Source organism: Netta rufina (genome assembly GCF_964035555.1).
Source record: "Netta rufina genome assembly, chromosome: 2".
In the NCBI taxonomy this organism is placed as follows: domain Eukaryota; kingdom Metazoa; phylum Chordata; class Aves; order Anseriformes; family Anatidae; genus Netta; species Netta rufina.
The window spans coordinates 49,078,507-49,139,454 of NC_140124.1; the positions used below are offsets into that span (position 1 = coordinate 49,078,507).

The 60,948-nt window shown below is 41.4% G+C and overlaps 1 protein-coding gene across 2 annotated transcripts; it reads left to right on the forward strand.

The window, feature by feature from the left end:
• Positions 1 to 20,246: 20,246 nt before the first annotated feature.
• Positions 20,247 to 60,675, forward strand: KIAA0319 (the record flags this gene model as incomplete). Of its 2 annotated transcripts, none has more annotated exons than XM_084283160.1 (20): positions 20,247 to 20,295; positions 27,204 to 27,979; positions 33,298 to 33,481; positions 35,690 to 35,794; positions 36,442 to 36,539; positions 36,911 to 36,998; positions 37,535 to 37,627; positions 38,440 to 38,572; positions 42,040 to 42,268; positions 43,756 to 43,879; positions 46,472 to 46,604; positions 47,468 to 47,616; positions 48,872 to 49,023; positions 50,181 to 50,319; positions 51,564 to 51,723; positions 53,040 to 53,182; positions 54,464 to 54,586; positions 57,211 to 57,301; positions 59,568 to 59,659; positions 60,497 to 60,675. In XM_084283160.1, 20 exons carry the CDS (start codon positions 20,247 to 20,249, stop codon positions 60,673 to 60,675), a joined length of 3,240 nt encoding a protein of 1,079 aa, XP_084139286.1. The 2 variants fall into 2 exon arrangements, with proteins under 2 accessions (XP_084139286.1, XP_084139287.1); XM_084283161.1 differs by having other exon boundaries at positions 35,696 to 35,794.
• Between the last annotated feature and the right edge of the window lie 273 nt (positions 60,676 to 60,948).

Below are 60,948 nucleotides of genomic sequence, written 5' to 3' on the forward strand. Positions count from 1 at the left end.
CCAAATATGAGGTTTTGTTTTCACTTTACTTAGTACTTTGGGTACTTTTATCTGGTCTTTTTTAGGACGTCACTGTTTTGTTTCCCATATCACTTCCCTAGTACAGCCGAAGCCAGTTGCAGTTTTCTAAAGCAACTGCAGAGGACAGTCAAGACCTGAGGGATCAGAAGATTTTCAGGTTTCTTCAGACTCTTCCTTCAGGGCTGCTTCCTCAAAACTACAACGGGTACCATTTATTTATTTATTTTTATTATGAACGTACTTCACATAGTTTGACCACTCTTGGTACTTCTTTATTATTATTATTTTTTTTTTATTTTATTTTTTTCCGTTACATGAGAAAATATATTTCAAAGCCAGATCAAGGCCATATCAGAATTCAGTAACTCTGAATTCTTCACTAAGGAATTTTACAGTAATGTTATGGCAATAATAATAATCATCATTATCATTATTATTATTATTAATAAATAGGTTGTTTTGCTGTTGTTTGTTTGTTATTATTTGAATAGGTAGCCTTGAAGCTCTAGTTATAAGTGTCACTGGTTTTAATCACAGATGTATTCTTCTATTTCTATACCTGCTGCTAAGTGTGATGACCAAATATTGATACTACAAAGCAGTAAAGATAATTCAGCTCACCATAGTACTCAAAGTGAATCTCTGGCTATCAAAAAACAGTATTAAAAAAAAATGCTAAAAACATGCTAATCTACATAGAAAGTTAGAGGAACTGAGCACACTTCTTGTGCAGGGAACCATCAGTATAAGCCATTGTGCAGGTAATGGACAAAAGCTCTACCATTTCTACCATTAGTTGACACACCTACAACCGAGTTTGGTTTCTTGATCCAAGTGTGATCAAATGGAAGAAGGTTACAGAGAAGAGACATTCATCTTTATCATACGTTTTGTACATAGCTTTTTGCTTCATGTTTTATTGTGATAAGACATCACTCATTCCAAATGATTAATTTCAAGATGATATTTCAACATATTAAATACCAAAGGCCTCCTATCTCATGTAGGTAGGTTACCCATATTACCAATATTACCCATATAAACCAATTACCCATAAACAGTTTTGGTTTCCATGGTTACACAGGTGTGCCTAGCAATTTTCTTTCATGCCATTGGCTGACAGAGATACAGATTATTATAGAATATATCAGTTACAAATAAAGATTGCAGGGGCATGGTCCTTCTGCATTCAGTATTTTGGAGGTGTAAATCTTGCTTGGTACAGCATGTGAATATGGAAGGTATTCTTAGCAGAGTTCTTTGAGTTAGCCAAGTTAATACATATGTTATAAAAGAAGATGCTTGCCAAAGCATCAAACATAAAGTGTACATGAGACTGGCATAGCTTCCATTCCCAAAATAAAGCACTTGAATACCTTCTGGTAAATATGGGAACATCCTGATCCTAACTACGCTATTCTCAAATAGAAACCCAAACCATTGGAAATTGAATAAGAACAGAACATTTTCTACATTTAATGCCAATATTACTTTACCAATGGATTTACATGCACTGTAAAATAGCTACTTGTTAGAAAGAATTACAAATATTTGCAAATGTCTGCTGTGTAATGTAGCCATTACCGATTTTAAACATATTTTTATGTGGATATTTTTATGTCCAAATATCTGAACTTAATCTAAGTGTCTGTGCAGAGTCCACAACTTAAATAATTGTACTGTTTTCAGAAAACTGAATACTTAATGATCTACACCAGATTGCATTTAAGAAACAAATGCTAAATGCTTATAAGTTTGCAGTTCATATATATGAAAAAACAAAATCCTTTTTTCATTAGAACGCAGTTCTCTATGATCTAAGCTTTTCTGTTCTTTCAAAATGAAAGAATAAAAGAATATTTATATTTTTTTATTTAAATAAATATTTAGAATATTTACTTGCAGAAAGTAAATCACGTCTGACTGTAAAAAATCAAAAATGCTGCAGTCTGCTATAACACATTATATGGCCCTAGTAGCTAAAATATCTACTCTTAAAATGACAAAGCAAAATGTAATTTTAAAAACAACTACTGAATGGACAGGAATATAATATTATTGTTGTCTGAAATTACAGATTACTTTTTTCAGGCATAATGTGACTCTGGATAATCAAAAGTACCTTTTCTCACATGAAAGGGAAGATTTTCTTTTTTTATACATGTTCGTTTTCTTCATGAAGTTCTAGAAATCTAGAGTATCTGAAGTAAAATCTTGAGATGTTTCTGTTCTGTTTGAGATTTTTTGGAACTGTTCCTGTCAGTGGACATCTCTATTTGATTTTATAAAATGCTACATTTAAATCTGATCAGAGACTTGTTTGATCCAGACAGGAAATCCAGACAGGAAAGTTTCAGTTATTTCTTCATATTATGAACAGCATGCAATTAATAATAACTTTCTTTAATGCACAAAATGTATGGAATAATTAGAAAAGATAGAAATGTTTTCAATTTCCGAAACACATACTGTTCTCTTAAATTCAGATAACAAATTTAATAGACAATCTGCTTAGGAAAATAATGAAAGAATAATTTCCAGAGTACCAAAGTTTGCCTTTTAAAACATTATATTACAATTTTAAATGTTTGACCATTCTTGTGCCATGACATTACAGAATCTGTGAAGGAAGCCTGATCAGCTGCAGAACAAAAAAATAAATAAATAAAATAAAATCAGGCATTTCTTTTCCTTCTGTCAAATTACCTTGTTTCTTTTTTAAAACTGATTTAAAATTAAAATTAAAATTAAAAATAAAAATAAAAATAAAAACTTTAATTAATTTCCTTTAATTTTTTTTTCTTATCTCAACCCACCAGTTGTTTCTTTCCTTTTCTTCTTCCCCTCCTCTTCTGAGGAGGAAGAGTGAGAGAGTAGTTGTGGTGTTCAGCTAACTAGCAAGGTAAAACCACCACAGTGACTTCAGCAACTCCTCATACATCTTGCCCTCTAGACCTTTCACCATCTTTGTAGCCCTCCTACGGACACCAATAGTTTTATGTCCTTCTTATAGTGGGGTGCCCAAATAGTTTCACCAGCCTTGGCCTCTCTGTGCCAGGACCTTGCTGGACAATGTGCAATGCCATTCAGGGCACAGCCACTTGGGTTTGTAGTACTCATTTGATAGGTTGCTGGTCCTTATGGCTGTGGGACTCTGTACCTTTGCTGCAGTAGGTTGTAACATGTAAGTAAAAATGTGAGATCACTAAGAATATGTGTATTTAAGAGAGGGTTATTCAACATGAAGTAACTCTTCCTATTAGATCAGGAAGATCTCATTGCCTGGACTCCACAAGCTGCTCAAGTGCAAAAAAAAGTGACATTTACCCAAAACTCTTCATTATTTTTGTCTTTTTGATGGGCAACCATAGCATGACAGTGTCTTAAAATATTGCCGTAATATTTTTAAAGAACTACTCTCAACATGCCCATAAAGCTTCTTGGAAGTGCCACTGGGCTTAGAAACATCAGCATTGAGTCTCATGAAAGCTAAGCCAGAAAACTCAGCACTTGATTTATTAGTTCATGTTCCCAAATAACTAAAAGCTCATAAATCAGAAAAATGTGTATTGCTTTTTACAGAAAAGCTCTCAAACATACCAGCAGGACAGAAAGTGTTTGGGAATGCTTTTGTTATTTTCATTTTGAAAATTTGTTTATTTGTTTGTTTGCCTAGACTCTCAAGAGAAATGATGATGATGGAGAAAAGTGGGGTTTAATTTCTCCTGTGGTTTCCCACTTTACCATACTCTCTCTTTTTTAAATTTTCTGGTATTTTATGCAGTATATCTATCACACAGAGTGTTATCAAGAAATACTCCACTGACCTATATGTGTTTTTACAAGGAGTGAATCTGATGTTAAATTTAATGACTTCCCCAACTTTAAGTGAGTAGGAACATTTCAGCATTAAATGAATTGGACCGAATTCTGTGGAAGAAATACATCAAGTCTAATCCTAACCCCTGAGTAAACTGGGACCGTGATTTACATAACAACAGCAGTGTGATATTTGGGGGTCTAATGTCAAATCAGAAGTGCCACACGAGGCAAAACAAAGATGGTCCAGTTAAAACTCACTGAGTCAGTTCATATTTATTGGCCTTTTTTTATGAGCTACTTCTGTCAGAGAGGTTATCTGTTTGTGTCACTAACTTTGCTGGAACAGGTCTTCTCTGTTCTTCTGCAATAAGTAACAATGCAGTAACAATGAAGGATAAGGTGAGCACAAATACTGGGGGCAGCATGATTGGACAGATGCAGTATGTCACCATATGGCCACATCAGATCCACATCAGCCTAGCATGACAGAGTAATCTAGCAACGAACAGTCAATATTAACATTTGTTGCATTATGGCTTAACCTTGCACATCTGCCTCTGTGTGGCAAGAACTGAGGAATGAAGGGTGAGTCTGGACGTTGCCCTTCACACCTCTCTCATTCCCTGCTGCTTGTACCTTTGAAAGCACGGCAAGTGGGGAACTGAGCAACAGATGTTAATGGAAGGCGAATCTGTGGCTCTCTACCCACTTAGGCCTAAGTCTTGGCATACTGAAACAGACTTCTGAGTGCTTAGTGAATTCTGCAGTTGTAGGTGATAAGGAGCTGCTGAGCAAGTTGTCTAAATATCTCAGTTTTGGCTTAACATTTTTCAAAGGTAAAGAAGTGATTCTGTTGCTGTCTTGAGCCTTAACCTAAAATAATCAGGATCTGTAACCAGTTTGTCTTCATCACAAGAATAAGGCCTAAGGTAGGCCTAAGGTAGATGTGTTCTTCCAACAGGAAGATTCAACAGGAGGTATAGCTGACTTTACTACACCAGCAAATAAACCCCAAGATATTAAATAATTAATTGATATCCATAGGAATAATTTGCAGAAATATCAGGTTCTGGTTGGACTACAACTTCTAATATCTTTTTTTTTTTTCCTGATTCAGTGACATGGTATTACGGCATCTATACATCCCAAAGGATTTATGCAGACACATGAATGTAAGAAAATGAAATAATTCCCTCCTACTGATAATCAATGACAACAAAGAACCCTGAGGCAATCCTGTACTATCAGATTCAATCCTGTACTACTTAGATTCAGATATCAAGAGAAGCTATTTTTATGAGGATTCACCTAAAACTTCTACATCAAAAGAGGTTGAAATTACTTAAGAGACATACATAGAACAAAATAAATAAATGTTAAATACCTACAGAAGTAAATAATAGATTAATTTAAAGAATGAAAAAAAAAAAGTCAGAGGCAAAAACATGATAATTGCAGAAAACTATGTTATCACGTTTAAAAGTATAAAAAAGATTTAAAGAATATCTATGCTCTGAAGTATAAGGAATAATCTGAAACCATAACTAATTAAAATTTGTTTGACAAAGAAGAAGTGCATGGAAGATTGATTAATGCTATAAATATCACACATGATATAAAGCATTAATTTCTATAAAATTTACACATAAATTCAAAAAACAAACCAAACATATCCACAATTACTAAATCAAAACACATTATGCTTATCTTTATTACAGCAACACCTCTAGAACATATTGTTATGTTTGCTACACAAAATAAAAGAATTATAGAATCGTTCAGGTTGGAAAAGATCTCTGAGATTATCTAGTCCAACCTTTAACCTAGTACTAAAGTCCACCAATAAACCACGCTACTAAGTTCTAAATCTACACATTTCTTGAAGATCTCCAGGGATAGTGACTCAACCACTTCCTTGGGCAGCTTGTTTCAATGCTGCACAACCCTTTCAGTACAGAAATTTCTCCTAATATCGAAACTATCCAACCTCACATGGTGCGATTTGAGGCCATTTCCCCTTGTCTAGTCACTTGGTGTGTGGGAGAAGAGCCCTGTCCCCACCTCGCTACAACCTCCTTTAGGGTAATTGTAAAGTACAATAAGGTCTCCCCTGAGCCTTCTCTTCTCCATACTAAACAACCCCAGCTCTGCAAAGGTAGCTGAGCCCTCTTTTCCACGCAGCAGTGTACTGGTGCTTGAAAGACAAACTCAGTATCCCTATTGGTCTTCCAAAGGGCCTTGAAGGTGATTTTCAGATCTTACCTCCTTCATGTTGTCATGCTGCTTTGCCAGCTCCGTGGCTGATGACTGCTGTAGGCCCAAACACGATGTTTTGGGTACAATCACTCTTGGTAGGGATTTTCTACTTTGTGCAGTGACCAGCTGCATCAGCGCTGCTGCAGTTCAGAAAGGAGACAGAGGCCAGCACCCTTCTAGCATGCGCTGCTTCTAGGTGACCTATTCTGGAGTAAACACCTGGATCTACATAGATCTTCCTTCTACTCCTGACTCCTCCTTTCCCATTTTCTTAAAAAATTTGGGCTGGAGACTCCATGCTGCTCAGCTGGCAAAGCCCCATATCGTAATGGCAAGTAGGAAGCTTCTGATATCTGAAGTCTTCTGAATGGCATCTGAAACCTCTGTAAAAGTAACAGTGGCTTATTCATCACAGCTTTAAAATAAGATATTCAGTATTTCTGTCACTTTGATTTTGTGCTATCCTAGTTCTTGCCTCATTCAAAATTTTTGCTGAGGGGCTAAGAGATATTGGCAATCAGAACATGCAGAAATGGTCCATTCATTTCTTTTCTTGCACTCCAGAATTCAATAGCACTCCAGAATAATTGGCCTATTTCCATTTGGAAAGAGGCGTTTTTCTACTCAACACAAAAGTTCATGTTCCGTTGAAAAGAAATGGTTTACATTTTTCCATCTCGACAATGTTTCAAGCAAGCAGCTTCATTTTTTTCAGGTGAAATACAGCATAAAGAGCTGTGAATTTCAAACTTTTATAGTTAAGGTTTCATGCTGATTTGCACCAGCCTGTCAAGGTCCCCAATTCTCTGTTCCACCCATTAGTGATGCTTGTATATCGCTGCGTTCTGCTTAGTCTTTAATGAACTGTCAATGTTTGACTCAGGAAAATGGTATTTTGCAAGTGCTACAGAATGATGAACAAAACTGTTCAAAAACATAAAAGTGTCATCTCTTCAGCATGCAGCTGCTTTTACCTTGTCATTTCACTTTCCTTCTTATTTCCACTTAAACATTTTTTTTTAACAAGCTTTATGACATTTGTTGAAGCCACACAAATCTTGGTACAAGGAGCCCTTAACTCATCTACTTGCTCTGTAAAGCAAGGAATTAAATCTCTGAACTGTAATACTGGATTGTTTGTGAATATATGCAATGGAGCCTAAAAGAATTGTCTGTTTATATATATATATATATATATATTTTTTTTAATTTTCTTTGCTGCATTGTTATGCCGATTTTGTGTCATTTTGATGCCTCAGTTCTGTGATTTCCACGTGTTGGCTGTCCAAGCCAAATGGATGCTGAAATCTTATTTGAAGTAAAAAGGATAATGTGGATTCTTAACAATTATTCTCAAAACAACACAAAAACGTCTGTGAGAAGACAACTATACTTTTTCTGATGCTGACTTGATTTTGAAGGGGAAGTGAGTGTGCAGAGAGAGGAAGTATGGCCTTTGTGAGGCAGGCCCATTTCTCATGCCCTGCTGCCTTCCTGGCTGTACAGAAGGTTGATTTACTGACCCAGTAGGGGAAAAGGGGTGTCTGTGCTTTTCATGGTTGTGAGATCCTGATTTTACTAATGCCTTGCATAGTTGTGGGATCCCAGTTGTGCTGACTGTAAAAGCACTAGATATAGCTGCACACTCATTTTTATTTCTTCTGCAGGAAAAAACATTCAGTCGTATACTCAGTGCTAGCACTTTTTGAGTGATCTGTCCAAGTATGCAAAAGGCTCCTAAGCGCAACACTGGCATAGGAAGACAAGCCCTCTGCTTGTCCTGCCAGGAGATATGTCCCATGATATTAGTGAAAGCAGGGGAAAAAGGATGAGAGCAGTGACTGTCACTCTTGTTACTTTCTCTGCGTCAGAGTAGCTGGTTCAGTGCCCTTGAATTTTCCACAAAGAATTCCTTCTCCACTGAACAGACAGGATGCAGGTAGTCCCATGCAAATACAAAGGCATCACAGCCAACAGATCCCATTCAAGAAACACAGCAGCAGTACCAGGTGCTTACTCAGAGTCTGCAAACACCAGAAATGCTATGAAGTGGAGGAAAAAACTAAGAGAGCAAATTCAGCACAGATGGCTTAGGCAAAGATTATATTTTCTTGCTAAGCCGATTCTTGCCTTTCATATCACTGATTAACTAATTGGCTTAACCCCAATGAAATTGTAGGCTCAGTGTCGTGTAATTGTATCTGAAGATAATTAAAACTTCAAAATGTAGTCTTCTAGGTAGATGTTGATTTTGTTGTTGTTGATTTTTTCCAGCTGCCTTTCCAAAGTCAGTGCATTTATTTGGTCAGAAAAAAAAAAAAAAATCATTTTGCATCCAAAAGCACAAGGTCCTGCATCTCAGCCAGGTCAATCCTATGTATAAATACTGGCTGGGCAGAGAGTGGATGGAGAACAGCCCTGAGGAGAAGGACCTCAGGGTGTTGGTTGATGAGAAGCTCAACATAAGCTGGCAATTTGTGCTTGCAGCCCAGAAAGCCAACCAGATCCTGGGCTGCATCGAAAGTATGGCCAGCAGGTTGAGAGAGGTGATTTTCCCCCTCTGCTCTGGTCTTTTGAGACCCCACCTGGAATACTGTGTTCAGCTCTGGAGCCCTCAGCACAAGAAGGACATGGACCTATTAGAGATAGTCCAGAGGAGGGCCACGAAGATGATCAAGGGGCTAGAGCATCTCTCCTTCCACAGGAGCTCTGTCTTCCACAGAGCTGCTTGCTTGTTCTCCCCAGGTGGGATGGGAGAGAAAATTGGAAAGGTAAAAGAGGGGGAACTCATGGGTTGAAATAAAGGCAATTAACTAGGCAAAGCAAAAGCTATTTGTGAAAGCAAAGTAAAAGGAGGAATTCACTCAGTACTTCCTATCAGCAGGCTGATCACAGACTCATAGAATCACAGAATAGCTTGGGTTGGAAGGGACCTTAAAGATCACCTAGTTCCAACACTGCTGCCATGGGCAGGAATGCCAGCCACTAGATCAGGTTGTCCAGGGCCTCATCCAACCTGGTCTTGAACACCTCCAGAGATGGTGTTCAACCAATTCCAGGAAAGCAGGACTCATCATGCATAATTGTTCCCTGGTAAGACGATTGCCATCACTCTGAACATCTCCGCCTTTCTCCTTCTTTACCTCAGCTTTTATTGCTGAGCATGGTATCATAGGGTATGGAATGCCTTTGGTCATTTGGGGTCAGCTGTCCTGACTGTGTCCCCTCCAAACTTGAACACACCAGCCTCCCCACTGGCAGTGCAGCAGGAGAATCTGAAGTCTCCTTGGCTCTGTGCAAGCACTGATCTACAACAACTAAAAATATTGGTGTGTGATCAACATTATTTTCATCAAAAATCCAAAGCGCAGCATCGTCCAAGCCTCTATGAAGAAAATTATTGTAGCCAAAACCATGATGAGGCCCTTCACCATTGTAGCCCTCCTTTGGACACTCTCTAATAGTTTTATTTCCTTCTTATATTGTAGCTCCCCAAACCATACACAGTACTCAGGATGAGGTTGTACCTGCAAACAGTAGATCAGGGCAATCACTTCCCTCAACTGGCTAGCAATGCTGTGCCCAATGCACCCCAGGACACAGTTGGCCTTTTTGGCTGCCAGGGCACACTGCTGACTCATATTCACCTTCCCTTTCCATGGGGCTGCTCTCTACTCTCTTGTCCCCTGGTCTGTACATATCAAGGGTTGCCCCATACCAGATGTAGAATCTGGCCCTTGCTCTTGTTAAATTTCACACAGCTGGTGATAGCCTAGCCCTCTAGTCTGTCAAGATCTCTCTGCAAGGCCTTTCTACCCCCCAAGCAGTAGCAGCTCCTCCTAATTTAATATCATCTGCAAACTTGGCATTTGAGTCCTGGGTCCAGGTCATTTATGAAAACATTAGAGAACTGGCCCTAAAATGGATCACTGGGGAACTGCACTAGTGGCTGGCTGCCAGCCTTTGAGCCTGACCCATCAGTTGGTTGTTCCCCCACCATTTCATGAGTTTGTCATACTGTAAGTGACAGTATTGAAAACTTTGCTGAAATCCAGAAAGATTACATCAACTGTCTTCCCTTGGTCAGCTAGGTTGGCAACCTTGTCACAAAAGGAAACGAAGTGTGTTAAACAGGCCTTTCCTCTCATGAACCCATGTTGAATGTGACCAACGACTGTGTTGTCTTTCCAGTGTTTTTCAGTAAACCCCAGGACAATCTTCTCCATAATTTTTCCAAGCACTGAAGCGAGACCGAAGGGCCTGTAATCACCAGGCTCTTCTTTCTTTCCTTTCTTGAAAACTCGGACAACATTTGCCAGCTTCCAGTCAACTGATCAACTAAGACCTCCTGGTGCTTTATCTCCTGCAGCAGCACCGAGATTAAAACCCCTCTCAGGGCCACCTCGCTGCGAGGCGCCGCAGCCGGCCCCCAGGGCGCCATTTCGCGCTCCCCGCCCTGCCGGCTGGCGGCGCCATTTGCTGCCCCCGCGCCCCCTCCCCAAAATGGAGGCGCGTTGCCCTTCCCTCTCGGCGGGGGAGCCTCCCTGTGGGCACGGCGCGGGACCAGCCCCGCATCCCCCGCCGCCCGCAGGTGAGGTTCCTCCCAGCTCGGCAGTCGGGATAGCGCGGGGAGGGCTCTGCGCGGCCACCCTGCGCGGCGAGCCGGGCTGTGCGAGGCGGGGGCGGGCAGCGCAGCACCGCACCGCACCGCCAGCCCGCACCGCCCCGGCCCGTCGGCGCCGCCTCCAGCCGCGGGGCCGCGCACCCGCGGCAGGGACGGGGCCGCGGTCGGGGCTGCGGCCTCCGAGCGGCGAGAGGCGGCCGGCGTGAAGGGCCCCCGGCGGGTCGGGAGCGGGCGCTGCGGTGGGCGAGCGCCCTGCCGGAGCCGCAGCGGGGCAGCGCGAGAGGTAACGCGGCCGTGCCTCGCCCTGCCGCCGCCAGCAGCCGAGGCAAAAAGCGTGTGTGTACGTGTGTGTGTGCCCTGTGTGTGTGTGTGTGTGTGTGTGCAACCTGTTAGGCCGGCAGTGCGAGAAGAAACAGCCCCGGGCTGCATGAGAGGGATGCGTATGTGCATATTTCATTTCCAGACATGCTATGTGTGTTTATATACATGTGTGTGTAGCTCTGTCTGAGCTCAGAAATCATACCTTTACGTTGTTCTCTGCGTGTTTATTTGGATATTTTGTATATCTGAAGGATGTAAGGATGTTATTCGAGCCACGTTGTTACCCCATTTTCTGTCAGTGTGGGTGTTGCAGCCTAAACGCGTATTTACGTGTGGCTGGTGAATGTGATGCTAGTGTTTAGTATGTGAAATGCACTGTCAGTGCGTTGGGAGCGGTAGAGCAGAGCTTAAACAGAAGAAAATGCTGTCACAATTGTTACAGTAATTTTGGGAGCTATCTATGTTGTGATTTGTTTACAAATGCAGAAAATAACCCAGTCATTCCCCTGGCCCCCTTCAGGAGTGTGTCATTTAAGCAGATAACCAATGAACTAGTCAGATAGGTGAGGGATAAAAATGAAACACATGTTGATTTCCACTGTGGTCCTCCCTAATCTGTTTGTGCTGTAGGAGTACTCCCGTGTGCCTCATACTGACTATGTGACAAGATATTGGCATTGATAAAGGATACTGGCTTTTAAACTCTTCAGGTCAGGTTCTGTATGCCTTTGTCCGTACAGTGTTTTATAGCAGGAGCCTGATCCTCAGCCACACAATTGTAATACGTGCTTGCTTTGTTTAATTACCCACTCGTGTTCTGCAGGGTTTACTATTGCAGCTATTATTTCACAATTAGGCATTGTCGTAAGCCAAATCTACATCCTTAAAAAGCTGGTAGAGTACAAAGTTAATAGGTGATCCTGTCCCTATTCGTTTTGGTAACTGAAGTGGGGTGGGGGTTGAGCTGTTCAGCATGTTGCACATCAAACTGTGTGTCTGAGTGGTGCAGGTATGTGTGTGCAAGATGCATAGGCAGGTGTTTTTCCCTAAAGCACTGTGCAATGGAAGAGGCAACGTGGCCTGAATTTTACACTGTTGAGGCTCACAGGAGTTATTGTCATGGCCTGTGGAAGAGACTGCTCTGGGGATGCCTGCCCAGGCTAATCTTTCTCCACCTACAGGGAGTATTGTGATGGAGGGATGAAAGTGCACTTCATAAACACTAATTCCAGTGGTGTAGAGCTGGGGGAGTTCCCGTATGCAGGTTTCTGAACCTGCTAGTGCAATGGCCATGAGGAGTGGTTCAGATAGAATTGGCTCCTGTTCCTTTGCACATGCACACACAGTGTGTGTTTCAGATGGAGAACCTTTCCAGCTGAATAATTGCATGGGCTTCTTCACATATTTGTAATATGGACTTCTATTACACGTATTTGAAAGAAAAGCAGCGTTGCTTTATTAGTTTTGGTAATGCTGCTAAATGTGTATCTGTAGTAGGATTCAGCAATTAGAGGCAGGTCTGTGATCAAGTGCTGTACATCCAACAGTCTCTCTAAATTCAGTGCTGCAGAGGAAATACAGAGCCGTAGTAATGGATATTGTACCCCTGGGGAGAAATTCTTCCTATTATCAAGCAGTTAGCTTTCAATTTCTGTCACAAACTGTCTTTCTGTACAAATTTATAATCTAATATAACTGTAGATACAATTTTTCCATATAAATATCTCTTTCTGACCAATATCAGTGTCTAACTTGAGTATATTTCAGGATGATATGACTTCACAATGAGCAGATGTGAATTTAGTCAGCCCAGCTGGAGGTAGCATGAATGTGGTTAACTCAATGTTCAGTTTTCAACTAATTAACTTTGTTGAAGAGATGTTTTAGTGATTGTTTAGTCCTAATACCTTTTCCTGGGAAAAAAAGAGGAAATCTGTTCTCTATACAATTTGTTAACTCTTCTGCATGTTATAAGGTGTTTCACTGGTTAAATATAGACTGATTCAAAAGAAAATATGCTCAGTCACCTAAAGTGGGGCTGCAGAGATTGTCCTCTCAGTAGGGGTGGTGGTGGTGTGTGCACACGCGTGCTTGCTTTATCAGTTTATAACAAGCAAGTCGTTTTCTAAACAGCACGGTTAAAGAAGCTTTCTGTGAACTTGTGTCGAGGTCAATTGGCTTTTAAACTGAAATCTAACAAGTTTAGTGTTTTTTGTTTTTTGTTTTTTTTTTTTTTCCCCAATTATCTTTGCATATTCCTCTACATTTTTGGATGAACACCCCCCTCCCCCCCCCCCCTTTTCTATACAGTGCATTGATGGTGTCACAGGAGTGCCATTTTCAATTATTGATACTGGATGGCATATTTTGGGGTGGCTGGCATGTAGAAGTTCAAATAGTAGTTCTGCCTCTTGTGGCTTGGCTGCTTTTACAGAAGTGGTAGGAAGCTAATTACCTGCCGGTAATCTGTTCTTAAATTGAAATCTGCTCAATGGCTCTAGGATTGGGTTTTTGTGTGTGTTTTTTTCGCTTCTTTGTTTTTAAGATGAAAGCTAACAATGGGTGTACAACTTAGCATGGCCATGTGATCGAAAACTTTTTTTCCCTTCTTTTCTTGTCTAAGAAAACAAACTATTTGCTCCTTTGCTCTCATATTGACATACATGTACAAGCTTTCAAACCTAGAAGTGGATGTACAGCATCCCACTGTAATAAGTCTTTTTTGAAAGCAGTAAAAGAGGAGGACACAATTGGAGAGAGTGTTTATATACTTCACCTTCAATATCTTGGCTTTTCTGGTTGTATACTGTTTTACCCAAGCCACAATATGTGAGCTTTTTTGGTTTGTTTGTTTGCAGTTTCATTTGGTCACCATTGATGTTCTCTGTGCTCAGCACTTCTGAGATCAGTGTCTCATGCAGTGTATTTACAAACTCAGGTCCTCCAGATTTGCAACCGCTGGCTTTAAGGATACTAGCTAGGTAGAGGTCACGTTACAAGAAGAGTTGATTTTTAAGTCTTAGATAATAATTCTGCTACATAATACCTGCAATGGTTCACGTATCATAAGTGAAAACTCCTAAATTCTGACACTGATTTAGGTGGGACCATGACTTTGTCCCATGAAGTTTTTCTTTAAAAAAAGAAAAGGAAAAAAAAAAAAGCACTAAGATTTATAAGAGTCACAATTTAACATTAAAGACTTTATTTTCAAATTGTAAAACTTTCTCTGCAGCAATGAGAGTTAGCAAGGTTGAATTTGCAGGTTGTAGGTTGTTTGTAGGTTGATTTTTTTCAACAATTGCTATAGTTCAGGCACTTAAAATTTATGAAAATCCTAAGAACTGCGGTACAGCAGTGATGATCTGAACCAACAGATAGCTCCTTTTTATTTATATTTGAGGGCTGGTAGTCTGAGTATGAAAAATGCTGTTAGCTTCAACTTGATGCTCTAGCTAATCTTTTGTTCTGGTTTTAATAGATGACTAATACAATCATTTTTGGCCTTGAACAGGTGCAAAATAGTTTTAGATGGAGCAACTGATCAGATAAGCACACAGAACAGAAGAACTATCTGAATGAGAATCTTTCTTTTAACTCTTAGAGTTTGCTCACATTTCCCTGGTATTATTAACCCTTGCCTGAAATGTTACTTCTGCCACAAAAGGATGTGTCTGCATCGAGTTGGACCCTTTGGTGCAGTTAAGTTTCTTTACGACAAAAAAGCAGAAGATATACTTCCACTAGGAATTGGACTGAGACCACACAGTGTCATCACCCCGGCCTTCAATCAGCTGTCAGACAGTAACAACTTAAAGTTCTGCAAGCTTGAAAAAGATTCGTAGCACCTTTTCTGCCTGTGTATGTCTCCTCCTTCTAGGCAGTCTGCCAAGTTTCTCTCACTTTTTTCAAAATTCAGAAGTGATGTTATGTACAGCAGTGGGATGGTTGTTTTGTGGTCTCTCTTCCTGCTGTAAAAATAGGTAAGCAATGGAAGAACATACTTAAAGAAATTCTGAAATACCTTTCAGGGGAGCATCAGAACAGGTTAGACAGAAATCCGAAGGAGGATTTAAGGATGCTTTGTCTTGCCCCAGGGCAGCGTATGGAACAAGATACCATCTTCCTTCATGTTCCTTCAAGTTTTCCCTTTCCAGTGCTGTTGTGGTACTGAAAACAGGACAAGGACTCATTCCATTTTCTCTTCAGAGTACATACTTGACGATAAGAAAGAAAACTGATAAAGAAGGCCCTGTTCTGGTGAGAACTAAATATGTATGAAATACAAAGTATATTGTTTTGGAGGAATTATCCATTAGTTTTCCTCACTCTAGTGTCTTTATTCAGAGAATAGATATTTCCCTGTCCTGCCAGTGGGGAGTGCAGGGTTCTGAGATGTCTAGTGTTGTACATCTGTGCTACTAACCTCTGCTGACAGGAGCTTTTGACTTGTTGGTGCCCCTTTCCTGTTGGTCTGTCCGACTTCAAGGCTTTACAAACATCTGTAACATAAATTGCACATTAACAATCCTGAAGGATTCAGACTTCTTCCATTTGTTGTTATGCCATAATATGGTATAAATCCTGATACTAACAATATCACTCCAGTTTCTCTTCAGAGCAGTTCCATCATTTATTGTTTTTGGTTGTTTTTTTTTAGCTTCTTCCATGTATGTAATACTTGACACTATGTAACACTGCTAAGCATCTCATCTTTAGGAATTCCACTGTTTTCTGTCTCCACTGCAATTGTAATAAGGGCTGCATAAATCTATTAGAATAAAATTATGTTTCTTACAGAGCACTGCCTTCTGTTGTTATTTGTGAGGTTGGTATTCTTTAACAGTTGACAGAGCTGTGGGTATCAGGGGAAGTAATGGATCACACAGTCCACCAGTGTAACATGGCAGGGTATTTTCAGCTCTTCATTTAGTTGTTTTATCACTGTTACCTTGCTGTTTGTGTCTTAAACTTGACCCAGAGAATTGATTTAGAGTTGGGCCATAATATCCATCTAGGTGTCAGCCTGCAATAAGACACCTATGGGAGCCACTCTGAGTAAAGCAGAGATGTTGACAATTGCAGCTATATCCTGTAGCTGCAGTAACAAACTTCCCAGTGGTGGTCACGGTTCTGTGTTTTCAAGTACAGGTACGTAGTGCGAGAAAGTTGTGTGAGAAGAAAGTGATTTTGCACACAGGTAATAAGTAGTAATGATTCAGTAATGATTCTGTTGTACTATCCACATCTCTTGAAAAACTTGAATATCATCCCCTTTATTTAGATGTGCCTGCTTTGTTGACGTGCATTCTAGTAGTAGCTCTAATACTAGAATTCCTGCTGTCTGCAAGTATCCTGAATGTTTGTTGTTGTTGTTGTTTTTGTTTGTTTTTTGTTTTTTTTCTGTGATGCTAGGGACAAATGCTAATGTCATGAAATTTTCTTTTTCGCCCTTCTGCAGTATTAATACAATACTAATACTCATCTATTACTTAACTGACTTAGGGATTAATGCGGGTAGGGTTACTGATGAAATAACACCCACTGAAGAATTAATACCAGTTAGGTTTCCTAAAGAATTGTCTTATATATGTTAATGTTCCCGTTAAACATAGTATATAAAGACACTTCTGTTAGGTGCAGGTCAGACCAAGTGGTAACGAGTTCATTTACTCTGCCATCCTGATTTATAAAAGAGATGCTGTCCATCAAAAATATATATATTTTTTGCTTTAACTGCAGCTTAAGATTTCAGATAGTGTTTCAGCATTTCTTTTGGCCTGTGGCCCAGCTGTGCTATTGACCAGAAGGGCAAGGAGGTGAGAAGCCCCTGCTTGCCTTTCCTACCACTATTAGTGTCACTGTGCCCAGTGTTCTTACAGCCCTTGCTCTCTTGGAGGCATCAGCTGGCTAGCATTGCTCACTGGCTACTCAAAGGCACCACTGGTTCCTATCTCTGATTTCCTTAGCTAGTAGGACAGCAGTGTACTGCCTTACACCGTTCTGCAGCACTAGGGTTTGATGTGTTTCCAAATACAGGTAATTTAGTCCGTCTGTGTTCTTACTGTTATAGCCATGGACTAATTAACTTGTAAAAGGTGGCAGGGTAGTTCTGCTTGGCTGACCCTTTTCTCTCTGAGCAAGTGAGCTGAATCTGCATTAAAATCCAGGTAAAACAAAATGCACAGTGAGATTTGGGGTGGAGGAGGAACACCCCCTAGGGGTAAGGGCAGTTCTTTTCCCTTAGAAAGTTGTTGTACTTCATGTGTTATCTAACAAATGACATCATGGTCCTGATCAGCAACTGCAGGTGTTTAAAACATCATAAAGTCAAAACTTGTCTTGAGGGATCAGTTGAGAATAGCCTTTCTGTTGGCTAGAACGGAGCCAAATGCTCAGAGTAAGGCAATATATATATATGTGTATATATAAAGCGTGTGTGTATCTGTATATGCATACAGTTATTTTTACCTGTCTGTGGGCTCAAGGCTGCCATCCCTCATCCAGCTAAAAGTGTACATCAGTTTTGTATCTTTGAGTGCCAAGAAAATCCAAAGTCAGTAACATCAGTGTTATCAGTCTGCTTGTAGCAGAACAGAAGTAAGTCTCTGTTACATGAGTGAAGGACAGATTCAGCTGGAGAATCCATCTCATGGCCTTACTGAATTTTAACTGTTGGAATCTCATGACTGGCCTTCTATGTGATTTTAATGTCTCATTTGTGTGCTGAAGTGTGCACAAACAGTACAGTATGATGCGGAAGGTAAGAGGAGCATTACACGTATACATCCAAGCTCTTGAAATTCTGAGTGTTTACTGTCTGAACTGTTGAAGAAAGCATTTGGTTTCTGGTGGTTGCGTTCTCTCTGTGGGTCAGAAGCTATGCACTGAATTACGGCTCTGTGTGTGTTGTGTTTGAGCGTGATCATAATACTGGGAAACATAAGCTGGTTTTGCAGTGAGTGGAAGCTCCTCCATCATGTAGGAATTAAACACAAATGGCTGTGTTGCCACAGAGCAGCATGGAAAGACAGTGCCTTTGTGCATGCAGAGTATCCTCATGCTGTGAACACTAGGGATAAGGTGTGCAGTCCAAAGCCTGGCATTTTGCTGCTTTGGTAACTTTTATTAATACAAACTGTATGTATATTTATTTATATATATGTTTGTTTTTTTTAAAAGCACTTATGTTTCTGAACCAAGGCAAGTAATGTTGCAAAAGTCTGAATCATTTGCATTAGAAAAAGGTATCTAGTATTTCAGCTCCTACAAATACATTTTTGCGTGTGTGTGAACCAGGTAGCAGAGGACATACAGAACACGCAGAGCAGTGTTCATAAAGCAAAGCTCTTCCCCTTTGTTTGAATCCCTTTTAGCTAAGGGTACAGGGATAGCACACTTGCTCCTTCGGAGAAGTGATGTAACCTGTGCCTTGGGCTGGCATTCCCACCTGGACTTCATGGTTTTTCCTAGTGTTGCTAGAAGTTACGTGGATGACTCAGTCTCCCCTTCCAGGATATGGAAATCACTACTTGTCTCCTTTTAGTGGCAGCAAAGTTCACCTTACTTAGGAAAAGAGGTTGTAAAATAAGCAAAATTTTTCTGCCATCTGATCAGTGTTAAATTTTCCCTTGTGATGTTCTGTTTCTGAGCCTGGTGCATTTTTCTGTAGGCTCAAGGACCGAAAAATGTGTCTTACCCATCTGGTCCATTTGGCTGCTTCTGGGACTAAGCGAAGGTTACAGCAACTACCTACTACCTCAGGCACCTCAAGTTTCAGGAATAAGCTCTTCTGCAAATTGCAAGTCTTTGATCATGGGGATTGAGAGAAGTTTCCAAGGACTAGAGGAAAGCAGCTGTCACTCCTGTCTTCAGAAAGGGCAAGGAGGGAGAACCTGGGGAACCTCAGGCTTGTCAGCATCACCTGGACCCCCTGGGAAGGTGGCAGGGTAGCTAAACTTGGAAAGCATTTCCAGGCACACAGCATGAAAAGCAGCATGGCCAGCAGGCCAAGGGAGGTGATTGTCCCCCTCTGCTCTGCCCTTGTGAGGCCCCACCTGGAGTGCTGCGTCCAGGTCTGGTTCCCCCAGCACAAGAAGGATGTGGAGCTGTTAGAGCAGGTCCAGAGGGGAGTCACAAAGATGCTCAGAGGGCTGGAGCACCTCTCTCATGAAGAAAGGCAGAGAGAGCTGGGGCTGTTCAGCCTGGAGAAGAGAAGGCTTTGGGGAGACCTTATTGTAGCTTTTCAGTACTTAAACGGAGCTTATAAAAATATAGAGAACAACTTTTCAAATTTTTACTTGGGCAGATAATGACAGGACAAGGCAGGAATGGTTTTAAACTAAAAATATAAAAGTACGTGTTTTAAGGAACCTGCCAAAAGCAGCCAGTTAGCAGCATTTCTGTCATGTGGGTATCTGAGATTCGAATGTCACTGTCTTTACCAAGTCACTTAATGAACATCAAAGGGAGTTGACTGGAATGCTCTGCTTTGAGAAGGACTATTCTCTAATAAAAATGCTGCTCGTGTTTTCCTTTACAAAGTTGTTTTTTGGATCTGCTTAGAATTGTTTGTATAGGAGGAGCTGTAAGTTTGGCTAAACTGACTTTTTTTTCCCTTGGATGAATAATGTGGATTTGAATTACTTATTCCTTTGTAGATCTATTTTTTGCTTTGGCCATCTTATTTGGAGAACCTAGTATCCTGGTAGGCGATGTCAGCTTAGAGACTCTGGAGAAGTGTCTGCTTGTATTACCTTGGTAGCTGGGAGGGAATGGCTTGCTTGCTGCCTTGAGAATTGATTTAACACTTTTAGGATTTTTAGTGTGGTTGATAATGTCCATGATTGCTTAGTTAGTTAGGAAGTCCAGGAGACCAAGTACCAATATATCTTGAACATTTCTGTATCTCTAGAGAATGAGACTTCCAGGTAGGTAATTTGTTCTGCATCTTCACCTTGCCTAATCTACTGTGTCCTCAGTCAGGAAGTAATAATGAAGCCTGTGTTTAACCTGTCTGTTTGCTTTTACTGTGACGTTCTAATTGATGCTCACATCTGACCTGTTTCTTCCTGTGCTGTCTGTTGCAGTGCTTCACGGCCACAGCAGGGTATTAAACAATATTAGAGGAAACCGACATCAAGTCCTATAATTTCCACGCAGCTGGTTGGAAAAGCAGTTGTCACTGCCCTCTGGGTGCAGCATGGCATTTGGACTTGGTGTTCTCTGCCTGTTACTATGGGCAATAACAGGTAGGAGTTTGCTTCTTGTGTATCTGAGTCATGCAGAATGAGTGAAGCAAATGCTCCTGGAGTGTGAACGCTGGAGTGAATGAAATATGAATAAGACAAGAGCTGGGAAATCTTGTGGCTCCTCAGTGAGTTCTCATAAGGTACAGCTTCATAACTGGCAGCCAGTTGCAAAGGAGCAATGCATTTTTTTTGAGTGACTGTTTGGAGACAATTTCAGTGTGGCTGTTTCATATGTGTGTGGCAAGAGGGAATAGAGGAAGAGTTGCAGGAGTTTTCCTTCTCTTTCTCTTGCAGGACAGAAGTTTAGCAGTGATGAATTGTTTGTGGTCTAAGCTGCCTTTTTTGCTCTGAAGTATCATAGGATGGTTGACATGTGAGAAGCAGAAATGGATTTGCTCACGTTTTCCACCTCTTCATTCCATCTTCAGACATGTATTTCCTTTTAAAGACCACAAGAAAATCATGTAGGTTTCTGCTTCAGCCACAGAAATACAGAATTTATTTCCATAATCAGATGAAGAATGATTGATGCGATTTCTAGGTGAAGCCCAGTGATGAGTGGTGTCCCACTGGGGTTTGTATTGGGACCAATATTGCATAACATCTTTGTCAGTGACATGGACAGTGCACCCTCAGCAAGTTCATGGACAACACCAGGCTGAGTTGTGTAGTTGACACGCTGGAGGGGAGGGAGGCCATAATGAGGGATACTGACAGGCTTGACAGGTGGGCCCAAGTGAATCTCACAAAGTTCAGCAGGGCCAAGTGTCCTGCACATGGGTTGGTGTAATCCCAAATGTGAATAGAGGCTGAGCGATGAGTGGTTTGAGAGCAGCCCTGAGGAGAAGGACCTGGGGGTGCGGGCTGATGAGAAGCTCAACGTGAGCTGGCAATGTGCACTTGCAGCCTGGAAAACCAACCATATCCTGGGCTGCATCAAAAGAATCTAGCATGTATCTAGCATGTAAAGGGAGGTGCTTCTTCGCCTCTTCTCTGCTCTCCTGAGACCCCACGTGGAGTACTGTGCTCAGCTCTGGGGCCCCCAGCACAAGAAGGACATGGACCTCTTAAAACAAGTCCAGAGGAGGGCCACAAAGCAGTATTTCATTAATTAAAGTATTTTCTTAATTAGCCAGAATAAAGAAAATAGTATTCAGTTATTTGTCTTACCCATCCTGTAATATAAAAAGAATTGGCTTCTTAATGAGGGAGAGCCTTGCCTCTGTGTTTAAGCTTAAATTGATTGTTGAATTTGGAAATGGGGGATAGACATTAACTACAGGTATGCTGGTAGCTGTTTTGGAGCAGTCATTAGGGTTGCCGTGAGGATCTTACCCTGCCAAGTTTTTTAGCAGAACATAGAACAGAGTGTTTTTTTTTTGTTTGTTTGTTTTTACTAAACAGTAAGTGTACTCTTTGTAAATAATAATAAAAAAATTTAAAATAATTCTCCTATGAGATGCTGAGTATCTGCTGTAGTGTCCTTGCCAGTATCTTGAGGAGGAGGGGAAAAGGGGGGAAAAAAAAACACAAAACACAACCAAAAAACCTCACCAACCCAACAACAAAAATCCCACCCCACACACAACCTTCAGTAGAAGGTAGTAATGTGCAGTAAATGCTGAATTTTGGCTGTTAAGGATGTCACACTTTTAGGCTTTTGATGATGTTAATTGTTAGTATATCCTCCTTGTGCACATGGAAAGTATTGTTGTCATTCTTTAGTTGCAATTTTGCTGCCTTCTCTTGATTAATCTGAGACCAAGACCATTACACCCAGACTGCTGGCTGTATTCTAAGCTTTTTCCTGTATCAGGTACAAGCACACAGTGTTTAAAGGCTAAACATTGTAGTATCATCCCTCCATTTATTTATTTACATCTCAATATTTTGCTGGCATTTTCCATCCAATTAAGATCAACTCTGAACTTTAAGGTACTCACTGATTTCCAGGATATGTTTGCTGAAATTTGTGAGTAGATGCTCACCTCTGTTATATCAAAAGGACTTTTTCCTGTGTGCAATTTGAAATGTGAATTGTCTCAGGTTTAAGAAGCTACTAGATGTTTGTTACGCAGTTTTTCTCTGCAAATGAGCTTGTGCCTCTGAAGACTACTTTTTCTTTCCCCTAAAATAAATAAGGGGAGCAGGTGGAAGGAGAAATGCAGGAAGAAAAGAGGAATCTTTTAAGACCTCCATCTGTTCCATTTTTTTTATACCAAGTATTTTTTTACCACTCGTTTTAACTTGGATAACAAGAAGGCAGATTTAATAGAAGAGAGGTTTAACATTGCATCCTTGAGAAGGAACAGAGAAACAGGCTTATTAGTGAATATCTTCAGAAAGATACTGAATAATAAACGCTTTGGTTTGTCAAAAGGAGTTAATGTGGTCTACTCAGTACAAAAGATGTGGAAATACTGGAGGAAGTCCAATGAACGGCCACAAAGATGGTGAAGGTGGAGCATCTCTCCTACATGGAAAGGCTGAGAGAGCTGGGACTGTTCAGCCTAGAGAAGAGGAGTCTCAGGGGTATCTTATCAGTGCAAATATCTGAAAGGAGGGTACAAAAAGGACAGAACCAGGTTCTTAGTGGTGCCCAGTGCCAGGACAAGAGGCAATTGGTACAACCTGGAACACGGGAGGCTCTGTCTGAGTATCAGGAAACATTGTACGGGTGGTGGCTCAGGTTGCCCAGAGAGATAGTGGAGTCTCCATCCTTGGAGATCTTCAAAAGCCATCTGAACACGGTCCCGGGCAACCTGCTCTAGGTGTCCCTGCACGAGCAGGGGGCTCTCTTACTTAGATGCCATTTATTTGTTTATTTTGTGCGTGATGGGTTTTGGCTAGCGTTCAATTGGTTTTGATGAAAAACAAAACTAAAACAGTAGGCAGATCACCTAGTGAACCCAGATATGTACCAGTGACCTTGACTAATGCTTCTTGGGAGGCTTAAGCTGACTGTGGCAGTAGGTATTAGTGTCATACAGGTGTTAGTGCACCGTGCCTCTTGGCTGTGGTTTAACCCCAGCAGGCAGCTAAGTGCCACAGAGTACCACTGCAACAGTGGTACTGCAGAGTACCTCTGCAACAACAAAACCATCGGTGTGTTATCAACAGTATTTTTCTCCTAAATCCAAAAGATGGCACGCACCAGCCACTGTGGAGAAAATGAAGCCAGCTGAAACCAGGGCAAAGTGTTAGGTTTTTCTGTGAACCTGCCAGAGAGAGCAGAGAGCCTCCGTTAGATTTTGCAAGTAGTCCCCTTGCCCAGCCAAGCAGGATGGTGTCCTGCCTGCTGTGGTAGAGGTCCAGCTGCGCTCCTTCAGGGCCCTTCAGGGCTCTTGAATGAGAGGGCTCGTGTAAGCAGATGAGAGTGGTGGTGTGCAGCTTGAAGAAGGATGTTAGTGTTTCTTCACTAAAGGAAGGAATCCCTTTAAAATGAAGCTATATTCCATAGTGTGACTAGTTCTTAGTTTGGTTTGATGCTTTTTTTATTTTATTTTATGGTTTTTTTTTTGAGGTGCAGGCAAGCTAACCAGCTCGCTTAACTAGGTCTGTGGACATGTTGGCACTGTCCTACTGCAGGCATGTAATGCTTACAGAACTTGTAGGCTGGGCACCAGAGGGCTTTCAGGGCTCATAAAGAAGGGAAGCATTATTTTTGTTGGTAACCTGAATGCATGCTTCAGAAATAATAAACCAAATTGCATGATGCCTTTTTGGCAAGGACTGTTCGGAGTAGATGAGTGCTTTAATTTCTGAGTCCATCTGACAGAAGGAAAAAAATATTCCCTTGTTATCTGTTATGGGAGTGTTTTAGCAGACACAAATGTCACTATGTGACATTTCACGTGTCACTTTCAGAAAATACTCTGTAAATAAGAAAGGGCAAGCTACATTTTACTTGAGCCCTTTGCAGTCTGGAGACTGGGGGTGAGAGAAAGGGGAATGTGAAATTACAGTTAAGATGAAGTTCAGTAGAAGTAGATCTTGTATTTCCCATCTGAACACAATTAATAGACGCACCTAGTGTCAGGCTGATCTAGCCTCCCTTTATTTGTCTACTTTTGCCCAGTTACTGCTAGAATTTATCTCAGTTAGGTATAGATCTAGACGAAGCAAGAGGTGAAACTGATTACTTTCATATTACAGTACAGGATTACAGTTAGATTTAATTTAGAGCTGGCTGGGAAATAATTTTCCCATTGTATAGAAATCATCTATCATGAAGTTTGTTCCATTTCTCATCAGGATGAAACAAAGGCCATCTGACACGTTGTTCATGAGAAGGGGATGGCTAAGGTTCGTGTCTAGGACACTTGGCTGGGACATTTAGGTTCAAAGTCATGCGTTGTCTTAGGAGCATTGTGGACATGTTTCTCTCTGCAGATAATGAAACACCATAAATTTTGTGGGAGGCTGACTGCAATATCATAGCTGGTATATCAATCTGAAAGTGGCAGAATGAGATTTGAAGCTTTGCTTGACATCAGGCTGTAAGTCTGGCCCAAGGCTAGAGTTTGGATTATTCCAGTTGGTGAGTCTTGTCTCTAAGAATTTCTGGTCAGTCTTTTCTGAACAAAAAAATAATCATACTTTCAAATTTTTTTAATTGGTTAGTCACTTTCTCCTTCAATGATGAGGTAAAGAAGGGAAGGGATTAAAACAGTACCCAGAGGATTTCTGCATGGTCAGGTGGTGTGTAGCAGCCGTACTGCTGTGAGGTCACTTTTCCCAGTCCTCTGTTTAATGCTAACCCACAAGCTCTGTCAGCTCCTCATCCGTCCCCAGGCAGAGCTCTGCCCACTGCAGCTGCTCACTTACGTTAAGGGCAACACCCCCTCCTTGTTTTCCTAGACTGTCCTTCCTAAAGAGCCTCCATTGCAATATTCTAGCTGCAGCAGCTGTTCCCCCACATCTCTGTGATCCCAGTAAGATCATAGCCCTGTGTGCAGATCTCTGTATTCCTCTTGTTTATTCCCCATACCGTATGCATTAGTGCACAGGCACTACAGAGGCACCTCAGCATGCTGGGAGGTGCTCCAGCATTTTAACCCAGAGCTCCTCTGGTTGCCCCGTCAACTTAAAGGAACAATTTGTACTGGCAGCTCATGGTCTTTGCCAGGGTTTTGTGTTCTTGGAGGTGAAAGGAAATGTGGAAGAAATAACTTTATGGCACGTGTAAGAAAAAGTGCACAAATCATGCATCTTCTGGGTGCAGGTAAAGGTGCTTCATGTCTGGGTTGTTAGGCTAGGTTGTTATAAGTTCCTGTTTGCTTGAGTAGATTTCTCACTGAATCTGAAAAGTGGAAGACTAGTCAGCCTCCCAGCTCCATGAAGGAGTAGCTAGAGTCAGAAAAACAGTACTTGAAGCTGTTTATCCTTTTTGTCAGCTTCCTATTCAGCTATACCTAATTGCAAGCAAGTGAATTTAAAAACAAAACATTTTTTAAAAAAAACAAAAAAACAACTGCTTTTCCTCATCCCAAATAGCCAGCTCTGCAAAACCATCATAAAATCTTGCCCGCTCTATATTTTCTGCTATGTTGTTTGAGTGGAGTGGAGAGAAGTCAGTGGTTGAATGGCAGGCTGTCCTGTCAGCTTGTCCTTTAGGGCGATGGGTCAGTTGGGAATAGTCTGGGGTGCTGTGAGTGTCTCACACTGCACTTAATCTGTCTTGCAAGCTGTGCGTTCATCCCAGGCAGTACGATGCTCCCCAGGTAGTCCAGTAGCTGGACACAGGCAGTGTGTTGTGAACCGCAGTTCAGCCCAGGAGTGGGTTAGCTGTGGTGTGGTTGTTGGGTATGCTTGCATGTGTAGGAGATTTGCTGAATCTCCGAAGAGATGTAATCCATTAAACTGTCTTCTTTTTATCTGCCCTATGCTATAATATGCTATAAATGAGCTTTCTGCCACCAGTACTCAGCTGACAGCTTTGTTAATGACGTGCAAGGCAGGCAAATCAAAGTTGGTTTACCATTGCTGTATTAGCTCCACAGCAGTGGCATCTTGTTTTCACTGGCTGAGATAGCAAGCTTGGTTGAAAACCATGTTAAGAACAATGTGCTGATTTTACTAAACATTTTTTTTGAAGCATGACCAGATTAAGGTTGCATTTTGGAGAGGAATTTTGAACAGCAGTCATAGTACATGGAAAAAATGTTAAATATTGATTCAGATGTACATTAAGTCAATTCATACTTGATTTAAGTATTTTGTACTTGTAATCTCTATGCTATGAAAATAATTTGGATGTTATACTAAAAGATTCCTTCCTTTGCAGTGAAGGTATAAAGATTCTCAGCGCTGGAACAAGCTCTTGGGATTTCACATGAATGGTTAAAGCAGTAAAACTTTGAGAATTCAATTCCCCTCCCTGCCCCTGTATCTTGTATTATCAAGTCCAGCGTTTACATTGGTATGAGACAGCTTTTGTGAAGTTTGAGTGAGATGACATGTTTCTCAAGTGGAGATCTTAGCTTCCTTCTCACTCAGATGGAACAATGAGATGTTACTGCTTCTTGTTTTTGTTTTAAAACTTATTTTTTCTCCCTGTATTATGGGGAGTATCAGAGTACCTCTTTTTTTTTTTTTTTCTTTTCCCTGCTCTGTTTTTGTTTTTAAGTATTCACAGATGACTTTGGTCTCTTTATGTTGGCATTTGTATTTGGAGCAAGCCAATAAGAAACGTGATAAAATAGAGATCCTACACTGAAAAATCCTAAGTACAAATACTACTGCAAATGGACATACTAAAAGAAAAGTAGTGGTGACATTAGTTAAATGAGTTTGTTTAAGCTGGGTACAACCTATCTTGTCTCATGTCATAAGCCCTTTTTGGACATAAAAAACAATATTATGGTTTGGTTGTAGTGTTGTACCTCATACTGGTTTTATTGTTTCAGGTTCCTATTGTGAGCAGTGCAGAGAAGGAGCCACATATGCAGGTGCAGTAATATCTCCCAACTTAGAGACCGCTAAAATTATGCGAGTTCCTCATGCTACGTCAGTGTCTGACTGCATCACAGCGTGCTGTGACCTCTCGGGTTGTGACTTGTCCTGGATGTTTGAACGGCGCTGTTACATTGTGAACTGCCAACACAAAGAGAACTGTGAACCTAAAAAAATTGAAACGGTGAAGTCCTATCTAATCTTTGTGCTGAGGCCTTCTCAGAGGCCAGCCTCACTGCTGGGATTTGGACAGGTGATCCCAAGCATGGTCCACTCTGTGGGACGCCAGAATGAGCCATCTGAGGAAGTGAGTAGCCTGAAGGAGCTGTCTTTGCTTGGGAAAGATCTCAGCCTTGAGGAGATACCTGAATACATAGATGACTATAAAGACTTGGAGCAGGACCCCTTCCAAGTGAGCATCAAACACGAACAGAAGGAGAGCACGGATTATGCTGACTGGGGCCTGATGGTGGCAGGTGAAAATGGTTTCAACTCTTCAGTGGTTGATGATGGAGATAATCAGGAAGACTTTCCTGAAAAGGAAGGGGAAGCTGTAAAAGATGAAGGCCTTGTGAATAAAAACAGCTCTGAAGCGAGCTCTGTTATTGAACAGCACTACACAGAGAGGTTGTCTTCTCTCCCAGGGATTACACCATTACCTGGGAAGACATCTGGAAGCAGAGCAGCTGTTCAGCTGCTTGCACAACCCAATGATGCTTTGCAAGAAGAGGTACGTGTATCCCTCAAGAAGCAGGCAGAGTATGGTGAGGCCACTTCACAATTCTTTTGACGAATCAAGTTAGATTGTTTTATAATGCAACCATAGAATTCAAATGACTTAGTCTTGTTATAGTGTAGAAAAGACTGAAGGGGTTGTCTTAATAGGCAGATAAATTGCTGAAGGACACTTCTCTATCAGATAATAAGGAGCAGAGCTGCTTCTAGGGTACTGTGGGGTTTCCTTGGAATTATTCAGATCAGTAGGCTCGAACCTGTCTTAATAGAAATGTTTTGGTATTCTGCCCTTCTGACACTTGGTGATCCAAATCCAAGTTTTAAGCTCAGCAGTAGTAGTGCACACCAGCATCAACAGAGCAAGACCGGTAAGCATCAGTTACTCTATCAATCAAATTTAGCGTGTTCTATGCTTTCATGTTACTAAATGCCTAATGGTGTTATAGATGTAATGTTGCTGAATAAATAACTTTGATAATGCTTTTAAAATGTGAGAGAGAGTCAAGGTACTTAAGGGAAGGAACAGTGGTTTCTTTGGACCAGAACGTACAATGGCATAAATTGGAGAAGTTTTTGTTCTCAGATTCCTTTCCTTGACTCTGGCAATAATAAATAAAGAACCTAAGTTAAATATCTGTTAAGTACGTAAAGCCTAATTTAGATATCTAAGACATGTGCTTGTTCTCTATTTATGCCAGTGGGTTAGATGGTTTCTAAAGGGTCTCTGTCTCCTGCAGAAAAGAGTCTGATCAGTGGGAAAGTTGAAATGGGCTGTAAAGCCATCATCTGCTGGGTTTGACTCATCCCCAAAATCAAGAGGGGAAAAAGTAAAAATTACGTGGTGTTGTCTTGATTGCCCTAAATTCCATCAGGCTTTGTAACCAACAGCAGCCTCTCTCTTGCTGTAAAAACGACAATTTATTGCCATTGTTGCAGGGAAGAAAAAGACATGAAAACAAGGAAGTTGCTTGAAATCCATGATATCTGAGGTTCTTGGAGGGTATGACCAAAGTGGCAGAAGTGTAGGCATGGAGAACATCTGGATGCCATCACAGCCTAGAGATGCAGCAGTTTCTGGACTCTGCTTTGAGATCTAGATATCCTGAGAACTGCGATTCTTGGGACGGCTCTGGGAGTGCTGTGAGGAACATGAGAGGTGCTGCTTGTCGTGGTTCCGCTCGAGTGGGCAGCCGAGCGCCACCTCAGCCGCTCTCTCACTCCCCCTCCTCAAAGAGGAATGGGGAAGAAAATATGATGAAAAGGGCTCAAAGGTTGAGATAAGGACGAGAAGATCACACAGTAATTATTGTAACGGGCAAAACAGACTCGGCATAAGGAGATAGTAAGATTTATTGCCTACAACTAACAAGCGAGAGAAGTGAGAAACAAAGGAAAGGAACCAAAAGCACCTTCCCCCCCATCCACCCTCTTCCACCTCCTCCCCCCGAGCGGCGCAGGGGAACGGGGGAATGGGGGTTATGGTCAGTCTACAGCACTTCTTCTCTGCCGCTCCTTCTCGGTCACTCTCGTCCCCTGTGCTGTGGGGTCCCACCCACGGGATGCAGTCCTTGATGAACTGATCCGGCGTGGGCTTCCCACAGGCAGCAGCTCTTCCAGAACTGCTCCAGATATGGGTCCGTACCACGGGGTCCATCCCTCAGGAGAAAACTGCTCCAACCTGGCTCCCCTACGGGCAGCAGCTCCTGCCAGGTCACCTGCTCCTGCGTGGGCTCCTCTCCACGGGCTACAGGTCCGGCCCGGAATCTGCTCCAGCAGGGGTCTTCCACAGGCGGCAGCCTCCATCGGTGCAGGGCCACCTGCTCCAACGTGGTCTCCTCCACGGGCTGCAGCGTGGAACCCTGCTCCACCGTGGTACTCCATGGGCTGCAGGGGGACATCCTGCTTCACCATGGTCCTCACCACAGGCCGCAGGGGACTTCTGCTCCGGTGCCTGGAGCACCTCTCCCCCTCCCTCTACACTGACCTTGGCACCTGCAAGGCTGTTCCTCACTCCCTTCACTCTCCCAGCTGCTGTGTGGCGCAGCGTTTTTTCCCTGTCTTAAATATGCTCTCACAGAGGCACAAAACAACATCGCTTATTGCTTCGGCTCGGGTCAGCAGTGGGGCCCTTCCCAAACATGGGGCAGCTTCTAGATCCTTCTTACAGAAACCACCCCTATGGCCCCCTGCTACCAAAACCTTGCCACGTAAACCCACTACATTCCACCCCTCGCCTCTGTTAAAAGCATATTTAAGACTAATCACAATATACTCTTACTTTACAGTTATCACAACCTTCACAAACTTCACTTACATCAAAAAAGAGAAAGAATTCACCACACCAAAAAAAGCATAACATCATCACAGCACCGACAAGGTGGACATGGGGCTGCAGCCCATAGAGGACATCCAGCAGGGACTGGAACCTCTAAGAGCTTCTCAAGAGCTCTGTCAGCTGTTCTTGATCAAATGGTGATTTGTGGCTTTGCTGCAGCAGAGCAGATCTGTTCTCATGTCTAAGGGATGGTGCAAATACAGCTTTATGAAAGCTGAGATTTCATGCTGTGTGGTGGTACTGATATAGATGGCCCAGCCTTCTTGGTGATTTCCTTCAATGATTTTTGCCATCCCAGCTAGGATAGAAAGGCTTTGCTTTTTTTCAAGTACTGCCGATATGGACAGGAACTTAAAATGAAAAGTTCAACGGAAAGTTCATAAAGGGGCAAGTGCAGGGTCCTGTACCTGGGGAGGAATAACCCCAAGCAGCAGTACAGGCTGGGGGCTGTCCTCTGGAGGGCAGCTCTGCAGAGAGAGACCTGGGAGTCCTGGTGGGCAGCAGGCTGACCGTGAGCCAGCAATGTGCCCTTGTGGCCGATGGGATCCTGAATGGATCTGAGTGTTGACAGCAGGTCAAGGGAGGTGATCCTCCCCCTCTACTCAGCCCTGGTGAGGCCACACCTGGAGTACTGTGTCCAGGTCTGGGCTCCCCAGTACAAGAGGGACATGGAGCTACTGGAGGGAGTCCGAGGAGGGCTGCAAAGATGATGAGAGGACTGGAGCACCTGTCGTATGAGGACACGCTGAGAGAGCTGGGCCTGTTTAGCCTGGAAAAGAGAAGACTGAGAAGACTCATCAATGTGTATAAATACCTGAGGGGAGGGTGTTGAGAGGATGGAGCCAGCCTCCTTTCAGTTGTGCCTAGCACATGGATAAGAGGCAGTGGGCACAAACTGAAGCACGGGATGTTCTGGATGAATTTGAGAGGGCACTTCTTTCCTGTGAGGGTGACAGAGCACTGGAACAGGCTGTCCAGAGAGGTTGTGGAGTCTCCTCTGGAGATACTCAAAACCTTCCTGGTTGCCAACCGCACAATGTGCTCTAGGTGATCCTGCTTGTCAAGGGGGTTGGACTAGATAATCTTCTAAGGTCCCTTCCAACCTTGGCCATTCTGTGATAGTTGTAAGTATTGTAGTTGCAAGGTGGTCTGGCAGTGCTCTGTTAGCAGATTTGTAGAGGCTTGGTGGGATATCACTGGGAAGCTGTTTGTGAAATGACTCTTAAGGGATTTCAGTTAACATAGAGCAATCTTAAAAATGTTAAGCTGGAGAAGCAGAAGGTTTTGAGAAATTGCCAAAGCCTTGTTTCCCTTGTACTTTCATTGTTCCCCAAGTGGGAGCCCTTTGAATCTGGACATCTGTAGAGAAACTAAGATGGAAACAGTTACGGCAAACACCCTTCCCTGGCCTTTCCTAGGCTCAGCTGCTGTCCAGACACCTCTTCTCTCCCCTTCATAGTCTCCAGTCCCCTTCTTTTTGCTAAATGTTATGCTCCAGTCCCTTTGGTGAGGTGTCCAGATGCACAGGAGGTTTAGCTCAGTGCATAGCATTTTCCTTTTGTGGTTTATTGTTTCTTTGTTCTGTTTTGCCACTGCTTCTTCTTACTAACATGTTTCCTTAGCTCAACTGTAGGCTTTTCCATGGGCTGTAAAAGCTCAGTAACATGAATACATTTAGAAATCTGTACAGAGTCACTGTCAGGCAGCCCAAAGCAGAAATCTGCAATGCTGCGTGTTCTTAAAGTGATGTTGTCGTCCACTCCCACCCCCCCCCGAAAGAAGTCTTTCTCTTCTTTCATTTTCCTTTCATTTTTCACACCACGTCTGCTCCAGTATTGCTCTCAGTAATACCTTTTCCTTGAGAGATTAAAGAGATCAATTTCTGATACTGCCCCAGTCCGCTTATCTGCTGACTGCTTATGTTCTCAGTCTCAAGCTTTTTGGCTGTGACAGTGCCACAGAACACCTTTTTGACTGCAAAGCCTTGCCTAGGCTTGAGGAGTGAAGAGTTGGTTGGTGCTATTGCAGAAGAGTGTCTCAGGAAAGGTGTGACTGTGCCCTGTCTGCCCTGCAAAGCCTGGGTGCCTGCTTCTCGGCTGATAGCCTGGCCAGGGGCCAGGAGAGGAAAAAAGCCAAAGGATGCTCAGAACAGTAGATTTCTATTGAATTTGGAAGGCAAAGAAACCCTTTGCTTTGTCAAAGCATGGTAAGATTTTGAAGATGTAGGATGGAGTGCACTGTATTGGTAGTGAGGAAAGAATGTGAAAGAAATTCAGGAGTGAATCCAGGACTGAGCAGATGTAGTAGGAGAGGCAAGGATCCTGTTGTGTGTGTGCACTCAGAGAGAACAGTGATAAAGTCTGTGGCCTGTGGAGAGGCCCCTGGTGGAGCAGGCTGTCCCACTGCAGCCCATGGGTCCCACATGGAGCAGATCGTCACGCTGCAGCCTGTGGAGGAGCCCCCAGTGGAGCAGGTGGATGTGGCCTGGAGGAGGCTGCGGCCCATGGACCAGGTGGCAGAGATTGACATGAAGGAGCAGCGGAGATGAAGCTTCATGGATTGACCGCAGCTCCCAGTCCCTATTTCCGTCCACTGCTCAGGAGAGCAGGTAGAAAAAGGCGGATGGGGGAGAAGATATTGGAGTTTGTTTTTTTGATTGTTTCTCACTGCTCTATCTTGTTAGCAACAAGTAATAAATTTTATTAATGTCCTTATACTGAGTCTGCTTTGCCTATGTTGAGCAATCTCCCTGTCTTTATCTCAACCCTTGAACCCTTTCCATCATATTTTCTACCCCTTTCCATTTGAGAAGGGGGAATGAGAGAGCAGTTGTAGTGGAGTTCAGCTGCCCAGCTGAGTGAAACCACCACACTACATAAATCAGGCAAACCCAACATGCTGTTTAAAGAAAAGCATACCTGTGAATCTATGAATGTGAAATACAAGTCATAAATGACGCTCAATAACTCATTTTGCAGGTTCCTACGCACTCCCTTCTTTCAGACGAAGTGGAATTCTCCCCAGGTGTGTCAGAGAAAACCCAGACTCCCACAGTGGCCCCAGAGAACATCACCGAAGGTGGGGTCGTGCTGCTTCCCACTAATATTGTGCCATCTGAGCCCATGCAGCAGTTCCCAACTCCTGCTACTGCTCCTAAAGCAGGTAATACTTCAACATGGCTGGAGATCTGAGGGGTACCTGCAGGTTGGACAGCAGGTGGGGATAGCTTTTACTACTGGCAAGCTTGCATCCTGTTGTTATAAGCTCTTTATCCAAATGCAGCATCATCCCACCTCAAGCATGTAGTCCTACAGTGCAAACTTAAGAACCTTCAGCTTGTTCTTTCTGAGGAAAAATTCTGACCAAGCCTAACATCAGTGGGAAATTATAACTCAATTAAATGCAGTAAAGTTAAAAGCAAATTAAGAGCATTTTTGTAACAGGTTATTTTTTATTTTTTTTTTATTGGTGAGAAATACCTAATACTTTCTGGAGATACACAGTAGTTTCCTATAGGCACTCTTCTGTTTTTGTGTGACTGCAAAATATTGCTTGCTCTCAGAAACTCATCAGTAGGGTTCACACCATGTATAGTGGTACGGTATCATGAAGCAGAGCAGGGGGGACATGAGGAAGCCCAGCCCTTAATAGAGGAGAACGTGGCCACTTCATCCTGAAAAAATATTTTACTCTAATTTTACTCTAATTTCAAACCTGGAAGAAGGCTTATCAGACTTCCAGCTACAGAGGAAAAGTTCTTATTTTGAAAAATATGTGTTTAATTGCTCTGCCCTCTGTAGTCGCATTAAATTCTGTGTATATGTTAGTCTATCTCCTTTCTCATGCTGAGTTTCCTGCATTCGTATGTGCCCTGACAAAGGGTTAGAAGGGTCACAAGAACCAGGGAATCGCAGGTGTGTGCTCTTCTGTGCTCCTGAGGGACAGGGAGAGCTAAGCCCTTTGCTTCTTGGTGGAGCAAGTCTGGTTTGGGACATTCCTAGCACGTTCTGCCAAACTAAAACATGCCAGCCAGGATAGCGGTAGGAGATAACATAAGGAGACAAGCTTCAAGAGGGATCCTCTCCAAGACAACGGATCATCATTACCACTGAGTGTTGACTAGGCAGCTCCTCCTCTTCCCTCACAGGAGGCTGAAGAGGACTCAAAAAAGAGTATGGAAGAAGCAACTGAAGGAAAGGTTGTGATGAATCTCACTAGAAGTACTGCTTTGCGCAAGGATTTCCTCAGATTGCTTTGCACAGTCCTACTGTCTCAGTTTAGGAGACAGTCCCTCCTTCTGCTTTGGTCATCACCTTCACCTAGTCGTTTTGTTCTCATCACATGTGGAAGTGAAAAGATTTTTTAGAAGCACAAACCTCCACTGGTGTCAAGGGCAACTTCCACGAGCAATTCTGGACCCTCACATTTAAGTAACAGCAACAGAAAGTGTACTGTCAGCATAACCTTTTCGCTTCATCCCTTTTTACACCTGTCAGCTGCCACAGCTGAGTAGTCTCTTGCTCATCATGTAAAAGTTGGACACTTACATGTAGATACTAGTGAGTGTTGCTTTTGGAGTACCTTTATTCTGTAGACTCCCTGTAGTCAGGAACACGTTTAAAACCTTTTAAAAACAGGTCTATGAGAATGTTGCTTGAAGATGTGCTTTGGGATGTTTCTGTTGGGGCATGGGTTTGTAGACATCAGCATTTTGGGAAAAGAAAAGAATTTGCACGGATGAGAACTGTGAGGGTGTTCCTGGATGACATGTAGACAGACTGTGCAGTTTAGCAAGGAAATAACTGCTGCAGTAGCAGAATTTTTAAAAGTGACAACGATGAGCTGGACACCTAGGCATGCCTATTCAAGTGCCACACAAACATAGAAGCTTGTTGGTGGAGAAAAGGCACGACACTGGTTTTAGGATGGACTATGTTACTTAATGAAGTTTAATGAAGATTCTTCTGGTGCTGATGGCTCCTTTTTGTCTTTTTTTGTTGTATATGTTTGAACTCCTGTACTTTCAACCAAATATTAAAAAAATGCATAATTCTTTATGCAGAGAAATGTTAACTGTGATATACAAGAAAAATCAGAACTCATCTGTCTAAAGCAGGTGAGTGTAGGTGAATATTTCATATTTGTGGAAGAACAATTGTCTTGAATAGATCAGTAAAAGGTGAAGGAGCCGTAGTCATGATTATGACAGATTATTAATTGATTATGTATCAGGATTTTTTTTATTTATATTTGCCTATTCACTGCAGAACATTTGTCAAATTTTACTTAATCCATTGCAAATAATACTTGCGATGGATATAAATTTTGTATCTTCATCTTTATAAACATAATGTACTCATTCTGTCTTAGATATAGTAAAAGAACTTGTTGTATCTGCTGGAGATAACATACAAGTGATGCTACCCAAAAATGAGGTTGAACTGAATGCCTTTGTTGTCCCGCCACCGCCTACAGGTGAGTTGAATGGCCTTGCCATACAGAATATGCTAACGCACTACCAGCCTGTAAATGTAGATAAGTCCGAAGTTATGTGAATGTTCATGCTCTAGAATAAAATCTAATATTCTCCTTCTACCTTTTTTGTGGCTTCATCTGCAGAGAGCATTTTCTCCTTTGGATTTTAGAGATTTTGGAGTGGCTTGTATTTTCAGAATTTGGACTAATTAGCCAAATGATTCAGTAAGAAAGCCCATGATTTCTACCAAAAGATGATGTGGCTAAGGTTACAGCATCTTGTTGTTAAGCAGAGGTGTGAAAAACTAGGTTCTGAACACAACATTTACCTTAAAACTACCAGTTTCTGTGCTGCAGCAGCAAAGAATGTGTATTTCATAGGTGGTGAATGTTTTACACAGCTACAGGTGAAGCTGGTTTTTAAACTTATTTGTAAAGGCTGTTAACTTCGTTGCTACTTTACCAAGTTACAGCACACTGTGGAAGCTTAACTTGTATTCATAACACTTCATTTTGCTGACTCAAATAATTGCAGTCATAGTTCCCTGCTGCAGCGTTTTAGCTGACTGGTGAACTTAATTTCTTTGCTTCTTGGGCTTATCTTGAAGGCAGAGCTGATTATTCTTACACTATGTTATTGGTCTTAGAAACAGTCTACAACTACGAGTGGAGCTTAATCAGTCACCCTGCTGACTATGGTGGTGAAATGGAGCACAGGTACACCCAGACGCTGAAGCTGTCTCATGTAAGTGAGCTGTAAGTTCAGGCCCATGCAGTGTGTACAGGAATTTAACCTGTAATGAAGAGTACCTTTATTTGAGAAATTCCAATTACTCTCAGTTGTCTTCATTTGCATGTGTCAACAGTTCTTTTTCAGATTTCCAGAAATGCCTCTTTCAGAGTGCTTTCATAATTTTCTGAGATTGAGTAAAAATTCCAAAGTATTCCTCACCTCACAAGGCAGTAACCAGTGCTTTTCATGTATGTGCTTATTTGAAACCTAGAGTTTCTTTTATGTCAAGATTTTTCTACGTTTACAACACAATTAACAGATTGTATGCAGATTGCATCTGTATATTTCACCATGTAACTGGATTTGTTCTGTGTATGTCTCAGTTATCAGTGGGACTTTATGCCTTCAAAGTGACGGTTTCTGGTGAAAATGCCTTTGGAGAAGGTTTTGTAAATGTCACTGTCAAACCAGGTAAATCAGTTGGCTAAAATAATTTCTTCAACTCTAGTAGTATTATCTGTCTTCGTAGTATTCTGTCAGTTATTGTCTGCCAAAGACATCTAGTAGTACAATCATGCAGAGGTGTAATTCATGTCTTGCTGTCTTTAAACCATTGTAAGTAAGTGCAGCTGAGGATCCTGCTTACTGCAGTTAAGTGCTCTCTAGCCTGTGCCCTCCTGAGGCAAGACCTGAGAAGGCATCATGACACCTTCTGTGGTCCCTTTCTCCACTAAAACTAGGATCAGCAAGTAGGAACTGAACAGGCTGTAGCTGTAAGTTACAGTGCACAGGTCTGTCTAAATCATACCAGATGGAAGTGGCTGCAGCAGAAGACTGTTGCCTAAGTGCACTGCTCTTCAGTAACCTTCTCAGTCCCTTGTCCAAAAAGGACTGCAGATGCTGCACAGCTGTCAATTCTAGACTTGGATCACTGGGGACTGTTGATTTGTTGTTACCAGATTATCTTTGCCTGGGTCTTCACAATGCTTTCCCTGTCTTTCTTACAGCAATCAGAGTTAATCAGCCACCTGTTGCTGTTGCTTCACCCAAAGTACAAGAAGTTTCTTTGCCTACAACTTCCACCTTCATTGATGGCAGTCGTATGTACTAGACCAACCTGTATTTTTAATATACAGTTAGAACACTACTGTTTATCAGTAACAAATGAAATTCCTTTGCAGTGTACTCACAGAAGTTCCCTGAATCATGATTCATGTTGAGAATTTGAGTCCAGTTATGAATGATTTTTAAAAAGATAATTAGATCAAATGTTTGTATGGTATGAGGCTGAGTAATATTGGTTCTGGAATGACCTGTACTTTGAAGTTTTTTCTTTCTGCTGTTCTGCCTAGCTACAGAAAATGTGATTTGATTGTGTTTAAATAAATAAAATCAAGCAGTACGTGTCAAGACTATAAAAATCCACCCTTCAACTTGGGCAGTGTGTTAGAAGCTGCTACATCCAAACAGCATATGATCTTAGAGTATTTTCCTGTCCTTCCTGGAATTCCCATTATGGGCCTCTGTGCCAGTCTGGGTTCATTGTAGACACCTGTCATGTAAGATACAATGAGATGTCTGTGAGCTTGTTTTGAAGTTAAGCGAAGGTTTACATTTTTGTATTTACCAAGAAAAAACAAATGGGAATATGTAGTCATTCTACTTTCATGTGCAGTGAATCTGACTGAGATTAACTTTATCTGTGCGTGAAGAATATATATTTTTTTATGGTAGAGCAAACAAAATGTAACTCATAATGTGTCATTCAGTAGCTGTGGTACACAAACCCTGTTTGAATATGCTTGTAAAGATTATTATAGAACACTGGTTAGGGATAAGTTCATGAGAGACTTTAGTATTCATACAAGCTATTGTTACAATATACTGATATGATTTTCTTTAATTCATGTAGAAAGTATAGATGATATGAAGATAGTGAGTTATCACTGGGAGGAAATTAAAGGCCCTTTGCGAGAGCAGAAGGCATCTGCTGACACACCTGTCTTGCACTTGTCTAAGCTTGTTCCTGGAAACTACACTTTCAGGTATGCCTGCGTGAATACTTCCTTTTCAGGTTATAAGTCTTTCCTTGATGTCAGCTAGATGAACTGAAGAAACCCCCCATGATTCAGGTGGAAACAGTTACAGACCTGCTACTCCACCTGTACTCTCACAAGTCCATTGAGCCAGATAGGATCCACCCAAGGGTGTTGAGGGAGTTGGTGGATGTGATTGCTGGGCCGCTTTCCACCATCTATCAGTGGTCTTGGTTTTCTGGAGAGATCATGGATGACTGGAGACTTGCTAATGTGACGCCCATTTATAAGAAGAGTCGTAAGGAGGACCTGGGGAACTTCAGGCCTGTCAGCCTGACCTTGGTGCCAGGAAAGCCGATGGAACAGGTCATCTTGAATGCAGTCACACTATACCAGTGGGGGGATCAGGGCCAGTCAGCATGGGTTCATGAAAGGCAAGTCCTGCCTGACTAACCTAATCTACTTCTATGACTGGGTGACCCTCCTGGTGGATGAGGGAAAGGCTGACGCAGTCTGCCTAGACTTCAGCAAGGCTTTTGACATGGTCTCCCACAGTATTCTCCTGGAGAAGCTGGCAGTCCATGGCTCAGACAGGTACAGTCTTTGCTGGGTTAAAAACTGCCTGGATGGCTGGGCCCAGAGAGTGGTGATGAAAGGAGTGAAATCCAGCCGGTCATGAGTGGTGTTCCCCAGGGGTCGGTGTGGGGGCCCATCCTCTTTAATATCTTTATTGATGATTTGGATGAGGGAATTGAGTGCACCCTCAGTACGTTTACAGATGACACCAAACTGGGGGGAAGCGTCGCTCTGCTGGAGGGTAGGAAGGCCCTGCAGAGAGACCTGGACAGGTTGGGTTGATGGGCAGGGGCCAATGGGATGAGATTCAACATGGCTAAGTGCTGGGTCCTGCACTTTGGCCACATCAACCCCATGCAGTGCTACAGGCTTGGGGGAGAGTGGCTGGAAAGCTGCGCAGAGGAAAGGGATCTGGGGGTGTTGGTCAGTGCTCACCTGGACATGAGCCAGCAGTGTGCCCAGGTGGCCAGGAAGGCCAGCGGCATCCTGGCTTGTATCAGAAACAGTGTGGCCAGCAGGACCAAGGAGGTGATCATCCCCTTGAACTCTGCTCTGGTGAGGCCGCACCTCAAGTACTGTGTTCAGGTTTGGGCCTCCCAGTACAAGAAAGGACATTGAGGCCCTGGAACGTGTCCAGAGAAGGTCTATGAAGCTGGTGAAGGGCCTGGAGCACAAGTGCTGTGAGGAGCAGTTGAGGGAACTGGGGTTGTTTAGTCTGGAGAAGAGGAGGCTCAGGGGAGACCTTATTGCTCTCTACAACTGCCTGAAAGGAAGGTGTGGGCAGCTGGGGTTCAGCCTCTTCTCGCAGATAACCAGTGATAGGACTAGAGGGAATGGCCTCAAGTTGTGCCAGGGGAGGTTTAGGTTGGAAACAGGAGAGATTTGTCAGAAAGAGCAGTCAGGCATTGGAACAGGTTGCCAAGGGAGGTGGTGGAGTCACCGTCCATGGGAGTGTTCAAGGAAGGGTTGGACCTGGAGCTTCAGGAAATGGTTTAGTGGGCAACATTGGCAGTAGGGGGATGGTTGGACTGGATAATCATGGAGGTCTTCTCCAATCTTAATGATTAAATGTTTGTTTGGTTTTAAGCTCATGTCTACCTCCTTAAGGAGCTTCATTTTTTTTCTGTATGCTCTTCACCTTCATTTTTCACAGTAGAGAGAGATAGGGACCAGTTTCATTAAGAAGTGCTTGCTGTGATTTTTTGATACTGGTGTGATGATGTTTTGCAGCACAAAGTGACACCTCGTTTTGCATAGGAAATGAAATAAAATGAAATAACCTCCCACTTCCTGCAACAGTAAGTGGGAGAGAACATCTTTTATTTCTTTTCAGCTTAGAACTTGGCAAATGTCCTGACATGAGACTGCAGTCAGGATGTGAAAGTCATCCCCTGAGTGGTGGTGGCAGACAGAACAGTACTGGGAGACAGATCTTTGCAAGGCGACGTGGTGTGCTGATTTTATAAGAGTAATTCTGTTCTTTCCAAAAGCCATTGCTTTGCTGTTATTTTCTTCCAATTAATCCTTGCAAAATCCACTGGATTTTGTCCAGACAACAGAAGCAATGTTTGCAGTTCTGTGTGCTTTAATTAAAATCAGGGTTCATTTTCTGGACTTCTTAATTTAAAGCCTCATCCTGTACCTGTGTGCTTTCCACTGATCCAGCCTTGGCTGCCAGTAGGTAACAGCCTGCAAGTGGATACATCAGATATCAGTGTAGCATCAGAAGAATGTGGAAGCCTGCTGATGACCGGTGTACATGTATGTGAAACATGCTGTTTTGCATAGGCATCACAAAAAATTGCTTCAGCTTCCATTCTCTGTTCTTTACTGGAGTTGTGCCATGCTGTACAGTGGCAGAAGTGAGGGTAAGATTACTTTTCCTCTATTGAAAAGGACAGAGTTCACTTACAAGCAGTGCTGTTAAGTGTATTCTGCACACAAGGGAACTAAGAAATCACTTCCTATATTCATGTGCCTTTAGGAGAGGATGAGGTACTTGAACAGGCTACTTACTCTACTGTTCAAGCTCACAGGAAATTAGTTGGAAAACAAAATCCAGGACTCCTGACACACATGGCCGTGCATCCACTGCAAAAGTATGTATTCCCTAATGAGAGGACGAAGGAGCACTAGTTTTGTTCTCACTTGTGGAAGGCTACAGGAGTGATTCCCTTCCATATGTTCAGCTGTATACAGTAGTTGCAACAGTGGTTCATTAGAGATGTAGTTGGTTACGACACTGTGGAGGTCAGTCTGTCATCGCTTTCAAGTCTCCCACTTTTAGGTAATTTGCCACTGTGTTTCTGAAAGGCAATAGTGATTGTTTAAACCCTGTGCTACATTTAGTTTTGTCACTTGATGTCTCCTTCCAAAATCAGAGCTGATGATAAAGTCCATTAATATTAGTATCAGCATGTTACAAAGAAATAAGAAGTTACAAGCTGTTTTTGTGCTATGACAAGCAGACTTTCTGAACGCTTAGAATTGTTCTGGGTGTAGTTATTAACAGAGGCTGTTGGAGTATAGCCAGTGAATGAAATCCTGTTTTTTATTGACCAAAACTTTGAAGGTTTTGTAGCAAAAGCTATTTGAAATGATGGTGTTGCTGCTGATTGCAGGGAACAGTTTTTATCTGGGATCCAGAATAGCTAGGCCTTTTTTTTTTTTTTTTTTTTTTTTTTAGGTTGCAAGATGTGGTTGAAAATCAGACTTCTGAGTTTCTTTCCAGCCTTAGTTCAAGTCTTTCTGAAGCAGAAGTTCACATAATCTAGATCAGCGACTCTGGTTTATGTATCGATTTTGCTCTCTTCACATACCAGAAAAATGTGAATCTTTGACCTTATAGCTTAGCAGCAGTCTGGTCTAACGATTTCCAATATTGTTTTTTCCTATTGTAGGCTCACAGTGATTGATTCAGATGGAGCAGCCAACTCCACAATTGCATCTCTGACTGTCAACAAACCAGTGGATTACCCACCTATTGCTAATGCAGGACCTAATCAGGCAGTCACCTTGCCCCAGAACTTCATCACACTGAATGGAAACCAGAGCAGTGATGACCATGAAATTGTCAGCTATGAGTGGTCACTCAGTCCCAAAAGCAAAGGCAAGGTGGTAGCAATGCAGGTATGTCTCTCTCTCCTTATGTAGTATTAGAATGCTCTTTTATCTTTGCCTTTATATGAAGAAACACACAAAAAAGTAACTATTCAGGAGTACTAAAATACCCAGAGTGCTGCTGTTCCTCTCTGATGTATTCAGCTTTTTCAGATATTACTTCTAATTCCTTCTCATCATCGCTTTTTTTTTTTCTTTCATGCTTTATTGTCATTTCTCCTTCTTGCTATTGTTTGTTTCCTGGGAGTATGAGAATTTCAATTTGCTCTGACCATGGACCCTATTACCTGCTCCACAGGTTTGCATCTTCTGAGAGGCTAGACGTGCCACAAACTGTTTTTGAGAGAAGGTAGTGGTAATCAGCATCTTCTTTAAACAGTTTCTCTTCCTGGAGAAAGTAGTGCCTGAGAAAGAACTCTGTTTTTTGAATGAAAGATCACAAGACTTCTGTCAGCTTTCTAACAATTCACACTGTTTGGTGTTTTTTATGCTCACTAAAACATGAGTTTCCTATAAAGGCAAAATGATGTTATGCTCTTTTATGGTGGCATATTTATTTTTTCTTTTATTGTATTTTTTAAATCTGAGAATTGAAGTCAGTAACAGTTTTCAGTTAGATGACGTCAGTTGCTCTTCCCTTTTCCACCAATGCTGTAACCCTGCTGTAGAAGGCCACCAGATTTGTCAGGCACGATTTGCCCTTAGAGAAGCCATGTTCACTGTCACCAATCACCTTCTTATTTTCCATGCTCCTCAGCAGAGTTTCCAGGTGGATCTGCTCCATATCCTTTAGTTCACACGAGACTTCCCTGGAAAAGACGATAATTGCAATTGATGAAGAAGGAAATTGTGATTTGTTGTTTCTCATGAGATATGCTTTAAATTCTGTTAGCAAAAGAACATACAGCTGGGCCTAGCCTTATCGTGAGCTTATATATGTGACAAATAATGACTGCCATAAGTTTATACTGAGGACCGAGTTGTCTTGTTTGATATGTGTTTTTTCTCCAAGCCTTCCTGGCTGGGGTCAAGTCAATTATGCTTTTGCGTTTAATTACTTGTTTTTGTGTTTGACTGTCTTTCATAAATAAATATTATGTTAATCGATGTCATGATTTTTTAAAAATAATTGTATAGTATCTTTCATTGGTGTTTAATTTGTTAATTGAGAAAGTTAGTTTCCCATGTGTTCATTACAATTACTGTTGTCCAGAAATAATGCAGCGATTATAGTAACAAAAAATTAAGGCTTACTGTCTCTATATAGGTCTCTGGGTTGGTAGACAGCTGCAATATTGGGTATATGACATCTGTGCATCAAATTTTAAGTCTACTCTTTGTCTACAAGGCGCTTCCACTGCTTGCTCAAGCAATGAATTATTATTATTGTGAATTAAAACAAACTTTGTTTTTCCTCCATGTTTGCTCTCTAAGATGTTTTGAGCTTTTCTGTATCCATCTCTCTTCCTCTACCCTCCCCCCTCCCCGCTGTGTAGGGAGTGCGGACTCCATACCTCCAGTTATCTGCAATGCAGGAAGGAGATTATACTTTCCAGCTGACTGTCACAGACTCGGCAAGGCAGCGCTCCACAGCTGAGGTCACTCTGATAGTACAGCCTGGTAAGTTGACTGCAGGCACGTCTGGGTCCCTCGGGGTGGACCAGCCTGATGCCTTAGCACCAGCCTCAAATACCTCATCTCCCTGCATTGCACCACTCAGGTGGCAGTCTGAACAGCCGGTATCCCTGCATCAAGGACTCTTCCACCTCCATTTTCTATCAAAGCAAACAATAGAACAGAACTGCAGAAAGTCCGGATGGTGATCCTGAAGGCTCCCACCAGCCTGATTATGTAAGGCACCCTGCACAGAGATGTTTGAGTGTACTTCTAACAACTAAAATGTAGCTCTCAGTTTAATATCCTGCAAAATCTGTTTTGCAAAGGTGTTCGATATATCAATCAATGTTTTATTCAATTTTCTTACTGTTTTGTAGTTCTTGAAGAACCCTTGTGTGATATGAATTCTCCCTAGAATTCTGTTGCATGTTCTAAGGGGTGAAAGTCAAGCGAGTAGTTTTCAAAAACTGCTTCTTTCACTTGGTTGTTTAGATTTGGAAGCTGAATGATGAACAGGTCCAAATGGACCAGGCCTCATCTGATATTTTTTTTACTTTTACTGTTTTTTTAAATGGGGGTGTGGGTGGGGGAGAGAGTTAGTTATGTTTGCCTGTTGTAGATTTTTACATCCAAAGTGGCCTTTTCTGCCTATCTGAAGGTTTCATATTCTACTATAGAGCAATGTGGTGTCTCCCCGGTGTTGCTTATTCTACAGCTTTTTGTAGATGGCCCCTTCTGGGGAAACTTTATAATGGGCATTTAATGGAGAAATCAGGAAGATAAATCTCAAATACATCATATGGTGGTGCCTTTTAGATTGGTGATAGTGTGGAAATGGGAAGGAGCTATTGCTGAAGGCAGGTCTAAGGGAAAGTAAATATTCAGGAAAATGGTAGTGTTCGTGGTTCACCATGCCACAACAGCAAAGGTTGAAAACAGCTTAATAGGTTATGTTTCTGCACTAAATATTCAAAGGCTTGAAACTGATGTTAGGCTAGTGGCATTGCACTGACATTGAGCAGCAGGAAACCTGTGTCAGTTCTTTTAAGGTAAAGAACCATATTCACGTGGGTAGTTTGAAAGGGTCTCAGTGGTGAAACTAGATCAATACCACACTGCTCTTGTCATAGAACATTGTGATACGATGTACTGAGTGGACTGTAAAGTTCATGGAGTGTGACTGTGAAAAAGGGAGAACTTGCTGTGGAATTTGGCTTGTTACAGAGCTCATTTCTCCCACCTAGCGCTTTTTGCTGGTTTGAGCATATTAGATGTGTGACTTACAAGTGTATCTATGGGAAGGTGATGAAACACCTAACCCTGGAAGCCATTTGCAAGCACATGAAGGATAAGAAAATCATCAGGAGCAGTCAGTGTGGATTCACCAAGGGGAAGTCATACGTGACCAGCCTGATGAACTTCTGTGATGAGATGACCACCCTATTAGATAAGAGGAGAGTAGGCAGTGAGGTAGGTTGAAAACTGGCTGAATGGCTGAGCCCAGAGGGTAGTGATCACTGGTGCAAAGCCTAGATGGAGGCCTGTAATGATCAGAGTACCACGTGGGTCAGTATTAGGTCCTGTCCTGTTCAAGAACTTCACAAATGATCTGGACAATGAGGTAGAGTGCACCCTCAGTAAATTTGTGGATGATTTAAAAAAAAAAAAAAGAGGGTGTCTCACCAGAGGGTCATGTAGCCATCCAGAGGGAACTAGACAGCTGGAGAGGTGGGCTGACAAATTTCATGAAATTCAACAAGGAGAAGTGTGGAGTCCTGTACCTTGGGGAGGAATGACCCCAGGCACCATTATGTTCTGGGCATCACCCAGCTGAAAAGCAACTTCGCAGAAAATGGCTTGGGGCTCCTGGTGGACACCAAATTGAACATGAATCAGCAGTGTGCCCTTGCCACAAAGAAGGCTAATGGCATTCTTGGCTACATTAGTAGATACAGCCAGTATCACCAACAGGTAATTAATTACCTTCTAGTTAGTGTTGGTGAGGCTGCCAGTAGAGTACTATGTCCGGGTCTGGGCTCCACAAGAGAGATATGGAACTACTGGAGAGAGTACAATGAATGGCCACAAAGGTGATGAAGGGAGTGGAGCATCTCTCCTGTAAGGAAAAGCTGAGAGACCTGGGACTGTTCAGCCTGGAGAAGAGGAGGTTCAGGGATATCTTACCAATGTCTATAAATACCTGAAAGAAGAGTGCCCACTGACAGGACAAAAGGCAGTGGGCAGAACCTGGAACACAGGAGGTGTCATCTAAACATCAAGAAGCACTTTACTGTACGGGTTGGTCATGAAGCATTGGCACAGGTTGCGCAGATAGGTTGTAGAAACTCCCTCCTTGGTATCTTTGGAAGCTGTCTGGACATGGTCCTGGGCAACCTGCTCTAGGTGTCCTTCCCTGAGCAGGTTGGTTGGACCAGATGACCTCCAGAGGTCCCTTCCAACCTCAGCCATTTCGTGATTTACACCTTTGAGCATATATACAAGGCTTGTGATCTAATATTCTGTGTAAAATCTTTCCTCTGATTGACAGTCCCTGATGGTGCAGCAAATGTGATGCACTAAATATTATTTTTACAGAAAATAACAGTCCTCCAATAGCAGTGGCTGGCCCTGACAAGGAGTTGACCTTCCCAGTAGAAAGTACAACACTGGATGGAAGCAGAAGCCAAGATGACCAAGGCATTGTCTTCTATCGCTGGGAAAATATCAGGTATCTAGAGAGAGATGACTATCTCTGGTTTAAAAATAAAATAGAAAGTGAAAGTGCTTGAGTTCCAGAGCCTCTTAAGCAGTTGTGTTGGGTGACGCAGTATTTGAGAACTGCTTTGAGGCTTTTCCTTCTCAGGTGGTAATAGGGTGAGAGACAATAATTTATGTTCAAATTGGCCTGCCTATGTTTTTCTCTGTGTCATCTTGAATTACAAAGTTATTTTATGAAAAAGTTACATAAACTCAATAAATCTCTCAATAAAGTGAATAACAGGCTTGGGTACTTTCCTGTAATGGTACTTTGGTACTTCACTATAATGTACTCTTTTTTTTTTTTTCTACTGTCAAGTGCTTTCTCAGTCACTTCTATTTGTTAAATAACAAAGTAAAATCACAATCTATTTAGCCTGAGCTTTCATTAGTAGATGACTAAAACACTCTTGAATAATGATTGAAAATACTTTATAGAAGTTTGTAGTGAGGATCAAGCTAATTGATCCTATTAGCCGCTGTCCTGTCCGTGGTACAGAAAGAGGTTTGGTGGCACCCTGGCCTTGTTGTAAGTGGCTGTTAGACCAACAGCATTTGCATGCTTTTATGGAATAGTTCAGCAAGGAGGCTGGACTCTTGGGCTCCATTTTGTGCTCTTCTAATTACAGGGTATGTGGTGGTGGAAGTTTTCAAAGTTTGCAGAAGACTGAATTATAAATTTTGATCTAAATTCATTGTTGTAATTCTCTTATTAATGCTTGTAGAAGTGGTAGAACCCCAGTATCCATAATGGTAAATGGTATGAGTGATGCTGCTGAGAGAAAAAATTGTCTGGCTTTGCAGGATTATTTTTCATGAGATGTTTTGTTTCAGTGGGCCAAGCTTTGTACAAATGGAAAACGGTGACAAAGCAGTAGCAACTGTGACTGGTCTACGGGTTGGCACCTATCGCTTCAGGCTGACAGTAAAAGACCAGCAGGGTTTAAGCAGTGCATCTGTGCTGTCTATTACTGTGAAGGAAGGTAAGCCTAGTTGCTGCTGCTTAGGATGTGGTAGGCGATTTGCCAGTTAATTCAATCACTGACAAAGTAACAGAAATTGGAACAGATAATGCATTTGTTGTCATGTTTCAAGAGTATTCAAGAAGAGTTGCCATCATTTTGTAATAAAGGAGTAATGAGATTAACTGGTAAAACGGATTCACTTCCTGCATTTTTTTTCCAAGTTAAATACATGCAGAATTAGCTGTAATAAAAATACTCCAAAATATTTTTGACCATAATGCCTCTAGTTCCATAAGAGGATATGTTTTAATTCTACTCTTAAAGTTAAGCTTTGATCAGAAAAGCAATTTTACTCACTTTTAAATCTCATCCAAGAAATGAGGTTTCATAATATGCCAATTTCTACTTTAAAACTTAACATTAAAAGACCTGTATTTATTTTGATTTTGCTAAACAGTTATGTTTTAACCTGGCTGATTAGGAAGAGGCAAGGAGATTGCCTCTGTCACAGAGAACTGTGCTGTTCTAAAGCACAGAGCCAGTGCACTGGACATCTGCCTAAAGTGGAATGATTTATATCCAACCTAATATTCAGACCAGTGAGGTATTCCGTTCAGTGTCACAGCTTCCTGGAACTCTGTTTTATCAGTTATGTTCTACAAAAAAAGTCCAGTGATGTCTGGCTTCTGGAAATAAAATGGTTTCGTGTTTCTCTGGTGTTTTTGGCCGTACTTCCAATGCATGCTCTAACTTCATTGCTTACAATGAACAAAAAGCATTTGGGAACTGTATTTACTAGTAGAGACACTTTGCTTTAATATAGGCGTTGTGAAAATGTAAGGGCTTTACGCAAGCCTCTATTAAGAAATAAGTGATGGTTTCTGAAGGAGAAAAGAGCCCGGCATGGTGATGTCATGCTAGGCTGTGCTTCTAAGCAGATGGAAAAAAAAATTGTTTGACTGAGATAATCTGATGTTATTGTGAGACTGTAAATAGAGTATCCCACAATGCTTTTTGTAAAAGATCTTTTTGGATGGTGTTTCTTGTTGCTATTCTACTTGTGGTGCAGCTCTGCTTTTGTTAGATTGTAATAATCTCAGAGCCAAATTCTGTACACTCACTCATCATTTCCCCATCCATTTGGCACAAGATTCTCTTGCTACTGCGTCTAATCATCAGGTAGAGAATTGCAGTGTGGGTGTATTGGCAATTGCATGTCACATCTCACATGATTTGAAAGCAAATCCTTTTCCTCCACTATTTTTATGGCTAGAAAACAACAGTCCACCCCGGGCACATGCTGGTGGGAAGCATGTGCTGGTGCTTCCCAATAACTCTATTACATTGGATGGCTCAAGATCTTCCGATGACCAGGGGATTGTGTCATATTTGTGGATTCGGGATGGTCAAAGCCCAGCAGCTGGGGTAAGTTTCTTGAAGGCTTTAACTGGAGTCAAATTTTGAATTATGCATGTAGCTTCACTGCAGCAGGGCAAGCTGATAACGACTCATGAGCTGCTATGAGAGGGATGGTATCTATTCCTGGTTTGTCTTCCCAGCTCTCTCTAATGCTTTGGTTCAAGAAGCCTGGTGGTGTTTACAAGTACAGCTGTTGAATATCTTAGTTAAGAGGACTGCAGCAGTCTAGATTTGGTTGGGAAAGACTTGAGACAGAAAAATAAAGTCATGACCCTTCACTACTAATCAGTGATAGTAACAAGCTAATGTGTTTGAAAGAAAATAATCTGAAATCCAGGTATTCCAAAACAGGAAGGCTCTGAAAGAATGAGAAGTGTCAATGTATACGAAGGAATTTTGTCTAGTACCAGATGAGGTGAGATAGCCAGTTTGTTATAATAAAAATGGTGTTCAGTGCTGGATGAGTAGATATCTTGCCTAGCAGATTACAGGGAATAGCCCCGACATTAAGGCAGTGGAGTCTTCTCTGGCTGTTGCCAGATAGCTGAATTACTCCTGATAAACTGAAGTTCACGTGTCAGCTACTAAAACTGTGGTAAGTTCTTCATTTGCCTATGCCCACAAAGCGTTTTAGGCAGCTCTTCACAGCCAGAAAGGCAGTGGCAAATTGACAAGAACTGGGAGAGAAGAAACAGCAAAATGATAGCAAAATTTAGAGAAGCAATTCGCATAAAGATATGAGGAGAACTGAAGAGGTTTAACTTAGAGCTGGCAGAGATGATCGTTGGAAATACATGAACACCAAGGAGAGGAAATGATTTAGGATTTAGTATGTAAAAAAGCAGAATAAAGGATTGAGAAATACTAATGTAACTGTCAGATCTTCAGGCAGATGAGTACTTGAGGATGTCAGCTGTTATATCTGAGTTGTGTGGGTTTTTTTGTTTGTTTTTAAGAAAAAGCATTCTTACTGTGTGCAGATATCCTCATTTAACTCCCACTTCCAAACTTGTATTATTGTGCTATAAACCGGGGGCACATCACATTTGTCCAAAAGCCAAAGCAAGAATCCACTCTGTTATATTAGATATCTGAGTTGATAGTCACACCTGCAATTTTCTCTAAGGGTTATAATCATTCTTGTATTTTTATTTTTTTTTCAGGATGTGATCCGTGGCTCAGACCATGAGGCAGTACTGCAGCTAACCAATCTGGTGGAAGGAACCTATACTTTTCACTTGAAAGTGACAGATGCCAAAGGAGATTCAGATATTGACTCTGCTACTGTTGAAGTGCGGCCTGGTATGACAATTAAAAGGTCATCGATACGTTGTGAATACCTCATCTTTGTTCTCCTTTTCACTTATTTCAGTGTTCACAAGGTTCTCTCAGGTTAAAACACAAAGTCTGTCTATCTTCCTACCTCTCAATCAACCTGTATGTAGAGAACAAGGCACATCAAGATTGTTCTCTCCAACCAATTACATCATTGCTGTACTGGAGATACGAAAATCATACTTCTTAGTTAATGTTTTCACTTGGTTACTCTGTTGCTTTTCATTTCTTGTGTTTCATTTTTTTTCTGGTTATTAATTAGTTCGTCAGTTAGGAAGATGAGAGCTGAGCACAAAGTTTAGGTGCAAATGCTGCAATAACATGTTTGATTGTTGAAAGTGTACTTGCATTATTTTTTTCCTTCTTTCATTTTGAAGGACAAAAACCCCAAAGACTTTCTTTTCTTTTTTTTAAATTGGCTTTTCACGGTCTGATATTGCTCATATGTAGTCTTGTTTTCAATTGTAGTCTAGACGGCTATGTGATAGAAGTATAGGTGGAGGTCTCAGGATATTAGCATGAAGTCATGGGTCTGTCACAGAGTTCTTATTTGACTGGTTCCTGAGCAATGATTTTATTTATTCCTCACTTTGTTGTTGAATGTAGACACGATAGTTGGCTCAGAATTCTCATTGCATATCTGTGAAGCTTGTTTAGTTTGCAGAGCACTCTAGAAGTGCAAGTATTATTTAACAACTCTCCATTTTTTTGAAGGGAAATATATTTGGTATTTCTGAAGCTGACCATCCTCATGTAGACTCACACAGTTTTGCATATTACCATGTGAGTTCATCTTTGAGTCCTTTTTCTGGTTGGTAGCCAGCCGTAGATCACTAGCAGGGAACTTAGGAATTAGACTTGCGTAGTGTAAGATGGCAGCATTTTAGATGGCAGCATTTAGGGAAACAAATTGTTATTCTGTGCAAAAATATGGTAATGCTTAACTGAAGTACGCACTGAAGTGCCTTTTTCCAACTAGTATAAGATGAGCTGCTATCTTAGGACCTACCAGATTTATTTCAGAAGCAATGTGAAGATGTAGGCTATCTTAGTAGTTTATTAAGAACACAAAAAAGGTGGATTGTAAGAGATGTTGGTCTTAAGTAGGAAAATACAGTATTAATAAATGTTTTTGGTACTGAGTGTTGTCTTTAGTTGATAATGAAATATTTGCCAACCTCTGATAGCATATCATCATCGTCTCCTGTTAGATCCCAAAAGGAGTGGTCTGGTGGAGCTGATTCTGCAAGTTGGAGTGGGACAGCTGAGTGAACAGCAGAAGGACACCCTGGTGAGACAGCTGGCTGTATTATTGAATGTCTTGGATTCAGATATCAAAGTTCAGAAGATACAAGCCTACTCAGATATAAGGTACAAAGATGCCCTGCTGTGCCAGGAAGATTTGTGATCTTCATTGAGTGTCTCACAGCTCATATTTAGTTACAAAATAATGTGGAAAAAATTACCAGAAATGCTGTACCTCTCAGCGGTATATATTTTAAGAAGTTACTTTCTTCTGTGGTAGAAAATTGATGAAGTGAGCTCTCCAAAGGCTTAGGTCTGAAATGTTTTATTTAAACAAACAAACAAACAAACAAAAAACTTCCATACAGGTGATCAGGTTTTTTTTGTTCCCTTAATGTTTTTTCATTCCTTCAAAGAAAGCACATGCACAAAATCCAGTGTCTCTGTTCCATATTGTACTATTATTTTTCCTGAATGCTGGCTGGAGTAAGATAGACCATAGAGAAGCAAGTACTATATTTCAAAATAAGTTTTCAGCTGTATCTGCTCAAATTTGTTTTATTGTCCTTTTGTTCTATTTCCTCTCTAAGGTTTTGATACTCTAAATACTTTATATACTTTTCTCCAGGTAACTGATAACAAAAATCCTTTTTCGTAGAGAAAACAGCAGACTTTGTAGTATGTTGTATGCTACATGTAGTATCTTACTCAGAGCAGATACCTGCTCTACTTAGGTTAGAGGGGTGGAGATGGCTGTATGTAGCCAGAACAACTTCACGGCATGATTGATTAAAAACCTGTTGACATGAGTTATCTTACTTTAAATTACTTATTGCTAACTGCTTGGTGATTTTCAACCTATTTTGTTATCTATTCACTTCTCTGGGAACCTTGTAAAATTAAAAGGAAGGGGGGAAAAAATAAATATAGCATGTCTAGCTATAATACTTGAATCACATCTTCCAACTACTGATTTTCAGCTTCAGATGTTCCCTGAAGCACATGACATGGGATGAGATCAACACCACCCAATAAAAAAAAACTGCCACAAGTTTCTCTTGATCCTATGTTTTTCCTCTTCTTAAATTCAGTTTTCTAAAGTTACTCTCACTGCTTCAGAGTGCTTTGTGGCAGGTCTTAGACAAGAGGAGGGAAAGCAAACATTGCATACGTACTTCTCTTAAAGTGAGAGTCAGGAAGACCAAGGAGGGAATTAATTTCTTGTTGTTCTCAACATTCTTCTGTAAAACCAAGGAGCCAGAGAACTATTGGTGCTTCTGGGTCAGAATGAAGTACAGTAGTCATGACATGTGGATAGACATAGAGTTGCCACATCTGTATCAGTGGTGATACAGAAACAAGCAAAACAAAGGCTGTAAATTAAATGCCTGACAAAAGTAATCTTTGACCTATAGTCCTAACCTATGCTGTTCTCTCTGCAGCACTGCAGTTGTATTCTATGTCCAGAACGGGCATCCTTCCAAGGTGTTCAAGGCATCAGATGTCTCTCGAACTCTGCATGTGCAGCTTTTGAAAGAGAAGGCTGACTTTCTGCTTTTTAAAGTCTTGCGGGTTGACACGGCTGGTATGTTTGCCATCTGGTGTCTGGTGCTTGGATTTTTGTTTCTGAAAGATGACATTGAAGACAATATTTAAAATGCATGCTCATTTGTCACAGACTGGTGCCAGTACTTGTGTTCTGTTAAAATACGTGCTTTTGCATGCTGTTAGTCTTATCTGTTCTGCATCTGAAAGTCCTGGGGGATGAGGAGAAAGGTACCCCACTCATACCATCTTTTGTTGGAAGATAGGCAAAACTTAATGTAGCCATAATATAGAATGTTCAATGTCTGGTTCGTTCAAGGCTTTTAGTGTTCAGTGATGGACTTGTAATGTAATTTGTTTTTATCTGTGTATAGCAGGCAAAATGGTCAGGTCATCATTGTGGTTTAACCTTGTCTTCTAGTGAGGTTATATTTGCATCACAGACAGGCCTCTGAGGTTTCTCATAATGAACTTTTTCTTTTCTCCTAAATGAATTTTGAACTTCAAGATCTAGCCTTATATTAAACTACTCTAGTAATGTGAACCCTTTATGATCCTCAGATATTACAGATATGACTACCTGTTAGATTTAAAATCAGGAGACTGTGATCCAAATGAAAATAGTGAATAAACTCTAGCACTTAAATAGTCATAAATTCTGAAATAAATTCTGGCTTTGTTCACCTGTTGAAAAGGATTTGTTTTATTCTAAATGTACTTGGATTACCAAAATGTGTAGGTATCACTTGAAAATGGTCCTTAGTATTTTCCTGACATGGCAAATCTGCTGCTGTAAGTTTAAGGGGGGGTAACTTTTTTTTTTTTTTATTCTAACATGCATTGATCTAACAACAGGTATTACTGTAAACAAATAATACATAAATGTTCAGGCCTCAGTTGCTGGAGTTGAGTTTTGAAATACTGAAATATGCTATAGTTTATCAGTGTGATGCTTTCCTTACAGTACCTGTGAATACTAATACTCTAGTTCTCAGGTACTTCAGAAGTTTTTAAAAATGAGTCATAAAGAAAGGAGGAGGTCTGAACTCTGTAACTTCAACTCATCTTTACTTCTGTTTGGAATAAGCTGATGTTGACTTGGATATAATTTCAGTATTGTATGTGTAAGATATTCTCATCTTTTCACAGCCTGCTGAACTGTGCAGCTATTTAATATGTAACATCAAAGACAAGAGTTTTTAAAAAGTATGTCAGAATGTTATGAACTAGATGCTTTACCACCAATCTAGTCCTCACAGTAAGAGAATGCATGGCAAGTTGACCATTTACGCAACTAATCTATGTTTGGCATTATTCATAGCATGTCTTTTAAAATGCTCTGGACATGGACACTGTGACCCTATAACAAAGCGCTGCATTTGCTACCAGCTGTGGATGGAAAACTTGATTCATCGTTACCTAAATGATGGCGAGAGTAATTGTGGTGAGTTTGCATGTTGTGGGATGTATTCCAAGAATCATTTGTCTTTTTGTGAGACTGTTGAGTATTTGCCATCAGAATGGGGTACTTACATAGGAGGTAGATGCTGCGGAAGGGTTAGAACAGTCTCTTTATTGTTCAGCCTACAGCCTACCAACCAAAATGATAGAATCATATAATTGTTTAGGTTGAAAAAGGCCTCTAAGATTGTCAGGTTCAACCATTAAGATAGCACTACCAAGTCTTCCACTAAACTATGTCCCTAAGCACCACATCTACACATCTTTTGAATACTTCCAGAGATGGTGACATCGAAACAAGCTGCCCACTTTCCTGGGCAGCCTGTTTTGATGCTTCACAACCATTTAATCCAACCTAAGCTTCCCCTGGCACAACTTGAGGCCATTTCCTCTTGTCCTATTGCTTCTTGCTTGGGAGAAGAGCCTCTCACTGCATCTTCCTTTGAGGTAGTTGAAGTGATAAATTCTCCCTTGACCCTCCTTTTCTCTAGGCTAAATAACCCCAGTTCCCTCAGCAATTCCTCATAAGGCTTGTTCTCTAGACCTTGTTCTCTAGACCTTTCTCCAGTTTTGTTGCCCTTTTTGGACACTCCGACAGATCAACACTCATGCACACCTTAGTGTTGTCTGCAAACTTGGAGTGCACTCGATCCCTTCTTCTAGATCATTGATAAGGATGGTGAAGAGAACCAGCCCCCATACTGAGCCATGGGGGACACCACCTGTGACCAGTTGCCAACTGGATTTAACTTCATTCACCGCAACTCCTTGGGCCCAGCCACCCAGCCAGTTTTTTTGCCCAGTGAAGTGTATGCCTGTCCAAGCCATTAGCAGCCAGTTTCTCCAGAAGAATGCTGTGGCAAACAGTGTCAAAAGCTTTACTAAAGTCTAGGTAGACAACATCCACAGCCTTTCCTTCATCCACTAAGTGCATCACCTTGTCATAGAGGAAGATGAGGTTAGTCAAGCAGGACTTGCCTTTCCCATGTTTACTGAGCCTTATCAACTGGTTGTCCTGTATGTTCTGCAAGATGGCACTTCGATGTTCTGCTCCATAACCTTCCCCAGCACCAAGGTCAGAGTGACAGGCATGCGTTTCCCCTGGTCCTTCTTCCAGCTCTTCTTATAGATGGGCATTACATTTGCTAGCTTCCAGTCAACTGGGACATCCCCTGCTAGTCAGGACTGTTGATAAATGACAGAAAGTGGCACTTCCACCAGCTCCCTCAGTACCCCTTGGTGGATCCCATCTGGCCCCATAGACTTTTGTGTGTCTGTGTGGTGTAACAGGTCACTAACCATTTCCTCGTGGATTATGAGGGCTTCATTCTGCTCCCCATCCCTATCTACCAGCTCAGGGGTCTGGGTACCCAGAGCACAACTCATCTTACTACTAAAGACTGAGGCAAAGGAGGTGTTAAGTACCTCAGCCTTTTCCTCATCCTTTGTCATGTTTCCCCATGCCCCCGCCAAATAGCCTTCTGTAGAAAACAATATCTTGGAATTATTTTACTAATGTCTTGAAGTGATAAAGTCTCTATTTTATAGTAGTCTTTATTTTTAACATTTTAAGTATTTTAGGAGCTTGAATTAAAAACATATCACTGTCTGAGGTGTGGGCCAGGGAATTATAAAAACTGTCATTGTCAAGGGAGAGAGTTTGAGACAATTTTGTGCCAGATATAAGGGTTGTTTGATAGTGTGTGTATTGATGAAACTAGACTCTATTTCCCAGGTGCAACTTAATCATGTTGGTATTCTGTGGCATACCTAACAAATCAACTAAGCCAATTTGATATTGTATGGGAACTCTCTAATTAAAGTATTTCACAGTTTTAATGTAATTAAATTGGTCTGAGTTGAAGTAAAGCTGAACTTTTAGTACTGTGCAGACTTGGAGACATTTTGCTGGGCAATGCGTGAGCCTTCAGGTAGTTCTGTAGAAATTAATAGGAAATATGCCATTTGCTACAAGCTGTTAAGTAACTGTGGGCCACGTGTCTGGCTGTTAGTGATCAGTGGTTGGTAATTGCCCGAATGAAATGGGACAGTATGTTTTAAGCTTGAGGCTGGGGCTTCCTGCAGTCTTGCCTTTAATGCTCTGTTGTTCCATATGCAGTAACAACACTGAAATAGTATATGCATGTGGGAGATTCACATTTCTGCACATCTCTCTGAAACCCTCTTAGATTTTCTAGGATTTATAAATCTAAACATGTAGGCGGAAGGATCTATCACTAATCAGCTGCTCTCTTATAGTGCTGCTAAAACGACAGAGTACACTTATGCTTGCTTTAGTCAGAGAATGATGGCTGAGGTGGTTACATGGCCATCTTGGCTTCCAGCTCCTATGTAAAATTTGCATATCCTGGAATTGTAAAAGGGACAAGGTAGAGGAAAAGGTTTGAACATGAGCATTTTCGATATGGAAACTTAAGAATATTTGAGTATTCTTCTGAGAATATACATGTATGTAGATGCCATGTTCTGGTAAAATCCTGTTGGCACTCTTGATTGCCCAGGATTGGAGAAGTATTTAATAGAAAAGTACTTGAAATTATCCTATTCATATTACTTTTTAAAGAAATGTTGTGCTTCTTTTTTCAGAGTGGAGTATACTCTATGTGACTCTATCTGCTTTTATTTTGATTGTGGTCACAATAGGGCTTGCCTGGTTCTGCATCTGCTGCTGCAAAAGGTACATAATACGTTTCATTTTGAGGGGGTGTAACCAACAACTGCACACAGCTGCCACATTTTAGTCCAGTCCCTAGCAGTAAACCACTCAACTTCTTCTCAGACACTTGAGGAGCTTCCTGTAGCTGTTCCTGTGAAGATGTACTTTTTTGAAAAAAGGAGTATCTGTCTGGGACTATGTGTATTCTTCTGCATTTTGAAAAATAAAAAGCCAGTGCTGGAGTATCCTTCAAATTAAGAGCTTATTTGTGGAAAAATGCTGAGTGTGTACTGCATATCTTCCTGGTCTCTTACTGAGTCCTCCAGGTACTCCATGCTAAGAAAGGAGAGGCACATCCTGAAGGTCACTGAGACATGAGTGTTCTGGGCCTTGCAAAGGGAGCTGCTTCCAACCTGGTGTCTGTCTTTGACAGGAAAAATGGATGTTTGGGCTGCATCTGGCTGGCAGGCAAGGATAGGAGCCTTGAAAAGCTTCTTTTCTAAGCCAAGAATCTGTCTCAAAATACTTACTGATTCTTTCCTTAAACAGTTTTCCCTACCACTGTATGTCATATTTCCCTCTGCATGTCACTCCCCACATCCTGTTGTCTTTCCTAGTACGCCATTAAGAAATTCTTTAAAGTAACAATCCCTTCAAGTGCTGTCACTAGAGAGTGTTTTTGCTGCTTCACAAAAAAGCACAGTAAAAAGGTATTCAGGTATTATCAAAAATGAGATGCTATGAAAATTTTTCCTGATTTTTAACTTGGTGTAGGGTGTCTTTGGAGCATTTAAGGGATGCTGTTTGAAATGCATTGGACTTGGTATACTGCTTTCCTTTTTTTTATGGTTGAGAGAACAGTGCTGTTAGTGAAAAGGTTTAAATAGAAGTGTATCTCATATCAGCGTGAGGCACAGCCTTGCAGGCTTGTGTGGATTTGATGAGAAAGGGAGTGTTTATGGAGTTCAGCTGCTTCCATGCCTTTGTCTTCATATGTCTTGTGCCAGAATGAGTGCTGAGTTACGCAGATACATGTGAAAAGAGGAGAGCAGGGCTACACAGGACAAGATGGCAAGAGATGCCCTTTGCACCCTTTGCAATGTTGAAACTACAGGAAGAAGATGCAGTTTAGTCCAAATTTTGTCTGGAATTTGGGGATTTTAAAGGCTTTGATAACTTGCCAAATGAAAAATTTTCAAAAGAATGTAGAGGGGAAGCCAGGTGGCTGGCTGTTGCTGTGTTGCCAACTGAGAGATAGCTGCTTCTCAAATATAAAAATTACATCTGACCTGTGGTGTCTGGGAGTGCTTTTTCAGATGTTGTTTGAGTTAAAAATCTTGCCAAGAAAAAAGGCACGTGCTCCCCTGTCCCCTCCCACCCCCACCCCCCCAAAAAATATATATAATAGATAAATTACATAACATATATGTAATATATATCGTATGAATACTATATATATATATATAAGGAAAGGAAGGAAAATGCCTGAGGTGTGACAGCATTTTCTGGGAGGCGCCTCCCTTTGTTTCATGCATGAAAGCCATTACTTTTACTCTGAAATACTTCAGTTGTTCCCTGTCCATTAAAACAAACAGCCCTGTCTGTTCCTCTAGCTCCAAATCTTTCTACATTCAGTAAGGTAGAAAGCGGAAAGGTAACTCTGGCAAACAGCTAAAACGTAAAGTAGAGATTTGCCACATCATAGAAGTGAATGCAGAAGAAGGATTTAAACGAGGAAGGACTAGATCAGGATTTCGCTTCAGACCAGTAGTGCTTTGTCCCTGCGTATATATGAGGGAGCCAATCTCCATTTTTGACTGGTCTTCTCTGTAAATATAATGAGACAAGCTTTACTTGAGTTCTCTTAGTTTTAAAACAACCAACCAAATAAACAAACAACAACAACATCAAAGATACCTAAACAATTTAGTTTAGGAATGAAAACTTCTTACAGAAATTTTATTTGGAAACTAATGAGTGTGTCTATCTTGTGCCTAATTAACTGTGTTGAAATTGAACAAACTGAACTCCTTTGGGCTAGGGAAGCAAATCACTCTTTCTTCATCTCTGTATATCAGACAGATCAAGTAAATGCTATCCTCTGGTCCAGATTGTACAGCTGCTTTTTACAGGTGTATACTGGAATAGCTCTTTCTGATTGGAGGTTCTTTCTGAGGCTCTGTATGTGGGGCATGTAGCTATGTGTACAGTAAAGGAGAAGGAGCAGATTTATGTGTGTATGTGTAAGCTAAATATCTTTTTGGTAACTTTTTTTTTTTTTTTTTAGCAGAAAGAGGACAAAGATAAGAAAGAAAACAAAATATACCATCCTAGATAACATAGATGAGCAGGAGAGAATGGAGCTGAGACCCAAATACGGTAAGAGCTATCTCTTTCACTTGGGGTTTATTTAAGCAGTGAAACTTTAAGCTGTGAACTCATCCACCGACCTTCCAGTCAAGGTTTTTAGTTGGCACTTGCAATCAAAGGGAGCCTGGCAGCTGGAGCACAAGGTTGAGAATGACAGAGGCAAACATAAATGGGGAAATGGCTGGTCAAGAATCACTTCATTTCTTGCATGTATCCTTGGGCTCAACTAAAGCTCTGAGCTTCTTCATTAACCTTAATTTAAACCATCTAATTGTCCCACAGACTTCTTACATGTAACCTCCTTTCCCCTCACACACACTTTATAATTTGGGTCTGTTTTTATTGGTGCATACAACACTTCCCTCTGGACTATAAGTGCCCTGTTAAACATTAGAGACTTTAGCTGCTCTGTTCAAATACATTTTAATTTACCTTATTTCAGCTTTTAGCAAGGGAAATACTGGAATGCAGGGAATTAATATCATCCTTAGAAATTGCTGTCCTAGAAAGATAGATGTAACATTTCAGTAAAAATCATGACCTTTCATTACCAGTCACTTAAATCAGGTAGCTGGGTAAACAAGCTAGTTCCCAGATTCAGGCTATTAGAATTGTATGGCTTTTCAGAGTCATAAACCAGTGGGGCTACACTGAGGTCAAAAGAGTATGTCTGACACTGTTATACCTCCTTGACCAGCTTTTGACATGGGTAGTGGTACTGGGTGGACTGCAGAGAGTGTTTTCAATTATTTTTCATACCTGAGCAGAGGATATGATGATTAAGTTGTTAATAGTGAAAGCTTTCTAATGAGCTTGTTTTGCCTTTTTTTTTGGTTTGTTTGTTAGGTATAAAACACAGGAGTACAGAACACAATTCCAGTCTGATGGTCTCCGAATCAGAGTTTGACAGTGATCAGGACACTATCTTCAGCAGAGAAAAGATTGAAAGAGAGAATCCTAAAACCCTCCTGAATGGATCAATCAGAAATGGAGTTTCTTTCCACTACAACTCCAAAGACAGATAACTGAATGAGGGTAAAACACAAAACGCACTGCTCCAACACATCTAAAACATGTTGTACCGTTTCTGTTTTTCCAAATCAAAAGCTTTCTAAAATATCAGGTAATTGCAGGTGAAAGAGCAGATTTCTAGCATGATGGTGGGAAAGGGCAGAGGAAGTATTTTATGGTCTGCTAACTCCTGTTGCCACTACAACGAATAAGGAAAAGCATGTTTTATTTCTCACATGTTACTTGCTGATATTTGTGTGAACTTCAAAAAGATGTTTTTCTTGTAT